Genomic DNA, 72,089 nt, shown 5'->3' with positions numbered 1-72,089 from the left:
TAGTAAAGCCTATATTTACAAGAAAGTGAGTGGGAGCACTACAACATTTCTGATAAGTATATGTGAATGACATATTGTTGATCAAAGATAAGGTAGAATTATTCTGCAAAGCATAAAGGAATGTTTGAAAGGAGTTTTTTTTCAAATAAAGACCTCGGTGAAGCTGCTTACATATTGAGCATCAAGATCTATAGAGATAGATCAAGACGCTTGATAAGTTTTTCAATGAGTACATACCTTGACAAGATTTTGAAGTAGTTCAAAATGGAACAATCAAAGAAGGAGTTCTTGCCTGTGTTACAAGGTGTGAAGTTGAGTAAGACTCAAAACCCGACCACGGCAGAAGATAGAGAGAGAATGAAAGTCATTCCCTATGCCTCAGCCATAGGTTCTATAAAATATGCCATGCTATGTACCAGACCTATTGTATACCCTGCCCTGAGTTTGCCAAGGGAGTACAATAGTGAACTAGGAGTAGATCACTGGACATTGGTCAAAATTATCCTTAGTGGAATAAGGATATGTTTCTCGATTATGGAGGTGACAAAAAGGTTCGTCGTAAAGGGTTATGTCGATGCAAATTTTGACACTGATCCAGATGACTCTAAATCTCAATTTGGATACATATTGAAAGTGGGAGCAATTAGCTAGAGTAGCTCCGTGCACATCATTGTTGACATAGAAATTTGCAAAATACTTACGGATCTGAATGTGGCAGACCCGTTGACTAAACTTCTCTCACAAGCAAAACATGATCACACCTTAGTACTCTTTGGGTGTTAATCACATAGCGATGTGAACTAGATTATTGACTCTAGTAAACCCTTTGGGTGTTGGTCACATGGCGATGTGAACTATGGGTGTTAATCACATGGTGATGTGAACTATTGGTATTAAATCACATGGCGATGTGAACTAGATTATTGACTCTAGTGCAAGTGGGAGATTGAAGGAAATATGCCCTAGAGGCAATAATAAAGTTATTATTTATTTCCTTATTTCATGATAAGTGTTTATTATTTATGCTAGAATTGTATTAACCGGAAACATAATACATGTGTGAATACATAAACAAACAGAGTGTCACTAGTATGCCTCTACTTGACTAGCTCGTTGAATCAAAGATGGTTAAGTTTCCTAGCCATAGACATGAGTTGTCATTTGATTAACAGGGTCACATCATTAGAGAATGATGTGATTGACTTGACCCATTCCGTTAGCATAGCACTTGATCGTTTAGTTTGTTGCTATTGCTTTCTTCATGACTTATACATGTTCCTATGACTATGAGATTATGCAACTCCCGTTTACCAGAGGAACACTTTGTGTGCTACCAAACATCACAACGTAACTGGGTGATTATAAAGGTGCTCTACAGGTGTCTGCGAAGGTACTTATTGGGTTGGCTGTGACACCCCAGGACCGGAGCTTCAGATGCCTTCCAGGGTTTCCGGGTTTCGTCGTGTGATTTGTTTGGTCCGTTGCATTTCATCTTTGCATCATGTGCATTGCATCATGTCATCATGCCATCATGTCATTTCTTTTCTTAACTCAACTAAATAAATGGCATGGATCTTTGATTCATTTAAACCAAGGGAATTCACGTGGTGATTTCTCTTTATAACATATCCTCCCAATATTAGGGGGCTATAATAAACATTCCATTCTTTTGGAATTAACCGTTGACACACTTGCAAATAAGTCCCAATGCCTTGGTTATCTCAATTCTTGGTCTCCGACTTGTCCTCATTTTCTTTTATCATTTTATCGAGGCTCTTCCTAGATGTTCAACATTTTTGGAAACTTCGGATCCATACTCCTTTCAAACGAGTTGAATTAAATTCAAATACATTTGAATTTATTCTTTCAATCTTGGTCTTTCCTAATTTTCTCGGTCCTAACATATTTTTGTGAGTCCGGGAAAACTATCCGCGCGTCCAACTTCGTCCCCTATCCTCTCTTTCTTTTCTTCCTTATCTCTGTTTTTCCTCTTTTGAGTGGGAGAGAGGGTGCCCAATAGGCCATTTAGGCCGAGCTGCACCTCAGGCCAGCCGCAGCCCACTTGGGCCTCCCTAGGCCCACCCCAGCGCTGGCCTCTAAGGCCCAGCCGCCCCACCAGCTCCATAACCCTAGCTACCCCGATCCCCTCCACTCGATCCCCATCTCTCGCTCTCTCCCTCTCCCATCGATCTCTCCCACACCGCCGCCAGAGAGCCACGCTCAACCCCCACCTCTCGCCCGCTGTCCTACTTCCTCTCGATCCCTCTCCTTTCCCCGCGCCTCCTCCATCCGCAGCCACCCTGCAGCAGAGGACCACGGCGCCCATCTCTTGCGCCTCCCCGTGCCGACGAACTCCGCCTTCCCTGCGCCTGTGCTTCGCTGACCGAAGGCGTCGTCCTCGAACTTCGCCAGCACCGCTCCTTTCGCCTGCATGCTCCCTCCTGCTCCTTCGACCTCGCCTTGCCCTGCGACCGCGCCGCCCGGCGAGCCCATGCTCCGGCACCGCGCTGCTGCACCCTTATTGCTCGCGGCACCCATCTCCTGCGCCTCCGCGGCCTCGCTTTCCTGTGTCTCCACTTCTTCCTCCGCTCGAGCCTCCCTTGAGCTCCTCTGCCTCCGCGCCCACCTGTCGTCGACGTTCCCGACGGCGTCGCCAGGAGCTTCCCCGAGCTACAGCAGGAACCACACCGACACTTGTTCTCCCCGGATCCACCTCAGCCTCACCGGACAGATGCACCACCAGCCTCCTGTCTTCTTTCTTTTGGACCAGCAGGTACATCGCCAAGTACCACAAGTTCCTGATGGATGCGCCAAGTCCCTAGCGAGACCCGTTTTCGTCAGGTTCGACTACACGGCTAAGACCTCAGAGTTGGACCGCAAGCGCCAAGTACCCCACCGGCAAGACCACACGGATGCCCGAACGATTCGCAAAGACCGACGAGAACGACTTCGTGGACCGACGAGTACCACGGCGACCGTTGTACGCCAAGTACCTCTCCGAAAAACGAACATGTACCATTACGTCCGGAGGTATCGGATCCGTCAAGTCCAACCACGAGTGGGTACAACTATCGGCGACCCCGAACGACTACGAAACGTGAACCTCTACCATCGACCCTAGAGCATGCGAGATCGACTACTTCCACTACCGTCGTCGCGAGAACGCATACTTCCCTCTACGAACGAGAACCGTCCCCTTTGCACGCTACAAAGTTATAACCACCGAGATCGGCGTCCGAGAATGAATGCTTGTGTTGTATGAGATGCACCCTTTGTCTGCACCGTGTCCGTTTTGCCACTCGTTTCCATGCCCCTAACTCGTGGGAACCCGGTTACCAGGATCACCCCACCATCTTTTGCACGCTTCCGTCACATTTTCTTTTGCACTGACGTCTCAATGAGTTGTCGGAACCGGAACGTTGCCGTGGCACCGTTTCGTTATCGTCGCCATAGCACCCCTTTCATTTCCACAACTATGACAAATGCTTTAGAATGCTCTTGTCAACTTGTAATAAAAATTGCATAAACTTGTTCATGTCATCCGCATCATGATAACAACTTTAAGAATGTTTAAATTGTTGTTTGCATTAAATTGCTAAATGCATATGGGGATTTTACCAGAATTGTTATTGTTGTTTCCGGCCTCATTTAAAATGCCTAACTATGTTTTCTACTCATGTTTCACCTCTTGACGTTCTTAACAACATTTAATATTGTTGGGTACATAAACGAGATCGAACTAAATAATGGATTGTGGTGTTTTGTCAATATGCATCCCGTTGCATATTGAGCTCCACTTAATTTGTAGGATTGTTTGTGCATTTTTGCCATGCCATGCTTCATTAAACCGGACATGTAGCATACTTGTTTGTGCATCGTGCCATGCTTATGTGGTGCTTGTTTACTATGTGGTTTGCTTCTTTCCGGTGTTGCTTCTTCTCGGTAACCCGGTAACGTCGCGTTTGTGAGGAACCGTTCGACTACGTTCGTTTGTCTTCTTCATGGACTCGTTCTTCTTCCTTGCGGGATCTCAGGCAAGATGACCATACCCTCGAAATCACTTCTATCTTGACTTGTTAGATGCTCGCTCTTTTGCTATGCCTATGCTGTGATACCTACCACTTGCTTATCATGCCTCCCATATTGTTAAGCCAAGCCTCTAACCACCTTGTCCTAGCAAACCATTGTTTGTCTATGTTACCGCTTGCCCAGCCCCTCTTATAGCGTTGTTAGTTGCAGGTGAAGATTGAAGTTTGTTCCTTGTTGGAACATGGAGATGTTGTTCCTTGTTGGAACATGTTTACTTGTTGGGATATCACAATATCTCTTATCTAATTAATGCATCTATATACTTGGTAAAGGGTGAAAGGCTCGACCTTATGCCTGGTGTTTTGTTCCACTCTTGCCGCCCTAGTTTTCCGTCATATCGGTGTTATGTTCCTGGATTTTGCGTTCTTACATGGTTGTGTTATAATGGGAACCCCTTGACAGTTCGCCTTGAATAAAACTCCTCCAGCAAGGCCCAACATTGGTTTTACCATTCGCCACCTAGCCTTTTCTTTCCCTTGAGTCGGCCGACTCAAGGGTCATCTTTATTTTAAACCCCCGGGCCAGTGCTTCTCTAAGTGTTGGTCCAACCCAGAGCACCATGCGGGGCCGTCCCTTGGCAACTTGGGTTACGTTGGCTCCCGTACGCTTAGCTTATCCGGTGTGCCCTGAGAACGAGATATGTGCAGCTCCTATCGGGATTTGTCGGCACAGCGGGTGGTCTTGCTGGACTTGTTTTACCATTGTCGAGGATGTCTTGTAACCGGGGCTCCGAGTCTGATCGGGTCTTCCCGCTAGAAGGAATATCCTTCGTTGACCGTGAGAGCTTGTGATGGGCTAAGTTGGGACACCCCTGCAGGGATTTGAACTTTCGAAAGTCGTGCCCGCGGTTATGGCAGATGGGAATTCGTTAACGTCCGGTTGTAGAAAACCTGAAGTTGACCTTAATTAAAATGCATCAACCGCGTGTGTAACCGTGATGGTCTCTTTCCGGCGGAGTCCGGGAAATGAACACGGTGTTGGAGTTATGCTTGACGTAGGTTGTTCTAGGATCACTTCTTGATCATAGTTGTTCGACCGTGCTTTGCCTTCTCTTCTCGCTCTCATTTGCGCATGTTAGCCACCATATATGCTAGTCGCTTGCTGCAGCTCCACCTCAGACCTTTACCTTACCCATAAGCTTAAATAGTCTTGATTGCGAGGGTGTGAGATTGCTGAGTCCCCGTGACTCACAAAGACTTCCAAAACCAGCTTGCAGGTGCCGATGAGTCCGTGCAGATGACGCAACCAAGCTCAGGAGGAGCTCGATGAAGATCTTGTCCTTTGTGTTGTTCCGTTTTTAGTTGATCAGTAGTGGAGACCAGTCGGGACGATCGGGGATCTGTGTAGCATTTGGGGTAGTCTTCTTTTATTTTGGTTCCGTAGTCGGACCTTGTGTGTATCTGGATGATGTAATGCTTTATTCATGTATTGTGTGAAGTGGCGAGTGTAAGCAAACTATGTATCTTTTCCCCTATTGTATTACATGGGTTGTTTGCGAAGATTACCTCACTTGCGACATTGCTTTCAATGCGGTTATGCCTCTAAGTCGTGCTTCGACACGTGGGAGATATAGTCGCATCGAGGGCGTTACATTGGCGTATTTCGAGATTAGGATTTGTCACTCTGATTGTCGGAGATGTATCTCTGGGCCCTCTCGGTAATGCACATCACTTAAGCCTTGCAAGCATTGCAACTAATGAGTTAGTTGCGGGATTATGTATTACGGAACGAGTAAAGAGACTTACCGGTAACGAGATTGAACTAGGTATTGAGATACCGACGATCGAATCTCGGGCAAGTAACAAACCGATGACAAAGGAAACAACGTATGTTGTTATGCGGTTTGACCGATAAAGATCTTCGTAGGATATGTAGGAACAAATATGAGCATCCAGGTTCCGCTATTGGTTATTGACCGGAGACATGTCTCGGTCATGTCTACATAGTTCTCGAACCCGTAGGGTTCACACGCTTAAATTTTCGGTGACGATTTGTATTATGAGTTATGTGATTTGATGTACCGAAGGTAGTTCGGAGTCCCAGATGAGATCGGGGACATAACGAGGAGTCTCGAAATGGTCGAGACGTAAAGATCGATATATTGGACGACTATATTCGGACATCAAAAAGGTTCCGAGTGATTCGGGTATTTTTCGGAGTACCGGGGAGTTACGGGAATACACGGAAGTAGTATTGGGCCTTAATGGGCCTTAGTGGGAAGGAGAGGCAGCAGCCAAGACGTGGCGCGCGCCCCTCCCAAGCCCAGTCCGAATTGGACAAGGGGTTTGGGGCGCCCCCCCTCTCCCTTCCTTCTCCACTCCCCTCCTTTCCCCTTCTCCTAGTTGGACTAGGAAAGGAGGAAACTTACTCCTACTAGGAGTAGGAATCCTACTCCCTTGGCGCGCCCCTCCTAGGGACAGCCTCCTCCTCCCTTGCTCCTTTATATACGGAGGCAGGGGGCACCCCAAGACACACAAGTTGATCTGTTGTTCTCACGCAGCCGTGTGCGGTGCCCCCCTCCACCATATTCCACCTCGGTCATATCGTAGCGGTGCTTAGGCGATGCCCTGCGTCGGTAGCAACATCATCACCGTCATCACACCGTCGTGCTGACGGAACTCTCCCGTGAAGCTCTGCTGGATCGGAGTTCGCGGGACGTCATCGAGCTGAACGTGTGCTGAACTCGGAGGTGCCGTGCGTTCGGTACTTGGATCGGTCGGATCGTGAAGACGTACGACTACATCAACCGCATTGTGCTAACGCTTCCGCTTTCGGTCTACGAGGGTACGTGGACACACTCCCCCCCTCGTTGCTATGCATCACCATGACCTTGCGTGTGCGTAGGAAATTTTTGAAATTACTACGTTCCCCAACAATATTGTGCCCTCCTCCATGCGTAATGCGTGCACGACTCTAGGGCAACCCTTTGTGATGGCTGCCTGTCCATCCTTCACTGTCTTCATTAGGACTTCTCGATGCTCATTGTAGTCTGGATGAAATACTTTAACCTTCATTGCATGTCCACTAATCATGTACTTTGCGAGGTAATATTGAGTGAACTGCTTTGGGAACCACTAGGAACGAAAAAGATTCAGACATTGTTGTCTAACAACTCATTATGGGCAGTAAAAAGAGAAGGCTGCAGAGTTTGTAGTTACCATCCTAGAACTCACTATTTTATTGGATAGAGCATAAACAAAATAATTTGCTTGCCACCTGATACGTCTCCGCCGTATCTACTTTTCCAAACACTTTTGCCCTTGTTTTGGACTCTAACTTGTATGATTTGAATGGAACTAACCCGGACTGACGCTGTTTTCAGCAAAATTGCCATGATGTTGTTTTATGTGCAGAAAACAAAAGTTCTCGGAATGACCTGCAACTCCACGGAATACCTTACAATAAATAATAAAAAATCCTCGCCAAAGATGAAGACCTGGGGGCCACACCTTTCTCACGAGGGTGGGGGCCCCCCCCCTAAGGCGCGCCCCCTACCTCGTGGGCCCCTTGGAAACCCCCCGACTCCAACTCCAACTCTATATAACTGCTTTCGGGGAGAAAAAAATAGGAGAGAAGAAATCATCACGTTTTACGATACGGAGCCGCTGCCAAGCCCTAAAACCTCTCGGGAGGGCTGATCTAGAGTCCGTTCGGGGCTTCAGAGAGGGGGATTCGTCACCGTCGTCATCATCAACCATCCTCCATCACCAATTTCATGATGCTCACCGCCGTGCGTGAGTAATACCATCGTAGGCTTGCTGGAAGGTGATGGGTTGGATAAGATTCACCATGTAATCGAGTTAGTTTTGTTAGGGTTTGATCCCTAGTATCCACTATGTTCTAAGATTGATGTTACTATGACTTTGCTATGCTTAATGCTTGTCACTAGGGCCCGAGTGCCATGATTTAAGATCTGAACCTATTATGTTTTCATCAATATATGAGAGTTCTAGATCCTATCTTGCAAGTCTATAGTCGCCTATTATGTGTTATGATCCGTTAACCCCGAAGTGACAATAATCGGGATACTTACCAGTGATGACCGTAGTTTGAGGAGTTCATGTATTCACTATGTGCTAATGCTTTGTTCCGATTCTCTATTAAAAGGAGGCCTTAATATCCCTTAGTTTCCATTAGGACCCCGCTGCCACGGGAGGGTAGGACAAAAGATGTCATGCAAGTTCTTTTCCATAAGCACGTATGACTATATTCGGAATACATGCCTACATTACATTGATGAATTGGAGCTAGTTCCGTGTCACCCTATGTTATGACTGTTACATGATGAACCGCATCCGGCATAGTTATCCATCATTGATCCAATGCCTACGAGCTTTCCATATACTGGTTTACGCTTATTTACTTTCCCATTGCTATTGTTAAAATCACTACAAAATACCAAAAACACTACTTTTCTTTCGTTACTCTTTTGTTACCGTTACCATCACTATCATATTACTTTGCTACTAAACACTTTGGTGCAGATACTAAGTTTCCAGGTGTGGTTGAATTGACAACTCAGCTGCTAATACTTGAGAATATTCTTTGGCTCCCCTTGTGTTGAATCAATAAATTTGGGTTGAATACTCTACCCTCGAAAGCTGTTGCAATCCCCTATACTTGTGGGTTATCAAGACTAATTTTTGGCGCCGTTGCCGGGGAGCATAGCTCTATTCTTTGAGTCACTTGGGATATATATCTGCTTATCATTATGAAGAACTTGAGAGATCCAAAAACCAAGATCTATCCCTCAACTACGAGGGGAGGTAAGGAACTTCCATCTAGCTCTGCACTTGATTCACCTTCTGTTATGAGTAAGTTTGCGACACCTACACCTGCTTCTGCTATTCGTTCTGATATGTCACATGTTATTAATGATGCTACTTCTGCCATGCATGATACTTATGATGAAACTACCTCTATGCTTGATACTACTATGCCACTTAGTGATTTTCTCAAGGAACGACTTGCTAGGGCTAGAGAGATTAAAAATATTGAATCTGATTATGAAGATGAAAGTGATGATGAAGAATCACTTGTTATTCCTGAGGGTTATTTATTTGATCAAGATGCTTCTTTAGCTATTTTATCTTGCAAAGATAGATATGAACTCAAAAGGTTATTAGCTAAATGGAATAAGCAATCTCCAAATGCTAGGATGAGACCTGACCCTGCTTTTGCTACTTCACCTATATGTGTTGCTGATAATGATTATGAATTCTCTGTTGATCCTGATATAATTACTTTGGTTGAATCTGATCCTTTTCATGGTTATGAATCTGAAACTGTTGTAGCACATCTTACTAAATTAAATGATATAGCCACCCTGTTCACTAATGATGAGAGATCTCGCTACTTTTATATCCTTAAAATATTTCCGTTCTCATTAAAGGGTGATGCTAAGATATGGTTTAATTCTCTTGATCCTGGTTGTGTGCGTAGTCCCCAGGATATGATTTACTACTTCTCTGCTAAATATTTCCCTGCGCATAAGAAACAAGCTACTTTAAAGGAAATATACAACTTTGTGCAAATTAAAGAAGAGAGTCTCCCACAAGCTTGGGGGAGGATTCTCAAGTTAATTAATGCTTTGCTTGATCATCCTCTTAAGAAAAATGAAATACTTGATATCTTTTATAATGGACTAACCGATGCTTCCAGAGATTACCTGGATAGTTGTGCTGGTTCTCTTTTCAGGGAAAGAACACCGGATGAAGCTGAAATCTTATTGAATAATATGTTGACAAATGAAAATAATTGGGCACCTCTTGAGCCAGCTCCTGAGCCAGCTCCTGCTCCAATTGATGATCCTATTCCTAAACCAACTCCTAAGAAGAGAGGTGTTCTATTTCTCAGTCCTGAAGATATGCAAGAGGCAAAGAAATCTATGAAAGAAAAAGGTATTAAATCTGAAGATGTTAAGAATTTACCTCCTATTAAAGAAATACATGGTCTCAATTTACCGCCTGATGAAGAAATATATGATCTTAATCCTTTATTTATTGAAGAACCTCCAGACCTCGATAACCCGACACAGGTAGTAAAGGTAAATTCTCTCTATAGATATGATAAAGCTAAAATCCCTCCTACTAAAATTGCTAGTCAATGCTTGGATGAGTTTGATAATTTTATATTTAAGCAAGAAGACTTCAATGCTTATTTTGGTAGACAATTAAAACAAGATACTGATATGATTAAATACTTGGGTGATTATATGGCTAATATTAGAGGTGAACCTAAAGTTGTTAGCAAATATGCTTCTATGGTTACCACTCAAGTAGAACAAGTACTTAAAGCTCAAAAAGAATTGCTCAATGAGATGAATAGTAAGAAAAACGATTATGCTGTTAAAGTGGCTACTAGAACTGGTAGAATGACTCAGGAACCTTTGTATCCTGAAGGCCACCCTAAGAGAATTGAGCAAGATTCTCAGAGAAATAAAATTGGTGCACCTAGTTCTTCTAACAAGAATAAAAAGAAAAATGATAGAACTGTGCAAACTTCTAGTGAACCTATTGCTGAACCACCTGATAATCCAAATGATATCTCTATGTCTGATGCTGAAACACAATCCGGTAATGAATATGAACCTAATGAAAATGTTAATGATGATGTTCATATTAATGCTCAACCTAGTAATGATAATGATGTAGAAATTGAACCTGCTGTTGATCTTGATAACCCACAATCAAAGAATCAACGTTATGATAAGAAATACTTTGTTGCTAGGAAACATGGTAAAGAAATAGAACATTGGGTTCAGAAACCCATGCCTTTTCCTCCCAAACCATCCAAGAAAAAGGATGATGATGATTTTGAGCGCTTTGCTAAAATGATTAGACCTATATTTTTGCGTATGCGATTGACTGATATACTCAAAACAAATCCTTATGCTAAGTACATGAAAGATATTATTACAAATAAAATAAAGATACCGGAAGCTGAAATTTCCACCATGCTTGCAAACTTCCACAATGGGGTAGTGTTAGGGATCCCCCTAAATCTAAATTTAGAAACTTTCTTGCTAGTATAACTGTAGGGGAATCCAGAGATATAACGCAAGCTACCATAGGGAGCATTCACTTTCCTGCTATACATTATTTCTCTCTCTTCATAGGTAGGTGCATAAATGCTAAGGATGAAGCATATCACATGTGTGTCCCTGACCTTAGCATTCTCAGGAGTGCTGTGTCAGGAGACCAATCTTATCATATGGGAGCCATTGTAGCCCGTAGGTTGCATCATAATAGACATAATGGAGATTTCTTTGGAGGAATTTATGCAACCCGCTTAGACAAATTTCTTGAGATAGACCTTCGTGAGGAGACATGGTGTTGCCTCCTGCTTATTTAGATTTTGATTCTATGGTTTCCAACCATTTTGTCGAGAGGAATGAATCACCTCTCTAGTACCGACTAATCTTTGAAAGACGCCGTGCTATCCATATTATTCTCCCTACTCCTGCTTTCTTTGATTATCAGGCAAGAGGAGGACATACTATTACCAGAGAGGAGGCAGATGAGTACGAGAGGAGAGCGGAGGCCGCTTGTCGCCACGCTGCAGCTCAGGAGGCGATAGCTGCTGCATCTCAGTACGACCCCAACTACTATTATGGATATCAGCCAGGCCAGCCATGGCCATAGACCAACTTAGGCCAAAAGCCTAAGCTTGGGGGAGTACGTATTTCTCACCGACATTACATTTATGTTCACACACACTCATTGCCAGATGTCAGTGCTCATACTTTTTCATTGTATCATCCATGCTAGTTTATTTTCTTTTATGCTTTCCTTTTGTGTGTTTGATGAACCTTAAGAAAAAAACCAAAAAAATTACTTGTAGCTTTTAATTAATTTACTTTCCATGCTGTAGTAGTAATTAAAAAGAAAACCCAAAAATATTTCCTGTTCTTCTTTTGCTTGTTGGGAGCTTTCTCGTGTAAATAGTTTTATTTCTTTTCTTTTTTTTGGGGGTCAGTAGGAGAAGACCTTGATTAAATTGTTGAAGTGGCTCTTATATGCATTATTGTTTATCTAACAAAAGAGCCCATATTGCCTTGTCTTCTCCTGTTTATTGAATGCTCGCAGATTCCAGCTTACTCCAATGAACGTGCACTCTTATTATTATTCACATCGTTCGGTCGTGCAAGTGAAAGGCAATTATGATGTTATATGATGGACTGACTAAGATGAGAAAAGCTGGTATGAACTCGACCTCTTTTGTTTTTGTAAATATGATGAGTTCATCGTTCTTGATTCAGCTTGTTATGAATAAACATGTTTGCAATGACAATTAGAGATCATAGTTGCTTATGCCATGATTGATTAGCTATGAGTTATAATGGTTTACCTTGCGTGCCAACATGCTATTAAAATGATTATGATGTGGTATGATAGGGTGGTATCCTCCTCTGAATGATTTAAGTGACTTGACTTGGCACATGTTCACGCATGTAGTTGAAACAAATCAACATAACCTTCACGATATTTATGTTCATGGTGGATTATATCCTACTCATGCTTGCAACCAATGTTTATTAATTTTAATGCATGTACATGGCTGTTGTCGCTCTCTAGTTGGTCGATTCCCAGTCTTTTGCTAGCCTTCACCTGTACTAAGCAGGAATACTGCTTGTGCATCCAAACCCCTTAAACCCCAAAGTTATTCCACATGAGTCCACTATACCTTCCTATATGCGGTATCTACCTGCCGTTCCAAGTAAATTTGTATGTGCCAAACTCTAAACCTTCAAATAATCATCCTGTTTTGTATGCACGAATAGCTCATGTATTAACTAGGGTTGTCTGTATCTTCCATGTTAGGCGGGTTATTCTCAAGAGGAGTGGACTTCACTCCTCATTCACGAGATAAACGGCTGGTCACCGGGATGCCTAGTCCCATGCTTTATGCAAACTAAATCAAAATAATTGCAAACAAAACTCCCCCTGGGACCTGATGTATGTTGGAGGCACTCGTTGTTTTGAGCAAGCCATGGATTGATGTTTGTTGGTGGAGGGGGAGTATATACTTTACCATTCTGTTTGGGAACCGCCTATAATGTGTGTATCATGGAAGATATCGCCATCTCTCGGTTGTTATGTTGACAATGAAAGTATACCGCTAAAAATGTTATTCACCTCTATTTCAAAACCGAGCTCTAGCACCTCTACAAATCCCTGCTTCCCTCTGCGAAGGGCCTACCTATTTACTTTTATGTTGAGTCATCACCCTCTTATTAAAAAGCACTAGCTGGAGAGCGTAGCTGTCATTTGCATTCATTGTTGTTAATTTATATTTGGTGTGACTATGATTGGATCTCTTTTACCACGAATTACAATGTCTAGTCAGTCCTTGATCTTTAAAGGTGCTATGCATTTATGTTTTGCGGTCTTAGAAAGGGCTAGCGAGATACCATCTTGTCATATCATATTATGATTGTTTTGAGAAAGTGTTGTCATCCGAGATTTATTATTATGGCTTGCTAGTTGATTATGTTATTGATATGAGTAATCATGAGACCTGAGAATTATTGCAAATGTGGTTAGTTATAATCTTTGCTGAAAACTTGAATGATAGCTTGACATATTTACAACAACAAGAGCAAACAGAGTTTGTAAAAGTTTTTCTTTATTTCTTTCAGTTTGTCAACTGAATTGCTTGAGGACAAGCAAGGGTTTAAGCTTGGGGGCGTTGATACGTCTATGTCGTATCTTCTTTTCCAAACACTTTTGCCCTTGTTTTGGACTCTAACTTGTATGATTTGAATGGAACTAACCCGGTCTTACAATGTTTTCAGCAGAATTGCCATGATGTTGTTTTATGTGCAGAAAACAAAAGTTCTCAGAATGACCTAAAACTCCACGGAATACCTTACAATAAATAATAAAAAATCCTCGCCAAAGATGAAGACCAGGGGGGCCACACCCTTCTCACGAGGGTGGGGGGCGCTCCCCCCCCCAGGGCGCGCCCCCTACCTCGTGGGCCCCCTGGAAACCCCCCGACTCCAACTCCAACTCTATATAACTGCTTTCAGGGAGAGAAAAATAGGAGAGAAGAAATCATCGCGTTTTACGATATGGAGCCGCTGCCAAGCCCTAAAACCTCTCAGGAGGGCTGATATGGAGTCCGTTCGGGGCTCTGGAGAGGGGGATTCGTCACCGTCGTCATCATCAACAATCCTCCATCACCAATTTCATGATGCTCACCGCCGTGCGTGAGTAATTCCATCGTAGGCTTGTTGGACGGTGATGGGTTGGATGAGATTCACCATGTAATCGAGTTAGTTTTGTTGGGGTTTGATCCTCAGTATCCACTATGTTGTGAGATTGATGTTGCTATGACTTTGCTATGCTTAATGCTTGTCACTAGGGCCCGAGTGCCATGATTTTAGATCTGAACCTATTATGTTTTCATCAATATACGAGAGTTCTAGATCCTATCTTGCAAGTCTATAGTCACCTATTATGTGTTATGATCTGTTAACCCCGAAGTGACAATAATCGGGATACTTACCGGTGATGACCGTAGTTTGAGGAGTTCATGCATTCACTATGTGCTAATGCTTTGTTCTGGTTCTCTATTAAATGGAGGACTTAATATCCCTTAGTTTCCATTAGGACCCCGCTGCCACGGGAGGGTAGGACAAAAGATGTCATGCAAGTTCTTTTCCATAAGCACGTATGACTATATTCGGAATACATGCCTACATTACATTGACGAATTGGAGCTAGTTCTGTGTCACCCTATGTTATGACTGTTACATGATGAACCGCATCCGGCATAATTATCCATCATTGATCCAATGCCTACGAGCTTTCCATATAATGGTTTACGCTTATTTACTTTCCCGTTGCTATTGTTACAATCACTACAAAATACCAAAAACATTACTTGCTTTCGTTACTCTTTTGTTACCGTTACCATCACTATCATATTACTTTGCTACTAAACACTTTGCTGCAAATACTAAGTTTCCAGGTGTGGTTGAATTGACAACTCAGCTGCTAATACTTGAGAATATTCTTTGGCTCCCCTTGTGTCGAATCAATAAATTTGGGTTGAATACTCTACCCTCGAAAGTTGTTGCAATCCCCTATACTTGTGGGTTATCACCACCATTCGTATATTTTTGCTAATAATCCTTATCAGTTTCCTCACTTGATGCTTGTTCATAAATATCTCATTGCCCCATACGCAAAAAGGGTCGATGTGTGGATCCTTGCCAAGGGCATATGTACCTGCTACCTCTTGAGCATGCGTTGGTTTTCCCTTGAAGAGGAAAGGGTGATGCAGCAAAGTAGCATAAGTATTTCCCTCAGTTTTTGAGAACCAAGGTATCAATCTAATAGGAGACTACACACAAATCGCCTAGTACCTGCACAAACAAATAAGAACCTTGCAACCAACGCGATAAATGGGTTGTCAATCCCTTCACGGCCACTTGCAAAAGTGAGATTTGATAAAGATAATAAGGTAAATATTTTTGGTATTTTTGTTGTATATATTGGAAAGTAAAGATTGCAAAATAAATAGTAAAATGGAATTGTAGATCGGAAACTTATATGATGTAAAGTAGACCCAGGGGGCATAGGTTTCACTAGTGGCTTCTCTCAAGATAGCATATATTATGGTGGGTGAACAAATTATTGCCGAGCAATTGATAGAAAAGCGCATAGTTATGAGAATATCTAGGCATGATCATAAACATAGGCATCACGTCCGTGTCAAGTGGACCGAAACGATTCTGCATCTACTACTATTACTCCACACATCGACCGCTATGCAGCATGCATCTAGAGTATTAAGTTCACAAGAACAAAGTAACGCATTAGGCAATATGACATGATGTAGAGGGATAAACTCAAGCAATATGACATAAACCCCATCTTGTTATCCTTGATGGCAATAATACAATATGTGCCTTGCTTCCCCTGCTGTCACCGGGAAAGGACACTGTCGGTGTCAAAACCAGCGGATCTCGGGTAGGGGGTCCGGAACTGTGCGTCTAAGGCGGATGGTAACATGAGGCAGGGGACACGATGTTTTACCCAGGTTCGAACTTGCCATGTATTTTTGTGATATTTGTGGTGACTAGCAGAAGCTTGCAAAGTAGCGTAATTGGTAATGCTGATTTCAGGGACTTAGAATTTCACTAAGTCCTTGTCCTGATTGTGTCGTTATGCCATATGTTAATGTTGTTTCCTAGTGATCCGTGCCTCTTTTGAGGATGATCAGTAAGGATGTTTTATTAACATTATGGTGCTCTATCCATCCATGTCTTTGTTTGCATTTATGGAGCAACCTAGCTTGAGTCAATCAAGCTCTACTTTTGCTATAAAATGTTCCTGGCAGATTGTTGACATGTTTAGCGATTTTGCCGAGGATGTTGCTATTGGTCCGTGCATGCTATGATGTTGTTCTTGCCATGTCTAGCTTCTATGCCATGTCTTCTTCATGGGTGTATGCTTAGTTTGTCATGTCATGATTTGTAGTGAGTGCATCGAGCTCGTAAACATGCCTACTCGTTAACTGTTTTGCATGCTCCTGTTTTTCACAAAGTCTGAATCTGTTTATGTTTTTGCTATGTTCACATGCTTGCAATTGTATTTTATGATCCCTTTTGGCTCAAGGTCACTAAGGGACGTTTGTTAAGTTCTTTGAGTAACTTCATGTCATGCCTTGCTTTGCCATGTTAAGTTCCTGTAGCATATAGTTTTCATGCTCCAAAGTATGCTTCCTGATGATAAATTCTTGACTTGTGTTAATTTCACTAAGTCTGAAACCTGTTATCGTTTGCACTTTTGCCACGCTTGTTTGAACCTGTTAATGGATGAATTAGCCATAGCTCAGTGTTCATCTTTTGTCAAGCTTCATGAGTGTATCATTGCCATGTATTTTGTTGCCATGTTTGAGTGTTCTAGCATATTTATCTTGATGCATTTAGTTGGTCACTTGCTGATTATCGCAGACCAGTGCCATATTTGTTTTGCTTGCCATTTCCAAACCGTGCATCCGATTCCGGTGATCTTTATATTGATTTCAACCGAAATCACCTGACCTTTATAGTGGCACTCTTGGATTTCCAAGTTGTGGCTAGGTTCAATCATTCCTTTCCAAATCATGCATATGCATCACATACTGCATCCCGCATATCATACCATGTTCGTGTGTTGGTTGTTTACTATGTTGTGTGCTTCTTTCCGGTGTTGCTTCTTCGGGTTGGTTCCGATTACGTCGCGTTTGTGAGGACCCGTTCAACTAAGTCTGTTTGTCTTCTTCATGGACTCGTTCTTCTTCCTTGCGGGATTTCAGGCAAGATGACCATACCCTCGAAATCACTTCTATCTTTGCTTGCTAGTTGCTCGCTCTTTTGCTATGCCTATGCTGCGATACCTACCACTTGCTTATCATGCCTCCCATATTGTTGTGCCGAGCCTCTAACCCACCTTGTCCTAGCAAACCATTGTTTGGCTATGTTACCGCTTTGCTCAGCCCCTCTTATAGCGTTGTTAGTTGCAGGTGAAGATTGAAGTTTGTTCCTGGTTGGAACATGGAGATGTTGTTCCTTGTTGGAACATGTTTACTTGTTGGGATATCACAATATCTCTTATTTAATTAATGCATCTATATACTTGGTAAATGGTGGAAGGCTCGGCCTTATTCCTGGTGTTTTGTTCCACTCTTGCCGCCCTAGTTTCCGTCATATCGTGTTATGTTCCCGGACTATGCATTCCTTACGCGGTTGGGTTATAATGGGAACCCCTTGATAGTTCGCCTTGAATAAAACTCCTCCAGCAAGGCCCAACATTGGTTTTACCATTCGCCACCTAGCCTTTTCATTCCCTTGGGTTCTTCAGACTCAAGGGTCATCTTTATTTAAACCCCCGGGCCAGTGCTCCTCTGAGTGTTGGTCCAATCTGCCAGCTGCCGGTGGCCACCAGGGGCAACTCTGGGCTGGCCTACTGGAACCTTGGACAATCCGGTGTGCCCTGAGAAAGAGATATGTGCAGCTCCTATCGGGATTTGTCGGCACATTCGGGTGGCTTTGCTGGTCTTGTTTTACCATTGTTGAAATGTCTTGTAACCGGGATTCCGAGTCTGATTGGGTCTTCCCGCTAGAAGGAATATCCTTCGTTGACCGTGAGAGCTTGTGATGGGCTAAGTTGGGACACCCCTGCAGGGATTTGAACTTTCGAAAGCCGTGCCCGCGGTTATGGGCAGATGGGAATTTGTTAATATCCGGTTGTAGAAAACCTGAAGTTGACCTTAATTAAAATACATCAACTGCGTGTGTAACCGTGATGGTCTCTTCTCGGCGGGGTCCGGGAAGTGAACACGGTGTTGGAGTTATGCTTGACATAGGATGTTCAAGGTTCACTTCTTGATCATAGTTGTTCGACCGTGCTTTTGCCTTCTCTTCTCGCTCTCATTTGCGTATGTTAGCCACCATATATGCTAGTCGCTTGCTGCAGCTCCACATCATACCTTTTACCTTTCCTATAAGCTTAAATAGTCTTGATCGCGAGGGTGTGAGATTGTTGAGTCCCCGTGACTCACAGATACTTCCAAAACTAGTTTGCAGGTGCCGATGTTACCGAGCAGGTGACACAAGCAAGCTCAAGGAGGAGCTCGATGAAGATCTTGTCCTTTGTGTTGTTTCGTGCTAGTTGATCAGTAGTGGAGCCCAGTCGGGACGATCGGGGATCTGTGTAGCATTTGGGGTAGTGTTCTTTTATTTTGGTTCCGTAGTCGGACCTTGATTGTATCTGGATGATGTAATGCTTTACTCATGTAATTGTGTGAAGTGGCGATTGTAAGCCAACTATGTATCTCTTTCCCTTATGTATTACATGGGTTGTGTGAAGATTACCTCACTTGCGACATTGCTTTCAATGCGGTTATGCCTCTAAGTTGTGCTTCGACATGTGGGAGATATAGCCGCATCGAGGGCGTTACAGTTCAGGAGATCGCACAGGCAACCGCTCCGACCCTCAATTCGGAGCCAGTTGCGCCGTCCATGGACGGGTGGATGGACCCCGCGACGGAGGGCTTACCCTCAGCGGCGATCGAGCCAAACATCGACCTTACCTTGCACGAGAGCCGTGTTGTTAAACTGCCGGATCCTTCTCCGGCCACGGACTCTGAGCCGCCTGCGCCCGTTCCTATCGAATCCGATTGGGCGCCGATCATGGAGTTTACCTCCGCGGATATTTTTTAGCCTCGCCCTTTGGCGACATACTGAACTCATTAAGGTCTCTCTCCTTGTCAGGAGGATCCTGGCCGAACTATGTCTGGCAGGACTGGGATGCGGACGACAAAGAAATTCGCGGCCCACCCACCACCCACTTAGTAGCCACTGTCGATGACTTAACCGACATGCTCAACTTCGACTCTGAAGACATCGACGGTATGGACGATGATGCAGGAGATGAAGAGGAACCACTGCCCACAGGGCACTGGACAACCACCTCATCATACGATATATACATGGTGGATACACCCAAAGAAAGCAATGGCGATGAGATAGCGGAGGATGACCCCTCCAAGAAGTAACCCAAGCGCCGATGTCAGCGGCGCCGCTCTAAGTGCTGCCAAAGAAAAAGTGGTGATACCGGCACAGGAGATAATAACACTCCGGATAGTGCCAAAGACAACAACAATCCCCTCCAGCAAGATTTAGAGCAGGAGGATGGAGGAGCCAGCCCTCCTGAGAGAGCGGCAGATGGAGAGGCGGAGGATGATAATTACATGCCCCCTCCGATGACGAGGCAAGCCTCGGCGATGACGAATTCGCCGTGCCAGAGGATCCCGTCGAACAAGAGCGCGTCAAACGCCGGCTTATAGCCACGACAAATAGCCTTAAGAAAAAGCAGCAGCCGCTTCAAGCTGATCAAGATCTGCTAGCTGACAGATGGACTGAAGTCCTCGCGGCCGAGGAATATAAACTCGAGTGCCCCTCCAAGAGTTTCCCAAAATGCAGGTTGCTACCCCGACTGGAGGAAGAAGCGTATGTCGCGGCTGATCAGCCACCTCGTGGCCGCGATAGAGAGGCATTCCAGCCAAAAACTCAGCCTGCACCCCGACGCCATTCAAATAAAAAGGCATGGGGAGATACGCCAGACCTGCGAGACATATTGGAGGACAAAGCAAAGCATGCAAGATCGATCTATGGATCACGAGGGCGCGCCACTATGCGAGACGATAAACGTCACGCTGGATACATTAAAAGTAAATCTGGTAGGGCCGAACACAGCGGGCAAGACCCATTCGAGCTGCGTCGCGATATAACCCAATACAGAGGCGCCGCACACCCCTTATGCTTCACAGATGAAGTAATGGATCATCAAATCCCAAAAGGTTTCAAACCTGTAAATATTGAATCATACGACGGCACAACAGATCCCGCAGTATGGATCGAGGATTTCCTCCTCCACATCCACATGGCCCGCGGTGATGACTTACACGCCATCAAATACCTCTCACTAAAGCTCAAGGGACCAACGCGGCATTGGCTTAACAGCTTGCCAACAGAGTCCATTAGCTGTTGGGAACATCTGGAAGCCGCATTCCTCGACAACTTTCAGGGCACTTATGTGCGGCCACCAGATGCCGATGACTTGAGCCACATAATTCAACAGCCAGAAGAATCGACTAGGCAATTCTGGACTCGGTTCCTAACAAAGAAAAAACAAATCGTCGATTGTCTGGATGCAGAGGCCCTAGCGGCTTTCAAACACAACATCTGCGACGAATGGCTAGCCCGGCACCTTGGTCAGGAAAAGCTGAAATCTATGGCAGCCCTCATGACACTCATGACCCGCTTTTGTGCGGGAGAAGACAGCTGACTGGCTGGCAGTAATAACATATCAAAGAACCATGATACTTCAGATACCAAGGACGGCAATAGTAGGTCACATCGCAACAAACATAAGCACCACATTAACAGCGATAATACCGAGGATACGGTAGTCAATGCCAGATTCAAAGGCTCTAAACCCGGTCAACAGAAAAAGCCATTCAAACAAAGTACGCCAGGCCCATCCAGCTTGGACCGTATACTCGATCGCTCGTGTCAAATACACGGCACCCCGGACAAGCCAGCCAATCACACCAATAGGGATTGTTGGGTGTTCAAGCAGGCCGACAAGTTAATTGCCAAAAACAAGGACAAGGGGCCACATAGCGATGACGAGGAGGAGCCCCGGCGGCCACACACCGGAGGACAGAAGAGGTTTCCCCCACAAGTGCGGACGGTGAACAAGATATACGCAACCCACATCCCCAAGAGGGAGTGGAAGCGTGCGCTCAGGGACGTATATGCGTTGGAGCCAGTCGCCCGAAAGTTCAATCCATGGTCCTCCTATCCGATCACTTTCGATCACAGGGACCATCCCACTAGTATCCGTCATGGCGGATTCGCCGCACTGGTTCTGGACCCAATCATTGACGGATTTCACCTCACTCGAGTCCTTATGGATGGCGGCAGCAGCCTGAACCTGCTTTATCAGGACACAGTGTGCAAAATGGGTATAGACCCCTCAAGGATCAAACCCACAAAAACAACCTTTAAGGGCGTCATTCCAGGCGTAGAGGCCCATTGCACAGGCTCAATTACACTGTAAGTGGTCCTTGGATCCCCGGATAACTTCTGAAGCGAAGAGTTAATCTTTGATATAGTCCCGTTCCGCAGTGGTTATCATGCACTGCTCGGGCGAACCGCATTTGCGAGATTCAATGCGGTACCACATTATGCATACCTCAAGCTCAAGATGCCAGGACCATGCGGGGTTATTACAGTCAATGGAAACACAGAGCGCTCTCTCCGAACGGAGGAGCACACCGCGGCCCTCGCAGCAGAAGCGAAAGCAGCCTCTCAAGGCAATCCACCAGTTCGGCGTTTCAAGACCCGGACACCTTCAAGCGCGCTTGGAGCAATTGACAACTAGACTGCCTGGCGCGATCTGAGCTCGCGTAGCAATGCGGCCCCCACCCCAGTCCCAGCCAAATGACGAAACTCGTGCCACGCGTACATAATTATGCATTAAAAATACCATGGTGGGGAGGGGGGCACAACTGAGGCATGCCCCAAGACGCGGTTTAAACCGCACTAGGGGCTTCCCATTTGGTTATTTTTCTCTTTTTCAGGACCTTAATCTCTAGAAACCCTGCCCGGCAGCACTATTGCCGAACACATGATGCAGCAACCAAGGAGGCAGAAAGCTACCTCACACCACGGAATTCCCAGGTGGATTACAATAACGAGCGAAATATCTGATTTAATACTATTCCTCATCTTGCCCTTGGAACAGACATAGTCCTACTCTTTGCTTATTGCACCATCTGTATCATTCTGCTTTAAACGCACCTTTTTGAATAAACAATGCATAACATTACGACTATTATTGCATTCTTGTTATACATATATGTGTTCATTAATGATGCCTTGCAACCATACACTTTGGTACGGCCAATACACCAGGGGCTTACGTACCCCACAATATGGTGTGAAAAGTCCGAACACTTTCACAAGTGCGGCACCCCGAACTTATAGCATTATATGCATTAGCTCCGAATCATGTCTTTGGTCAAATGTTGGGTTTGCCCGACTCCTATGTTTTGGTACCTTACGTTCCGCTCTATCGGCTAAGGTAGCGCTAGGAGAACTACTGCGATTGTGCCCCGGTTCTGCTGGGCTAAGCACCTTAGTAGAGAAAGCTAAAACTGACTGTCATGATAAGGCGAGAGACTGGTTGCTATTCGGCGAGGTTTTCAAGTCCTTAAAGACTTATGCCGCTTAGAGCGAGGGGCCGGCCCTGTCCGGCTTAAAGGCATGTATCACGTCCCGAATTCGGCCTTCCGAATACCAGGGGCTTCGCCGAAATTTAAAATTCTAGAATTCTATGGCTAAGTGAGAGTGATAAAGCATTATTAGTCCGGTTGCCTTGTTCGTTGTGCTGAGCACCTCCCTCGAAGGACCCAAACATGGGAACAAGAGTGCTCAGGTTTATCCCGAACACCCCAACACTCGTGGCATGGGGGCAGAAGCCGAGGACTAGCCATCTCTCAGATTGGATAAATAGCCAAACAGAAGGTAATATTTTAAATTCACACAAGCGTTGCATAGCGCATATGAAACAAGTTTTCATCATACAGGATCACACGAGCAAGTTTACTCAAATATTACATCCTTTGAACATTCGTCCGCCACAAGACGGGCGCCCTTCAGGACACCTTCATAATAAATTTCGGGGGTGCAATGCTCCTTGCCCTGCGGCGGCCCTTCCTTGATCAGCTTCACGGCGTCTAGCTTGGCCCACTGCACCTTCACACGGGTGAAAGCCCGACGTGCACCTTCGATGCAGACGGACCGCTTGACGACCTCCAGCCGTGGGCGGGCATCCACAAGTCACCTCACCAGGCCGAAGTAACTATTCGGAAGGGCTTCGCCAGGCCACAGCCGGACTATAAGGCCCTTCATGGCCTGTTCGGCCGCCTTGTGCAGCTCGACCAGCTGCTTTAGCTGGTCGCTCAGAGGCATCGGGTGTTCGGTCCCAGTATACTAAGACCAGAACAACTTCTCCATTGGGCATCCCTCCTCGTCCTGGTAAAACTGTGCGGCATCCGACACGCTGCGGGGCAATTCTGCGAATGCTCCTGGAGAGCTCCGAATTCAGGTAAGTAATCGGTAATTTACTTTTACATGCTTGCTCTGCATATAGAATGCCTTACCCGCCGCTATCTTCTTCATTGCGTCGATCTCCTGGAGGGACTGTTGGGCTTCGGCCTTGGCACTTTTTGCGCTCTCGAGGGCCGCGGCAAGCTCAGACTCTCGCGTCTTCGAGTCAAGCTCCAACGCCTCGTGCTTCGTCACGAGAGCCTGGAGCTCTTGCCGCACCTCGCCCACCCGAGACTCTTGCTTTTCTCGCTCGGTGCGCCCCTTGGCCGCTTTATCTTTGGCCTCGGACAACGCTTGCTTTAGGGTCGCCACTTTGGTCGTGGCCCTTGGCAAATTCACGATGATCCTGTCATTTTGCAATCGCACTCTTTTTATACGTATCCACAGACTAGGTACTACTTACCTTTGTTCTCCTCGAGCTGCCTCTTGGCAAGGCCAAGATCGTCCTGGGACCCTTTAAGGTCCTGCTTCAGTACGGCAACCTCCGCAGTCAGTGCGGCAGACGCCAGCAGCGAAGCCTGCATATGCATATTGACATACTCATATTAGACTCCTGCGATATTGTTTGATCCTCTGTTCGGCTTTTCTTTGTGAACACCGAACGGAGCATCAGGGGCTACTGTCTATGCGGTAATATTTTCTAATATTTTAAACACTTACCTCAAAGCCTGTTAGAAGGCTGGCATAGGCTTCAGTCAATCCGCTCTTGGCGGACTGAACCTTCTGGATCACCGCACCCATGATAGTACGAGGCTCCTCGTCGATGGAAGCGCTGCGAAGCGCTTCCAGCAGATTGTCCGGCGCCTCTGGATGGACAGAGGTCACCGGTACAGGCGTCTCGTCCCTCTCAGAAGGAGGCTGCCTGCCCGAGTCCGGAACCACTGGAGGTTCCGGCGTGGTGTTCGGCTGAGGGCCAAACTCGGAGCTCTCAGGGGCCTTGTCCCCTCGGCTCTCGGAGTCCGGGAGGCCGCCTTGAGGCACCTCCGGGACTATCTCCCCTCGACCCGGTGCCTCGTGAGGCAGCACCACGGCGTCGTCCGCAGGATGAGGGGAGGTGGCGGTCGGAACTGGATCGCTATCCATATCCGACGAGCCCAGGGAGCCGTCCGATGATACATCAATACGGGCTCGGAGCGGCCTGCATAATCATATTTCGGCGTTAGGTGAAGTAGTGCGACAAAGGAATACTATGAGTTACTCTGGTATCCGAATACTTACGACTTCCCCAGGGGCTTTGTAACGCCCTTGATGCGGCTATATCTCCCACGTGTCGAAGCACGACTTAGAGGTATAACCGCATTGAAAGCAATGTCGCAAGTGAGGTAATCTTCACACAACCCATGTAATACATAAGGGAAAGAGATACATAGTTGGCTTACAATTGCCACTTCACACAATTACATGAGTAAAGCATTACATCATCCAGATACAATCAAGGTCCGACTACGGAACCAAAATAAAAGAACACTACCCCAAATGCTACACAGATCCCCGATCGTCCCGACCGGGCTCCACTACAGATCAACTAGCACGAAACAACACAAAGTACAAGATCTTCATCAAGCTCCTCCTTGAGCTTGGTTGCGTCACCTGCTTGGTAACATTGGCACCTGCAAACTGGTTTTGGAAGTATCTGTGAGTCACGGGGACTCAGTAATCTCACACCCTCGCGATCAAGACTATTTAAGCTTATAGGAAAGGTAAAAGGTATGATGTGGAGCTGCAGCAAGCGACTAGCATATATGGTAGCTAAGATACGCAAATGAGAGCGAGAAGAGAAGGCAAAAGCACGGTCGAACAACTATGATCAAGAAGTGATCCTAGAACAACCTACGTCAAGCATTACTCCAACACCGTGTTCACTTCCCGGACCCCGCCGAGAAGAGACCATCACGGTAACACATGTGGTTGATGTATTTTAATTAAGGTCAACTTCAGGTTTTCTACAACCGGACATTAACAAATTCCCATCTGCCCATAACCACGGGTACGGCTTTCGAATGTTCAAAACCCTGCAGGGGTGTCCCAACTTAGCCCATCACAAGCTCTCACGGTCAATGAAGGATATTCCTTCTCCCAAGACATTCCGATCAGACTCGACATCCAGGTTACAAGACATCCTCCACAATGGTAAAACAAGTCCAGCAACACCGCCCGAATGTGCCGACAAATCCCGATATGAGCTGCACATATCTCGTTCTCAGGGCACACTCAGATGAGCAATCCGTACAACTAAAACCAGCCCTCGAGTTTCCCCGAGGTGGCGCTGCAAGGGACTCTAGTTTGGACCAACACTCAAAGGAGCACTGGCCCGGGGGGGGGGGGTTTAAATAATGATGACCCTTGAGTCTACAGAACCCAAGGGAAAGAAAAGGCTAGGTGGCGAATGGTAAAACCAATGTTGGGCATTGCTGGAGGATTTTTATTCAAGGCGAACTATCAAGGGGTTCCCATTATAACGCAACCACGTAAGGAACGCAAGATCCGGGAACATAACACCGATATGACGGAACTAGGGCGGCAAGAGTGGAACAAAACACCAGGCATAAGGCCGAGCCTTCCACCCTTTACCAAGTATATAGACGCATTAGTTAAATAAGAGATATTGTGATATCCCAACAAATAAACATGTTCCAACAAGGAACAACATCTCCATGTTCCAACAAGGAACAAATTTCATCTTCACCTGCAACTAACAACGCTATAAGAAGGCTGAGCAAAGCGGTAACATAGCCAAACAACGGTTTGCTAGGACAAGGTGGGTTAGAGGCTTGGTTCAACAATATGGGAGGCATGATAAGCAAGTGGTAGGTATCGCAGCATAGGCATAGCAAAAGAGCGAGCAACTAGCAAGCAAAGATAGAAGTGATTTCGAGGGTATGTTCATCTTGCCTGAAATCCCGCAAGGAAGAAGAACAAGTCCATGAAGAAGACAAACGGACATAGTTGAACGGGTCCTCACAAACGCAATGTTATCGGAACCAACCCGAAGAAGCAACACCGGAAAGAAGGACACAACATCGTAAACAACCAACACATGAACATGGTATGATATGCGGGATGCGGTATGCAATGCATATGCATGATTTGCAAAGGATTGATTGAACCTGGCCTCAACTTGGAAATCCAGGAGTGCCACTAGAAAGGTGAGGTGATTTTGGTTGAAATCGATATAAAGATCACCGGAACCGGATGCACGGTTTGGAAATGGCGAGCAAAACAAATATGGCACCAGTCTGCGATTAACAGCAAGTAGCCATCTAAATGCATCAAGACAGATATGCTACAACACTCAAACATGACAACAAAATGCATGGCAGGGATCCACTCATGATGCTTTACAAAAGGCGAACACTGAGCTATGGCTAATTCATCCATTAACAGGTTTAAACAAGCATGGCAAAAGAGCAAATGATAACAGGTTTCAGACTTAGTGAAATTAACACCAGTCTGGAATTTATCATCAGGAAGCACACTTTAGAGCATGAAAACTACATGCTACAGGAATATACCATGGCAAGGCAAGGCATGGCATGAAGCTACTCCAAGCACTTACCAAACGTCCCTTAGTGACCTTGAGCCAAAAGGGATCAGAAAATACAATTGCAAGCATGTGAACATGGCAAAAACATAAACAGATTTCAGACTTAGTGAAAAACTGGAGCATGGCAAAACAGTTAACAAGTAGGCATGTTTACAAGCTCGATGCACTCACTACAGAGCATGGCATGACAAACTAAGCATACACCCATCAAGAAGACATGGCATAGAAGCTAGACATGGCAGGAACAACAACATAGCATGCACGGATCAATAGCAACATCCTCGGCAAAATCGCTAGTCAAGTTAACAATCTGCCAGGATTCACTTTATAGCAGAAGTAGAGCTCGATTGACTCAAGCTAGGGTGCTCCATAAATGCAAACAAATACATGTATGGATAGAGCACCACAATATAAACAAAACATCCTTACCGATCATCCTCAAAAGAGGCACCGATCACTAGGAAACAACATGAACATAAGGCATAACGACAAAATCAGGACAAGGACTTAGTGAAATTCTAAGTCCTTGAAATCAGCATTACCGATTACGCTACTTTGCAAGCTAGTGCTAGTCACCACAAATATCACAAAAATACATGGCATACACCCCTGTAAAGATGGCATGGCATATAACAAAACACATCTAGAGCTCAGGATCATAGCATGCACACATTAATCATGGCAAAAATGACAAAATGCCATATGCTAAAACAGATCTGACAAATTCATCACATAGCCATCTTCCAACAACATTTCGGGCATCAAAATGAGCTCAAATGAAAATTATGCAATGAGATGAAATGATGTACTCGTTGAGACAAACATTTTGATATGCTACACGCACGAATCGGTGCTACGGATGCGGAGTTATGGCATGATGAATATGCTAAAAAAATACTGAAAACTGGGGGACTTAGTGAAGTTTGGACCTCTCCGGGAAAAGTCAACGGGCAGAGGAGGCAGGCCGAGGTGGGGTTGCGGGGCCTCGGGCGGAGATGGGCCGACTTGGCGCTGTGCTGGCCGGGAAGGAGCTGGGCCGGATTCGGGCTCGTGGCCCACTTGGGGTCCAGGAGCGGCGCACGGGAGGAGCAGCTCCTATGCTTGCTCCCGAGCACGGTCATGGCGGCGCAGGTGGCTCTGGCAGGGCCGGCGAAGGCCAGGGACGACAGGGATGCACGGGAGGCGCCGGAAACGGGCAGATCCGGGTGGATCCGGCCCCGGGATCTCGTTTCCGGCGTCGACGAAGCTCGGAGAGGCGCGACTCCATGGCGGCGGCTGGATCTGGGGTCCAGCGGCGGCGCGGGCCGTTCAATGGCCGGGGCGGCACACCGGCGAGGCGGCGGGGTCGATGCTGGCGAGGGTGCTGCGGCGGTCAACGGCGAACGCAGAGCGGAGAAGGCCAGCGGGGCACGCGCGCGGGCGGCTCTGGCCCGTTGCGGCCCGAGGTGGGCTCCCGCGGGCCTGGCGGGCCACAGCGGCGCTGGCGCGCTAGAGGCCATGTGTGGCGCCCTGGGGTTGGAGGAGGGCGCGGTCAACGGCGGCGGGGCCAATGAAGGCATGACAAGTGGCGGTGGAGGGCTTGCCGGCGCCGGAATTCGAGGAGAGGAGGTGGGAGGCGGCTGGGAGATGATTGGGGGCATGGAATTTTAGGGGGAGTGGTAGGTAGCTGCCCAAAATGGAAGGGGAGTTGGTTTAAATAGGAAAAGGGGCTAGGATTAGGGTTAGGAGGGAGTTTCTTGACCCTCCGATCGCGATCGGGCGGTTCCGGATGTGAGGAGAGGTAGGTTGGACCTACGTGGGATGTGGGAAGAGAAGAGAGGGCAATCCGGCACGGGTTTCCGGAGACTGAAAACGTCCGATGAATAAACCGACAACGGTGCCGCTACGAATGGCGGTTGGGCAGTCAAACGGGCTCCGAATGCGACGAAACTTGACAGGCGCTCTGCCGGTAGTAAACCAAGGCCGCATGACAAGTCTCGGTCCAATCCGAAAACGTTTAACACCCGCACACGAAAAGAGGTAGAAAGGGGCACCGGGTGACATAGGAGCGCCGGGTTGCAAAACGGACAATGGGGAAAATGCTCGGATGCATGAGACGAACATGTATGCAAATGAAATGTGCATGATGACATGATATGATATGCATGACACGCAAGCAATGGCAAGGCAACAACAGCGAATAACTAGAAGACACCTGGCACATCGGTCTCGGGGCGTTACAGGCTTGGCCCTGGGCAGCCAGTCGTCTTCGCGGTCGGTGGCGGTGGTAGAGCTGTCCGGAAGGAGAGTCCTCCCCTTCTTGGACCCTTCGGCCTCCCCAGTTGGGGCGGCCTTCCTTTTCTTGTCTCCTTCGTCTGGAGGGGGAGCATCTTCTTCTGCCTCCTCGTCTTCGGGGGAGGATTGGGCCACAGAGTCCTCGGACGGTGAGTCCGATGACGCCTGGCGTTGGGAACTCTTTCGGGTTCCCTTGGCCTTCTTAGTCTTCTCCGGCACCGTATAAGGAGCCGGAGTCAGCATCTTCGTCAGAAGAGCATCTGCTAGGCCTTCGGGCAAAGGAGCCGGACAGTCGATCATTCCGGCCATCTCCTGCCAGTCTTGTCAAAGGTACGGGAGTTTAGATCCCGCATGGAGTCAATCTATGAAAAATAAGTATCCTGTAAGAGGTAAGCAGCTTACCGCACTGGCTTGGCGCTTCGCGCTGAATCCGCGATCCTTAGTAATGGGAGGGGGACCTCGGCGCTCTTGAACAGCACCCTCCAGGCATCTTCGTGAGTTGTGTCGAAGAGCCTGTTCAGAGTTCGATGCTGCGCCGGGTCGAACTCCCACAAGTTGAAGGCCCATTGCTGGCACGGGAGGATCCGGTGGTGTAGCATGACCTGGACTACATTGAAAAGTTTGAGCTTCTTGTTCACCATGTTTTGAATACATGTTTGGAGTCCGGTCAGCTCTCCCGAACTACCCCAGGACAGGCCCTTCTCTTGCCAGGAGGTAAGCCGTGTGGGGAAGCCAGATCGGAACTCGGGGGCCGCTGCCCATGTAGGGTCACGCGGCTCGGTGATGTAGAACCACCCCGATTGCCACCCCTTTATGGTCTCCACGAAGGAGCCCTCGAGCCATGTGACGTTGGGCATCTTGCCCACCATGGCGCCTCCGCACTCCGTCTGGCGGCCGCTCACTACCTTCGGCTTGACATTGAAAGTCTTCAGCCATAAGCCGAAGTGGGGCTTGATGCGGAGGAAAGCCTCGCACACGACGATAAACGCCGAGATGTTGAGGATGAAGTTCGGGGCCAGATCGTGGAAATCCAGGCCGTAGTAGAACATGAGCCCCCAGACAAATGGGTGGAGAGGAAATCCCAGTCCGTGGAGGAAATGGGTGAGGAACACTACCCTCTCATGGGGCCTTGGGGTGGGCATGAGCTGCCCCTCCTCTGGGAGTCGGTGCGCGATGTCGTCAGGCAAGTATCCGGCTCTCCTCAGCTTCTTGACGTGTCCCTCCGTGACGGAGGAGACCAGCCACCTGCCTCCCGCTCCGGACATGATTGGGGGCACAGAATTTTAGGGGGAGGGGTAGGTAGCTGCCCAAAATGGAAGGGGAGTTGGTTTAAATAGGAAAAGGGGCTAGGATTAGGGTTAGGAGGGGGTTTCTTGACCCTCCGATCGCGATCGGGCGGTTCCGGATGTGAGGATAGGTAGGTTGGACCTAGGTGGGCTGTGGGAAGAGAAGAGAGGGCAGTCCGGCACGGGTTTCCAGAGACTGAAAACATCCGACGAATAAACCGACAACGGTGCCGCTACGGATGGCGGTTGGGCAGTCAAACGGGCTCCGAATGCGACGAAACTTGACAGGCGCTCTGCCGGTAGTAAACCAAGGCCGCATGACAAGTCTCGGTCCAATCCGAAAATGTCTAACACCCGCACACGAAAAGTGGTAGAAAGGGGCACCGGGTGACATAGGAGCGCCGGTTTGCAAAACGTTCAACGGGGAAAATGCTCGGATGCATGAGACGAATATGTATGCAAATGAAATGCGCATGATGACATGATATGAGATGCATGACACGCAAGCAATGACAAGGCAACAACAGCGAATAACTGGAAGACACCTGGCACATCGGTCTCGGGGCGTTACAACACTCCACCACTACGAGAGGATCTTGTCCCGAGATCTAGAATGGCACCAGAGGGGAAAATGGAAGAGAAAGAGAAGAGGTAAAATTAAGTTGCTTCTTTGACAAACGAGTGAGACCAAAGAACCTTGAAAAGGTTAAGCCATTCGAGAAAAGAATACAACGGAGATGACGAAGCTGAAAACACTCCGTTAGAAAAGAGGAACAAGGGAGAACAACTTCGGGCAGCACTCCGATTGAAAAGAAAAGGAATTGAATACGAACTTGGTAAGATGAGGAGATACTTGACGAAATGACAACATACTGCCTCGGAACAAAAGAATAGACGATAAATAATTGAAATAGGAGAATGGAGAAGAAAATGCCAACTTCTGCCACAAAAGAGCTTGAAAAGGCATCCTTAGGGGAAGGGTCGAACGGAATTGTTGGAAAACCAACAACCAAAAGAATAAGCTTGATATGGTCTTATGGAATGCATCTCAAATTATGAGGTGACCACCTACCACTCACGGGAAAAAGAATTGGATTGATATGAACAAGGAGACGAGAAACTTATTTCACCGGGAGGGTAGATGAAGAACTTGGATCATATATGAGCACCATAAATAGCAACGATCCTTAGGGAAGGTTTTAGGTGAAATATCACCCAAGATAACTCAAATGACGAGATTGATGGATTTAAAATAACTCAATCTTAACAACATGTGAATCATGGAACATGAACTCAAATTATCAAGAATGACATAATACCACCTCCAAAAATATGGTAGAAAGAATTGCACTCTGGACTGCACGAAGAAGAATACTTGAGCTCCTTAGAAAAGAATGTTGATGAACACTTCGAGAAGGAAATTAAATCCTTGATGAACCATCATGTAGAACCTTCATGAAGAACTCTGGTAACAAAAGGATAACGAAAAAGAAAGAGAAGTTGAAAACACAAGGTGAAACCTTGTAATGATTTAGATGAATCTCCGTGGTGATATAATTGAGAGAGCTTGGAACTCCGGGAAAGAAAAAATGAAACAATTGAAAACCGAGAGCTTGATGAGCCTCCAGAATAAGGAGTTGAATTTACTCGATGAAAAAAGAATAAGAATTATATTATGCTTATCCTTCACCAATTCAAATTGATGACAAGCAATGGAATTGGCATACTACTTATTCTCGTTGAAAAGGATTAGGAGAGATATCGATAACTTGATAAGGTCTTCAACGAAACACCGGTAGGATTGAAAATGAAGGAAGTAAAGATAAAGAAACACCGGGAAAAATTAGCAAATGAACAAAGATACATGAGAGGGTTTAGATCCATGAGAACAAAGAGATCATGAACTGATTAGAGGATATTCGAACGATGCACCGGTAAGATTTGGAGAATGTGAGCTGCCAGCTGAAATGAATAATAATGAGATGACGGCCTCCGGAGAATCGAACTGAAAAGACTCTCGAATTTGCACCGGATGGGTGAAAAGAATAGTCACAAAGAAAACAATTATGAGAGGAAGACATCAAGCTAGAACCACGAATCTTGAAAAGAATGGAGCAAGATTTAAGAGAAACTCTTCTTCGGTCTTCAAAATCTGAGAATGACGATGAGAAACACCACCAAATTGTTGAGATACTTCGGGATGAAAATTAGAAAGGTTGAACCAACGATGAAAAGAAAAGAAAGATCTTGGAGAAAAGCATTTGACTGATGATAATTCATTCTTACGTCAAACTTTAAAAGATTTGAGAATAGCTCTGGTAAAATAAGAGGAGTCAGGTAAGATCCTAGAAAAAGACCTGTGGGTTAGGGCCCACTCAAAGAAACATCGTTGAAAAGGTCGCTTGGAAGATAGATTGCACCGGTTGAATTAAAAGACTTGAATGAGAGAACATCCTCGAAAGATCTTGAACGAATGCAGAGTGGAAACATGAATCTTCAAGATATCTTTAGCTCTCCGGAACAATAGAATAGCGAGAAATGAATGAATATGAGGAGCACCGGCAAGAGAAGGTATTTGAAACAAGGAAAAAGGGATATGATTAACACCAGAAGCTTGAATTGGTCCACCGGAGAAGAAAAGAGAATGAAGAATGATGAACTTGAGGTTCCGTCAGGATCTTCATGAGAATCACCGGATAAGAACATTGAAAGAGAGGAGTAAAGAGGATTCACATCCATAAGATGGATACTTGATAAAGAAATCCGAGTCCTTGAAGAAAAAAGGGTGGGTGGGCGGGAAAACAAAGGAAACTTGGGATGGATGAAAACAAACACCGTTGGAAGAACTGAGATTGGATCTTGCAAATAGGAAAAATGATAGGATCATCTTGAAGAGAATCACACCGGTTGAAAAGGATTGACATGACAATCTCGATTATCATGAAGGATTAGTATTCACATAGGAATATGAGAACATCACTTAGGAAAAGGCATGGAATCAACACTTGACATTGAAGAAACTCGAATTTCACAACTCAAAACAAAACAAAGGATTGGCTTGCGGAATAAGCCAAAACAAACATATGATAGAGATTTCGTCCGAAGTTTTCGTGGTGGGGCCTACACGGGCTCGATCGTACAGTACCATCATGTACAAGGCAGTGCACATGACATGCGAAGCGTCCCCGAGTCGGCATAGCCAAGGACTCTTTAAGACACACTGAGACCACTGTAAAACCAACCGTGGATAGGCAGACCACTAGATGTCGAGCCCCAATTTCATATCATACATCTGTCGGAAAGATATCCTAAGAGCAACTTGAATTCCCACTTATAAACTCCCGAAACTTTCCGATTATGCAATCAGGTGTTGGGGATACAGGGGAAGCATAATATCTTACCCAAATCTAGCAAATCCTACATCCAGCTGTATCCATCCTTCAACACATAACCAAGAAACCTTCGGAAATCATCTACCTCAACCTTCAAAAAGCATCCGTTATACGAGTTATGGCAATACTCCCGAACTCCCGCCCCAGTACTGGGTGGCGTCGAGGTTATCTCACCAACAACTGCATGAAAGAGATTTTTGATGTCGGCGAAACTAAACTCAGGTATTCCAGAACTGCAACGATAAAATTGTGACGACAACACCTCGGAGCTCAACTCCCCGGGACACTGCCACAACCCCTAAATGATAGGAGGCACGAAGAACAATGTTCTCATCACAAAACCATCGGAACGATTCCAAGATACCTGCGTGATCCTAAATTTTTTTTAGTGAAATTTGAGAAGAGAAGAGTCAAAACTCTACATCGGGATGCCTCACCAGAGCGATGAAGGGACTGGGGAGTAAAAAGAAGTCCTAACTCTCCGATATATATAATTCCTAAATGACTCAAAACATTTCTAGACTCAATAACGCCAGCAATTCAATCAAGCAGGGGGCTCCTAAGGTCGGGGAAGGCTCTGATTACCAACTTGTAACGCCCTCGATGCGACTATATCTCCCACGTGTCGAAGCACGACTTAGAGGCATAACCGCATTGAAAGCAATGTCGCAAGTGAGGTAATCTTCAAACAACCCATGTAATACATAAGGGAAAAGATACATAGTTGGCTTACACTCGCCACTTCACACAATACATGAATAAAGCATTACATCATCCAGATACAATCAGGGTCCGACTACGGAACCAAAATGAAAGAAGACTACCCCAAATGCTACACAGATCCCCGATCGACCCCAACCGGGCTCCACTACTAATCAACTAGAACTAAACAACATAAAGGACAAGATCTTCATCGAGCTCCTCCTTGAGCTTGGTTGCGTCATCTGCACGGTATCATCGGCACCTGCAAACTGGTTTTGGATGTATCTGTGAGTCACGGGGACTCACCAATCTCAGACCCTCGCGATCAAGACTATTTAAGCTTATAGGAAGGGTAAAAAGAATGAGGCGGAGCTGCAGCAAGCGACTAGCATATATGGTGGCTAACATACGCAAATGAGAGCGAGAAGAGAAGGCAAAAGCACAATCGAACAACTATGATCAAGAAGTGATTCTAGAACAACCTACGTCAAGCATTACTCCAACACCGTGTTCACTTCCCGGACCCCGCCGAGAAGAGACCATCACGGTAACACACGCGGTTGATGTATTTTAATTAAGATCAACTTCAGGTTTTCTACAACCGGACATTAACAAATTCCCATCTGCCCATAACCACGGGCACGGCTTTCGAAAGTTCAAAACCCTGCAGGGGTGTCCCAACTTAGCCCACCACAAGCTCTCATGGTCAATGAAGGATATTCCTTCTCCCAAGACATTCCGATCAGACTCGGCATCCAGGTTACAAGACATCCTCGATAATGGTAAAACAAGTCCAGCAACACCGCCCGAATGTGCCGACAAATCCCGATAGGAGCTGCACATATCTCGTTCTCAGGGCACACTCAGATGAGCAATCCGTACAACTAAAACCAGCCCTCGAGTTTCCCCGAGGTGGCGCTGCAAGGGGCTCTAGTTTGGACCAACACTCGGAGGAGCACTAGCCCGGGGGGGGGGGTTTAAATAATGATGACCCTTGAGTCTGTAGAACCCAAGGGAAAGAAAAGGCTACGTGGCGAATGGTAAAACCAATGTTGGGCATTGCTGGAGGAGTTTTATTCAAGGCGAACTATCAAGGGGTTCCCATTATAACCCAACCGCGTAAGGAACGCAAAATCTGGGAACATAACACCGATATGACGGAAACTAGGGCGGCAAAAGTGGAACAAAACACCAGGCATAAGGCCGAGCCTTCCACCCTTTACCAAGTATATAGACGCATTAGTTAAAGAAGAGATATTGTGATATCCCAACAAGTAAACATGTTCCAACAAGGAACAACATCTCCATGTTCCAACAAGAAACAAACTTCACCTTCACCTGCAACTAACAACGCTATAGGAGGGGCCGAGCAAAGTGGTAACATAGCCAAACAACGGTTTGCTAGGACAAGGTGGGTTAGAGGCTTGGTTCAACAATATGGGAGACATGATAAGCAAGTGGTAGGTATCGCAGCATAGGCATAGCAAAAGAGCGAGCAACTAGCAAGCAAAGATAGAAGTGATTTCGAGGGTATGTTCATCTTGCCTGAAATCCCGCAAGGAAGAAGAACGAGTCCATGAAGAAGACAAACAAACATAGTCGAATGGGTCCTCACAAATGAGACGTTATCGGAACCAACCCGAAGAAGCAACACCGGAAAGAAGGACACAACATAGTAAACAACCAACACATGAACATGGTATGATATGCGGGATGCGGTATGCAATCCATATGCATGATTTGCAAAGGAATGATTGAACCTGGCCTCAACATGGAAATCCAAGAGAGCCACTGGAAAGGTGAGGTGATTTCGGTTGAAATCGATATAAAGATCACCGGAACCGGATGCATGGTTTGGAAATGGCGAGCAAAACAAATATGGTACCGGTCTGCGATTAACAGCAAGTAGCCATCTAAATGCATCAAGATAAATATTCTACAGCACTCAAACATGACAACAAAATGCATGGCAGGGATCCACTCATGATGCTTGACAAAATATGAAAACTGAGCTACAGCTAATTCATCCACTAACAGGTTCAAACAAGCATGGCAAAAAAGCAAATGATAACAGGTTTCAGACTTTGTGAAATTAACACCAGTCTGGAATTTGTCATCAGGAAGGACACTTGAGAGCATGAAAACTACATGCTACAGGAACATATCATGGCAAATCAAGGGATGGCATGAAGCTACTCCAAGCACTTACCAAAAGTCCCTTAGTGACCTTGAGCCAAAAGGGATTAGAAAATACAATTGCAAGCATGTGAACATGGCAAAAACATAAACAGATTCAGACTTAGTGAAAAACTGGAGCATGGAAAAACAGTTAACAAGTAGGCATGTTTACAAGCTCGATGCACTCACTACAGAGCATGCCATGACAAACTAAGCATACACCCATCAAGAAGACATGGCATAGAAGCTAGACATGGCAAGAACAATAACATAGCATGCACGGATCAATAGCAACATCCTCGGCAAAATCGCTAATCAAGTTAACAATCTGCCAGGATTCACTTTATAGCAGAAGTAGAGCTCGATTGACTCAAGCTCTGGTGCTCCATAAATGCAAACAAAGACATGGATGGATAGAGCACCACAATATAAACAAAACATCCTTATTGATCATCCTCAAAAGAGGCACCGATCACTAGGAAACAACATGAACATAAGGCATAACGACAAAATCAGGACAAGGACTTAGTGAAATTCTAAGTCCCTGAAATCAGCATTACGGATTACACTACTTTGCAAGCTAGTGCTAGTCACCACAAATATCACAAAAATACATGGCATACACCCCTGTAAAGATGGCATGGCATATAACAAAACACATGTAGAGCTCAGGATCATAGCATGCAGACATTAATCATGGCAAAAATGACAAAATGCCATATGCTAAAACAGATCTGACAAATTCATCACATAGCCCTCTTCCAACAGCATTTCGGGCATCAAAATGAGCTCAAATGAATATGATGCAATGAGATGGAATGATGTACTCGTCGAGACAAACATTTTATATGCTACATGCACGAATCGGAGCTACGGATGCGGAGTTATGGCATGATGAATATGCTAAAAAAATACTGAAAACTTGGGGACTTAGTGAAGTTTGGACCTCTCCGGGAAAAGTCAACGGGCGGAGGAGGCAGGCCGAGGTGGGGTTGCGGGGCCTCGGGCGGAGATGGGCCGACCTGGCGCTGTGCTGGCAGGGAAGGAGCTGGGCCGGATTCGGGCTCGTGGCGCACTTGGGGTCCAGGAGCGGCGCACGGGAGGAGCAGCTCCTATGCTCGCTCCCAAGCACGATCATGGCGACGGCAGTGGCTCTGGCATGGCCGGCGAAGGCCAGGCACGACGGGGATGCGCGGGAGGCGCCGGAAACGGGCAGATCCGGGTGGATCCGGCCCCGAGGATCTCGTTCTCGGCGTCGACGGAGCTCGGAGAAGCGCAGCTCCATGGCGGCGGCTGGATCTGGGGTCCGGCGGCGGCGCGGGCCGTTCGGTGGCCGGGGAGGCGCACCGGCGAGGCGGCGGGGTCGGCGCTGGCGATGGTGCTGCGGCGACGAATGGTGGACGCAGAGCAGAGAAGGCTAGCGGGGCACGCGCGCGGGCGGCTCTGGCCCGTTGCGGCCCGAGGCGGGCCTCCCACGAGCCTGGCGGGCCGCGGTGGTGCTGGCGCGCTGGAGGCGACGCGTGGCGCCCTGGGGTTGGAGGAGGGCGCGGTCAACGGCGGCGTGGCCAATGGATGCGCGACAAGTGGCGGTGGAGGGCTTGCAGGCGCCGGAATTCGAGGAGAGGAGGTGGGAGGCGGCTGGGAGATGATTGGGGGCATGGAATTTTAGGGGGAGTGGTAGGTAGCTGCCCAAAATGGAAGGGGAGTTGGTTTAAATAGGAAAAAGGGCTAGGATTAGGGTTAGGAGGGAGTTTCTTGACCCTCCGATCGCGATCGGGCGGTTCCGGATGTGAGGAGAGGTAGGTTGGACCTAGGTGGGCTGTGGGAAGAGAAGAGAGGGCAGTTCAGCACGGGTTTCCGGAGACTGAAAACGTCCGATGAATAAACCGACAACGGTGCCGCTACGGATGGCGGTTGGGCAGTCAAACGGGGTCCGAATGCGACGAAACTTGACAAGTGCTCTGCCGGTAGTAAACCAAGGCCGCATGAAAAGTCTCGATCCAATCCGAAAACGTTTAACACCCACACACGAAAAGTGGTAGAAAGGGGCACCGGGTGACATAGGAGCACCGGGTTGCAAAACGGACAATGGGGAAAATGCTCGGATGCATGAGACGAACATGTATGCAAATGAAATGTGCATGATGACATGATATGAGATGCATGACACGCAAGCAATGGCAAGGCAACAACAGTGAATAACTAGAAGACACCTGGCACATCGGTCTCGGGGCGTTATAGGCTTGGCCCTGGGCAGCCACTCGTCTTCGCCGTCGGTGGCGGTGGTAGAGCTGTCCGGAAGGAGAGTCCTCCCCTTCTTGGACCCTTCGGCCTCCCCAGTTGGGGCGGCCTTCCTTTTCTTGTCTCCCCCGTATGTAGGGGGAGCATCTTCTTCTGCCTCCTCGTCTTCGGGAGAGGATTGGGCCACAGAGTCCTCGGACGGTGAGTCCGATGACGCCTCGCGTCGGGAACTCTTTCGGGTTCCCTTGGCCTTCTTTGTCTTCTCCGGCACCGTATAAGGAGCCGAAGTCAGCATCTTCGTCAGAAGAGCGTTTGCTAGGCCTTCGGGCAAAGGAGCCAGACAGTCGATCATTCCGGCCATCTCCTGCCAGTCCTGTCAAAGGTACGGGAGTTTAGATCCCGCATGGAGTCAATCTATGAAAAATAAGTATCCTGTAAGAGGTAAGCAGCTTACCGCACTGGCTTGGCGCTTCGCGCTGAATCCGCGATCCTCAGTAATGGGAGGGGGGGACCTCGGCGCTCTTGAACAGCACCCTCCAGGCATCTTCATGAGTTGTGTCGAAGAGCCTGTTCAGAGTTCGGTGCTGCGCCGGGTCGAACTCCCACAAGTTGAAGGCCCATTGCTGGCACGGGAGGATCCGGCGGTGGAGCATGACCTGGACTACATTGACAAGTTTGAGCTTCTTGTTCACCATGTTTTGAATACATGTTTGGAGTGCGGTCAGCTCTCCCGAACTACCCCAGGACAGGCCCTTCTCTTGCCAGGAGGTAAGCCGTGTGGGGAAGCCAGATCGGAACTCGGGGGCCACTGCCCATGTAGGGTCACGCAGCTCGGTGATGTAGAACCACCCCGATTGCCACCCCTTTATGGTCTCCACGAAGGAGACCTCGAGCCATGTGACGTTGGGCATCTTGCCCACCATGGAGCCTCCGCACTCCGTCTGGCGGCCGCTCACTACCTTCGGCTTGACATTGAAAGTCTTCAGCCATAAGCCGAAGTGGGGCTTGATGCGGAGGAAAGCCTCGCACACGACGATAAACGCCGAGATGTTGAGGATGAAGTTCGGGGCCAGATCGTGGAAATCCAGGCCGTAGTAGAACATGAGCCCCCAGACAAATGGGTGGAGAGGAAATCCCAGTCCGTGGAGGAAATGGGTGAGGAACACTAGCCTCTCATGGGGCCTTGGGGTGGGGATGAGCTGCCCCTCCTCTGGGAGCCGGTGCGCAATGTCATCAGGCAAGTATTCGGCTCTCCTCAGCTTCTTGACGTGTCCCTCCGTGACGGAGGAGACCAGCCACCTGCCTCCCACTCCGGACATGGCTGGAGAAGGTCGAGGTGGGAAATGCGAACTTGGGCGCTGGATCTCGAGTGTGCGAAGGTGGATGAGCAAAGGAGGAAGAAGGCATGGATGAAAAGGTAAATCCTTATCCCTTTATATGGGCGGACGAAACTATGCGTCCCCACTAGCCTGGTAAAACTCGCTTCTCCCCCAAGCGCTGTAATCGATGGCACGGTTGGGTTACCCACACCCGTATTGATGAGAATCCCGTGATAAGGGGACATGATCTCTGCTTTGACAAGACGTGTCAAAAAACTGCCTCGCGTTATGTGCGGGGCTAGTTAAAGGAAACGGTTCGAATAATCACTGGGCCATGACATAATGTCGTGTTGCCAAAACAAGTCAGCAAATTGGATTTGTGGAAATATTATTCTCTCTACGGTGGTATGTGGAACTTATTTTGTAGGGTCGGACACTGTCCTTATATTCAAATTCTTCCGTGGTATATTCGGAGGAGGAACCCGCCTTGCAATGCCGAAGGCAATACTGCACGCCGGACTCATCGTCATTGAAAGCCTGGTTCAGTGGCTACTGTGGGAGTCCTAGATTAGGGGGTCTCCGGACAGCCGGACTATCTCCATTGGCCGGACTGTTAGACTATGAAGATACAGGATTGAAGATTTCGTCTCGTGTCCGGATTGGACTCTACTTGGCGTGGAAGGCAAGCTAGGCAATATGGATATGCGTATCTCCTCCTTTGTAACTGACCTTGGGTAACCCTAACCTCTCCGGTGTCTATATAAACCGGAGGGTTTTAGTCCGTAGGACAACATACAATCATACCATAGGCTAGCTTCTAGGGTTTAGCCTCTCCAATCTCGTGGTAGATCTACTCTTGTACTACCCATATCATCAATATTAATCAAGCAGGACATAGGATTTTTACCTCCATCAAGAGGGCCCGAACCTGGGTAAAACATTGTGTCCCCTGCCTCTTGTTACCATCCGCCTTAGATGCACAGTTCGGGACCCCCTACCCGAGATCCGCCGGTTTTGACACCGACAGGGGCCGAAGGGTCCAAGAAGGGAAGGACTCTCCTTCCGAACGGTTCCACCACCGCTGCCGAAGGCGAAGACGAGTGGATGCTCAGGGCCAAGCCCCTGGCGAAGTCTTAAGTATTCAGATACCAGAGTAACACATAGCATTCCTTTGTCGCACTGCTTCTCCTAACGCCGAATCGTGATTATGCAGACCGTCCCGAGCCCGTATCGATGTATCCTCGTCGGACGGCTCCCTGGACTCGTCGGATATGGATAGCGATCCACTTCCGACCGCCACCTCCCCTTGCCCTACGGACAACGCCGAGGTGTTGTCTTAAGAGGCATCGGGTCAAGGGGAGACAGTCCCGGAGGCGCCTCAAGGCGACCTTCCGGACTCCGGGAGCAGAGGGAACAAGGCCCCCGAGGGCTCCAAGTTCGGCCCTCAGCCGAACACTATGTTGGAACCTCCAGTGGTTCCGGACTCGGGCAGGCGGCCTCCTTCCAAGAGGGGCAAGACGCCTGTGCCGGTGACCTCTGTCCATCTAGAGGCACCGAACAATCTGCTGGGAGCACTTCGCAGCGCTTCCATCGACGAGGAGCACCGCACTATTATGAGTGCGGTGGTCCAGAAGGTTCAGTCCGCCAAGAGCGGACTGACTGAAGCCTGTGCCAGCCTTCTAACAGGCTTTGAGGTCAGTTTTTGAAATATGGGGAAAAATATTACCGCATAGACAGTAGCCCCTGATGCTCTGTTTGGTGTTCACAAAGAAAAGCTGAACAGAGGATCAAACAATATCGCAGGAGTCTAATATAAGTATGTCAATATGCGTATGCAGGCTTCGCTGCTGGCATCTGCCGCACTGACTGCAGAGGTCGCTGCACTGAAGCAGGACCTTGAGGGGTCCAAGAAAGAGCTCGGCCTTGCCAAGAGGCAGCTCGAGGAGAACAAGGGTAAGTAATACCATGTCTATAGATATGTATATATAAAAGAAGACATGATTGCAAAATGACAGGATCATCGTAAATTTGCCAGGGGCCACAACCGAGGTGGTGACCCTGAAGCAAGCGCTATCCAAGGCCGAAAACAAAGCGGCCAAGGAGCGCACCGAGCGGGAAAGGCATGAGGCACGGGTGGACGAGGTGCAGCAAGAGCTCCATGCTCTCGTGACGAAGCACAAGGCGTTGGAGCTTGACTTGAAGACGCGAGAGTCTGAGCTTGCCGCGGCCCTCGAGAGCGCAAAGAGTGCCAAGGCCGAAGCCCAAAAGGCCCTCCAGGAGATTGATGCGATGAAGAAGATAGCGGCGGGTAAGGCATTCTATATGCAAAGCAAGCATGTGAAAGTAAGTTACCTATTACCTACCTGAATTTGGAGCTCTCCAGGAGCATTCGCAGATTTGCCCCGCAGCGTGTCGGATGCCGCAACATTTTACCAGGCCAAGGAGGGAAGCTCAACGGAGAAGTTGTTCTGGGCCCAATATACTGGGACCGAACACCCGGTGCCTATGAGCGACCAGCTAAAGTAGCTGGTCGAGCTACACAAGGCGGTCGAACATGCCATGAAAGGCTTTATAGTCTGGCTGTGGCCTAGCGACGCCCTTCCGAACAGCTACTTCGGCCTAGTTAGGCGGCTTGTGGATGCCTGCCCATGGCTGGAAGTCGTCAAGCGGTCCATCTGCATCGAAGGTGCACGCCGGGCTTTCGCCTGTGTGAAGGTGCAATGGGCCAAGCTAGACGACGCGAAGCTGATCAAGGAAGGGCCGCCGGAGGGCAAGGAGCATTGCCACCCCAAGATGTACTATGAGGGTGTCCTGAAGGGTGCCCGTCTTGTAGCGGACGAGTGTATGAAAGATGTAATATTTGGGTAAACTCGCTCGTGTAATCCTGTATCTATGAAAACTTGTTCATATGCGCTATGCAACGCTTGTTTGAATTTAAAATATTACCTTCTGTTCGGCTGTTTATCAAATCTGAGAGATGGCTAGTCGTCGGCTTCTGCCCCCATGCCACGAGTGCTGGGGTGTTCGGGATAAACCTGAGCACTCTTGTTCCCATTTTTGGGTCCTTCGAGGGAGGTGCTCAGCACAACGAACAAGGCAATCAGACTATAATGCGTTATCACTCTCACTTAGCCATAGAATTCTATAATTTTAAATTTCGGCGAAGCCCCTAGTATTCGGAAGGCCGAATCTGGGGCGCGATACATGCCTTAAGCCGGACAGGGCCGACTCCTCGCTCTAAGCGGCATAAGTCTTTAAGGACTCGAAAACCTCTCGAACAGCGACCAGTCTCACGCCTTATCATGACAGTCAGTTTTAGCTTTCTCTACTGAGGTGCTTAGCCCAGCAGAACCGGGGCACAATCGCAGTAGTTCTCCTAGTGCTACCTTAGCCGATATAGCGGAGCGTAAGGTACCAAAACATGGGAGCCAGGCAAACCCAACTATTGACCAAAGACATGATTCGGAGCTGATGCATATAATGCTATAAGTTCGGGGTGCCGCACTTGTGAAAGTGTTCGGACATCTCACACCATATTGTGGGGTACTTAAGCCCCTGGTGTTTTGGCCGTACCAAAGTGTACGGTTGCAAGAGGTCATTAATGAACACACACACACACACATATATATATATAAAGAAGAATGCAATAAAAGCCTTAATGCAATGCATTGTTTATAAAAAAATGTGCGTTAGAGCTGAATGATACAGGTAGTGTGATAAGCAAAAAGTAGGACTATGTCCCCTCCAAGGGCAAGCTGAGGAATAATATTAAAGCAAGTACTTCATTCGTTATCGTAATCCACCTAGGAGTTCCGTGGTGTGATGTAGCTTTCTGCCTCCTTGGTTGTTGCATCATTTGTTCGGCAATCATGCTGCCCGACAGGGTTTCCAGAGATTAATGTCCTGAAAGAGAGAAAAATAACAAAGCGGGAAGCCCCTGGTGCGGTTTAAGCTGCATCTTGGGGCGTGCCGTAGTCGTCCCCCCTCCCGACCTGTGCCCATGGTATTTTTAATGCGTAATTATGTACGCGTGGCACGAGTTTCACCATTTGGCTTTGGCCGGGGTGGGGGCCGCATTGCTATGCGAGCTCGGAACATGCCAGGCGGTCCTGTTGCCGATTACTCTGGGCGCGCTTGAAGGTGTTCGGGTCCTTAAACGCCAAACTAGTGGATTGCCTTAATAGGCTGCTTTGCGCTTCCGCTGCGAGGGCCGCAGTGCGCTCCTCTGTTAGGAGAGAGCGCTCTGTGTTTCCATTAACTGTAATGACCCCCTGAGGTCTTGGCATCTTGAGCTTGAGGTATGCATAATGCGGTACTGCATTGAATCTCCCAAATGCGGTTCGCCTGAGCAATGCATGATAACCACTACGGAACGGGACTATATCGAAGATTAACTCTTCGCTTCGGAAGTTATCCGAGGATCCGAAGACCACTTCCAGTGTGACTGAGCCTGTGCAATGGGCCTCTACACCTGGTATGATGCCTTTAAAGGTCATTTTTGTGGGTTTGATTCTTGAGGGGTCTATACCCATTTTGCCCACCGTGTCCTGGTAAAGCATGTTCAGGCTGCTGCCGCCATCCATAAGGACTCGAGTGAGGTGAAATCCGTCAATAATTGGGTCTAAGACCAGTGCGGCGGATCCGCCATGACAGATACTAGTGGGGTGGTCCCTGCGATCGAAGGTGATCGGACAGGAGGACCATGGGTTGAACTTTGGGGCGACTGGCTCCAACACATATACGTCCCTGAGTGCACGCTTCCGCTCCCTCTTGGGGATGTGGGTTGCGTATATCATGTTCACCGTCTGCACTTGTGGGGGGAACCTCTTCTATCCTCCGGTATTTGACTGCCGGGGCTCCTCCTCGTCATTGCTATGTGGCCCCTTATCTTTGTTTTCGGCAATTAACTTGCCGGCCTGCTTGAACACCCAACAATCCCTATTAGTGTGGTTGGCTGGCTTGTCGGGGGTGCCATGTATTTGACACGAGCGATCAAGTATACGGTCCGAACTGGACGGGCCTGGAGTGCTTCTTTTGAATGGCTTTTTCCGCTGACCGGGTTTAGAGCCTTTGAATCCAGCATTGACTGCCGTATCCTCGGTATTGTCGTTGTTAATGCGGCGCTTATGTTTGTTGCGACGTGACCTGCCATTGCCGTCCTTGGTATCCGAAGTACCACGGTTCTTTGATATGTTATTACTGCGAGCCAGCCAGCTGTCTTCTCCCGCACAAAGCGGGTCATGAGTGTCGTGAGGGCTGCCATAGATTTTGGCTTTTCCTGACCAAGGTGCCGGGTTAGCCACTCGTCCTAGATGTTGTGTTTAAAAGCTGCTAGGGCCTCTGCATCCGGACAGTCGACGATTTGATTTTTCTTTGTTAGGAACCGTGTCCAAAATTGCATGGCCGATTCCTCTGGCTGCTGAATTATGTGGCTCAAGTCATCGGCATCTGGTGGTCGCACATAAGTGCCCTGAAAGTTGTCGAGGAATGCGGCTTCCAGATCTTCCCAACAGCCAATGGACTCTGCTGGCAAGCTATTGAGCCAATGCTGAGCTGGTCCTTTGAGTTTGAGTGGGAGGTATTTAATGGCGTGTAGATCATCACCGCGTGCCATGTGGATATGCAGGAGGAAATCCTTGATCCATACCGCAGGATCTGTTGTGCCGTCGTATGATTCTATATTTACGGGTTTGAAACCCTTTGGGATTTGATGATCCATTACTTCGTCTGTGAAGTATAAGGGGCGTGCGGTGCCTCTGTACTGCGCTATATCGCGACACAGCTCCAATGAGTCTTGCCCGCTGTGTGCGGCCCAGCCGGATTTACTTTTACTGTATCCGGCGTGACGTTTATCGTCTTGCATAGTGGCGCGCCCTCGTGATCCATAGATTGATCTTGCATGTTTTGCTTTGTCCTCCAATATGTCTCGTAGGTCTCGTGTATTTCCCCATGCCTTTTTATTTGAATGGCGTCGGGGTGCAGGCTGAGCTTTTGGCTGGAGTGCCTCTCTATCGCGGCCACGAGGTGGCCGATCAGCCGCGTCATACGCTTCTTCCTCCAGTCGGGGTAGCAACCTGCATTTTGGGTAACTCTTGGAGGGGCGTTCGAGTTTATATTCCTCGACCGCGAGGACTTCGGTCCATCTGTCAGCTAGCAGATCTTGATCAGCTTGAAGCTGCTGCTGCTTTTTCTTAAGGCTACTTGCCATGGCTATAAGCCAGCGCTTGAAGCGCTCTTGTTCGATGGGATCCTCTGGCATGACGAATTCGTCATCGTCGATGCTTGCCTCGTCTTCGGAGGGGGGCATGTAATTATCATCCTTCGCCTCTCCATCTGCCGCTCTCTTTGGAGGGCTGGCCTTTCCATCGTCCTGTCCTGGATCGTGCTGGAGGGGATTGTTGCCATCTTCGGCACTATCCGGAGTGTTATTATCTCCTGTGCCGGCATCACCACTTTTGCTTTTGCGGGACTTAGAGCGGCACCGCTGATGTCGGCGCTTGGGTTGCTTCTTGGAGGGGTCATCCTCCGCTGTCTCATCACCATTGCCTTCTTTGGGTGTGTCCACCATGTATATAGATCATATGATGAGGTGGCTATCCAGTGCCCTTTGGGTAGTGGTTCCTCTTCGTCTCCCGCATCGTCGTCCATACCATCGATGTCTTCGGAATCGAAGTCGAGCATGTCGGTTAAGTCATCGACAGTGGCTACTAACTGGGTGGTGGGTGGGCAGCGAATTTCTTTGTCATCCGCATCCCAATCCTGCCGGACATAGTTTGGCCAGGATCCTCCTGACAAGGAGAGAGACCTTAATGAGTTCAGTATGTCGCCAAAGGGTGAGTGCTGAAAAATATCTGTGGAGGTAAACTCCATGATCGGCGCCCAATCGAATTCGCTAGGAACGGGCGCAGGCGGTTCAGAGTCCATGGCCGGAGAAGGATCCGGTAGTTTGACAACACGGCTCTCGTGCAGGGTAAGGTTGAGGATAAGGCCTCCGTGGCGGGGTCCATCCACCCATCCATGGACGACACAACTGGCTCCGAATTGAGGGTCAGAGCGGCTGCCGGTGCGATCTCCCGAACACTGTCCGATGGTAGAGCTAAATGGTACTCATCGTGACCGTGTGACGCACAAGGCAGGGGCTCGAATCCGTCGAAGATCAAGTCTCCGCGGATATCGGTCGTGTAGTTTAAGCTTCCAAACCTGACCTGGTGGCTAGGGGTGTAACTTTCGATCTGCTCTAGATGGCCAAGCGAGTTGGCCCGCAGTGCGAAGCCGCCGAACACAAAGATCTGTCCGGGGAGAAAAGTCTCACCCTGGACTGCATCGTTATCGATGATCATAGGAGCCATCAAGCCTAACAACGACGACACAGATGAACTCTCAATGAAAGCACCAATGTCGGTGTCAAAACCGGCGGATCTCGGGTAGGGGGGCCCGAACTGTGCGTCTAAGGCGGATGGTAACAGGAGGCAGGGGACACGATGTTTTACCCAGGTTCGGGCCCTCTTGATGGAGGTAAAACCCTACGTCCTGCTTGATTTATTCTTGATGATATGAGTATTACAAGAGTTGATCTACCACGAGATCGGAGAGGCTAAACCCTAAAAGCTAGCCTATGGTATGATTGTATGTTGTCCTATGGACTAAAACCCTCCGGTTTATATAGACACCGGAAAGGGCTAGGGTTACACAAGGTCGGTTACAAAGGAGGAGATATACATATCTGTATTGCCTAGCTTGCCTTCCACGCCAAGTAGAGTCCCATCCGGACATGAGACGAAGTCTTCAATCTTGTATCTTCATAGTCTAACAGTCCGGACAAAGAATATAGTCCGGCTGTCCGGAGACGCCCTAATCTAGGACTCCCTCAGACACCACAAGAAAGATCAATCTAGTAGGCCAAACCAAACTAATAATTCAAAGAGACTTGCAAAGATATCAAATCATGCATATAAGAATTCAGAGAAGAATCAAATATTGTTCATAGATAAACTTGATCATAAACCCACAATTGATCTGATCTCGACAAACACATGCAAAAAGTATTACATCAAATAGATCTCCAAGAACATCGAGGAGAACTTTGTATTGAAGATCAAAGAGAGAGAAGAAGCCTTCTAGCTAATAACTATGGACCCAAAGATCTGTGGTAAACTACTCACACATTATCAGATAGGCTATGGTGTTGATGTAGAAGCCCTCCATGATCGAATCCCCCTCGGTAGATCGCCGAAAAAGGTCCCCAGATGGGATCTCACAGGTACAGAAGGTTGAGGCGGTGGAAAAGTGGTTTTGTGGCTCCCCTGGATGTTTTCAGGTATAAGAGTATATATAGGCGAAAGAAGTAGGTCACTGGAGCTACGAGGGGCCCAGGAGGGTGGGGGTGCACCTGCCCCCCTAGGCGCGCCGCCCTACCTCGTGGCCGCCTCGTTGCTTCCTTGACCTCCACTCCAAGTTTCCTCGATTGAGTTTCTTCGAGAAAAGATCCTTGCGAAGGTTTCATTCCGTTTGGATTCCATTTGATATTCCTTTTCTGCGAAACACTGAAATAGGCAAAAAAACAGCAATTCGCACTAGGCCTTCAGTTAATAGGTTAGTCCCAAAAATAATATAAAAGTGCATCATAAAGCGCATTAAACATCCAAAACAGATAATATAATAGCATGGAACAATCAAAAATTATAGATACGTTGGAGACGTATCAAGCATCCCCAAGCTTAATTCCTGCTTGTCCTTGAGTAGGTAAATGACAAAAACAGAATTTTTTATGTGGAATGCTACCTAACATAATTTTCAATGTAATTTTATTTATTGCGGCATGAATATTCAGATCCAAAAGATTCAAGACAAAAGTTTAATATTCACATAAAAATAATAGTACTTCAAGCATGCTAACCAATCAATTATGTCTTATCAAAATAACATAGCCAAAGAAAGCTTATCCCTACAAAATCATATAGTTTGTCCATGCTTCATTTTCGTCATACAAAATGCTCCCATCATGCACAACCCCGATGACAAGCCAAGCAATTGTTTCGTACTTAGCCTTTTCAAACTCTTTCAACTTTCACGCAATATATGAGCGCGAGCCATGGACATAGCAGTATGGGTGTAATAGAATATGATGATGGAGGTTGTGTGAGAAGACAAAAAGGGAGAAAGTCTCACAGTAACGTAACTAATCAACGGACTATGGAGATGCCCATCAATTGATGTCAATGCAAGAAGTAGGGATTGCCATGCAACGGATGCACTAGAGCTATAAATATATGAAAGCTCAAGAAAAGAAACTAAGTGGGTGTGCATCCAACTTGCTTGCTCACGAAGACCTAGGGCATTTTGAGGAAGCCCATCGTTGGAATATACAAGCCAAGTTCTATAATTAAAAATTCCCACTAGTATATGAAAGTGACAAAATAGGACACTCTCTATCATGAAGATCATGGTGCTACTTTGAAGCACAAGTGTGGAAAAAGGATAGTAACATTGCCCCTTCTTGATACGTCTCCAACGTATCTATAATTTTTGATTGTTCCATGCTATTATATTATCAATCTTGAATGTTTTATATGCTATTTTATATGATTTTTGGGACTAACCTATTAACCTAGAGCCCAGTGCCAGTTTCAGTTTTTTCCTTGTTTTTGAGTTTTACACAAAAGGAATACCAAACGGAGTCCAATGGACGTTCCAATTTTTGATGATTTTTTATGGACCAAAAGAAGCCCCCTGAGTAAAAGAGTTGGGCTAGAAGAGTCCCAGGCCATCCATGAGTGGGGGGAGCGCCCTACCCCCTCGGCATGCTGCCCTATCTCGTGGACGACTCGGGGACCCTCCCTGACTTGTTCCCGACGCCAAAAATTCCTATAAATACAGAAACCTCCAGAAAATAACCTAGATCGGGAGTTCCGCCACCGCACGCCTCCATAGCCACCGAAAAACAATCTAGACCCGTTCCGGCACCCTGCCGGAGGGGGGAATCCCTCTCTGGTGGCCATCTTCATCATCCTGGCTCTCCCCATGACGAGGAGGGAGTAGTTCACCCTCGGGGCTGAGGGTATGTACCAGTAGCTATGTGTTTGATCTCTCTCTATATCTCTCTCTCTCTCGTGTTCTTGATTCGGCACAATCTTGATGTATCGCGAGATTTGCTATTATAGTTGGATCTTATGATGTTTCTCCCCCTCTATCTCCTTGTGATGAATTGAGTTTTCCCTTTGAAGTTATCTTATCAGATTGAGTCTTTAAGGATTTGAGAACACTTGATGTATGTCGTGCATGCGCTTATTTGTGGTGACAATGGGATATTCACGTGATCCACTTGATGTATGTTTTGGTGATCAACTTGCGAGTTCTGTGACCTTGTGAACTTATGCATAGGGGTTGGCACACGTTTTCGTCTTGACTCTCCGGTAGAAACTTTGGGGCACTCTTTGAAGTTCTTTGTGTTGGTTTAATAGATGAATCTGAGATTGTGTGATGCATATCGTATAATCATACCCACGGATACTTGAGGTGACATTGGAGTATCTAGGTGACATTAGAGTTTTGGTTGATTTGTGTCTTAAGGTGTTATTCTTGTATGAACTCTAGGATAGATTGAACGGAAAGAATAGCTTCGTGTTATTTTACTACGGACTCTTGAATAGACCGATCAGAAAGAATAACTTTGAGGTGCTTTCGTACCCTACAATAATCTCTTCGTTTGTTCTCCGCTATTAGTGACTTTGGAGTGACTCTTTGTTGCATGTCGAGGGATAGTTATATGATCCAATTATGTTATTATTGTTGAGAGAACTTGCACTAGTGAAAATATGAACCCGAGGCCTTGTTTCGAAGCATTGCAATACCGTTTGTGCTCACTTTTATCACTTGCTACTTTGCTGTTTTTATATTTTTCAGATTACAAAAACCTATATCTACCATCCATATTGCACTTGTATCATCATTTCTTCGCTGAACTAGTGCACCTATACAATTTACCATTGTATTGGGTGTGTTGGCGACACAAGATACTCTTTGCTATTTGGTTGCATGGTTGTTTGAGAGAGGCCATCTTCATCCTACGCCTCCCACAGATTCATAAACCTTAGGTCATCCACTTGAGGGAAATTTGCTACTGTCCTACAAACCTCTGCACTTGGAGGCCCAACAATGTCTACACGAAGAAGGTTGTGTAGTAGACATCAAGCTCTTTTCTGACGCCGTTGCCGGGGAGGTGAGTGCTTGAAGGTATATCTTTAGATCTTGCAATCAAATCTTTTAGTTTCTTATTTTATCACTAGTTTAGTCTATAAAAGAAAACTACAAAAAATGGAATTGAGGGTGCCTCATATGCTTCATCTTCTTCATATCTTTCGTGAAAATGATGGAAAGGAAAATTGTGCCCAAGTACTAGAAGAAGAATGCATTAAAATGTTAGGCACTAAATCTTTGAATGATGAGCATGATTGCAATGTTGTTAGTATGAACTCCTTGAATATCCATTGTACTAATGATGATTGCACTAGTCATGATGAAAATATCTCATATAAGCATGTCAATTTTTGTGGAGTGCATAGAGTTTGCAAGTACACACGAAATAGGGAAGATAAGTTTTACAAGAGGCATAAGTATTTAGAAACTAAATGGTTGCAAGAAAGGCTAGATGTTTGTGCTGAAAATTTAAATTTTCTTAGCCATCCTTGTGAACTTTGCACTGAACATGGTCATTTAATTATCCAATGCAAATTGTTTCATGATTGAATCGTGTCCAAAAATTATGATGACTTGATTTCCCTTGTGCATCATAATGAATTTAGTTTGCTTGTGGGTTATGAAGAAATGAAATGTGAAAGGATCGAGAAGAGGTGTCTAGAGGGGGGGGGGGGTGATTAGACACTAGTGCCAAAAGTTGCAGTTTTTAATATTCTTAAGTTTAAGTGGAGTTTAAGCACAAGTTTAACAAACACAATACATATCAAGCAAGCATGCAATGAGTATATGAGAAGCGGAAAGTAAAGCATGCAACTTGCAAGAATGTAAAGAGAAGGTTATGGAGAATTCAAACGCAATTGGAGACACGGATGTTTTTGTCGTGGTTCCGATAGGTGGTGCTATTGTACATCCACGTTGATGGAGACTTCAACCCACGGAGGGTAACGGTTGCACGAGTCCACGGAGGGCTCCACCCATGAAGGGTCCACGAAGAAGCAACCTTGTCTATTCCATCACGGCCGTCGCCCACGAAGGACTTGCCTCACTAGCGGTAGATCTTCACGAAGTAGGCGATCTCCTTGCCCTTACAAACTCCTTGGTTCAACTCCAGAATCTTGTTGGAGGCTCCCAAGTGACACCTAGCCAATCTAGGAGACACCACTCTCCAAGAAGTAACAAATGGTGTGTTGATGATGAACTCCTTGCTCTTGTGCTTCAAATGATAGTCTCCCCAACAATCAACTCTCTCTCACAGGATTTGGATTTGGTGGAAAGAAGATTTGAGTGGAAAGCAACTTGGGAAAGGCTAGAGATCAAGATTCATATGGTTGGAATGGAATATCTTGACCTCAACACAAGTGTAGGTGGTTCTCTCTCAGAAAATGTGTATTGGAAGTGTAGGTATGTTCTGATGGCTCTCTCCATGAATGAAGAGCGGGTGGAGGGGTATATATAGCCTCCACACAAAATCTAACCGTTACACACAATTTGCCAAACTCGGTGGGACCAAATGGTTAAACTCGGTCGGACCGATTCAGCAAACCTAGTGACCGTTAGGATTTTCGGTGGGACTGAGATGCAACTCGGTAGGACCGATATGGTTAGGGTTAGGGCATAACGTAATCTTGGTGTGACCGATTACATAAACTCGGCGGGATCGATTTTGGTAATAAGCTAACCGAAGAGTTGGTCAGGCAAACTCGGTGAGACCGATTACACAAACTCGGTGGGACCGATTTTGGTAATAAGCTAACCAGATGGTTTGCATTGTAATCTCGATAGTACCGATTGCTCAAACTCGGTGAGACTGATTTTGGTAATGGACATACACAGAGAGATTACAATCCCATCTCGGTGAGACCGAGATCCCTATCGGTGAAACCGATTTGCTAGGGTTTGTGGAAGTGGCTATGACATCTGAAACTCGGTGGCGCCGGATAGATAGAATCGATGGGGCCAAGTTTGACTTTTGGTTTAGGTCATATGTGGATGTGGGAAGGTAGTTGAGGGTTTTGGAGCATATCACTAAGCACTTTGAGTAAGCAAGCCATTAAGCAACACCTCATCCCCTCTTGATAGTATTGGCTTTTCCTATAGACTCAATGTGATCTTGGATCACTAAAATAGAAAATGTAGAGTCTTGATCTTGAATCTTGAGCCAAGCCTTTGTCCTTAGCATCTTGAAGGGGTTCCACATCCTCTAGTCCATGCCACTCCATTGTTGAACTTATCTGAAACATACTAGGTAAAAGTGTTAGTCCAACAAGAGATATGTTGACATTAATTACCAAAACCACCCAGGGAGCACTTGTGCTTTCAAAATGTATAACTAAGGATCTTCCAGAATTTGTCCCTGATAAAGTTCTTGATTTTGATCTAGAGGAAATTTATATGTATTGTGCGGTGAATTGCATTGAAAATCCTTATATTTCCAATTACATAAAGACAAGAAAACAAATAGAAGATGAAGAGAATACTAATGAAAGGCAAGAGATTTCCCAATATCCTCCTATTCTTTCTTATGATGAATCAGGTAACGAGGAGGAGCCTTCTATTCAACCAATCTCATTAATAAGGAGCTCCAAAAAGAGGATTAAACCCATACTTAATGTGAAGAAGAAAAAGAAAAGACAGAGAAGCAAAGGTAAAAAGGTATCCCTCCCAAATGATGTTGCTCCTATTACTCATTGTGATGATGATAATTGCTATACTATTGGTGATGTCCATACTATTAATGGTGAGAGTGATTATGCTTATGGTATGAAAAGGCCCAAGCTTGGGGGTGCTATGTTTGATGAGAATGACATTTTTGAGAATTTATTTGATGCAATTAATGTTTGTCCCAAGCTTGGGGATGCTATGTTTCATGAATATGATATATTTAACCTCCCAAGTTTTGATATGCAAATTTATTATGATGATAACATGCCTCCTATTTATGATGGTTATGTTGATGAAAGTGCGTTTGGAAGAGTGTCAACTTTAGGAAGTAATGATCCCACTATTTTGGAGGGTGTTGAATCTTATTTTGACAATTATGAAAGTGTATTTGGAGAGGTCATGACTTTATTTAGTAATGATTCCACTATCTTGGAAGAGGTTTCAATTGATTATGATGAGAACAAAGTTGCTACTTATGATGATTATTGTGATGACACCTATGCTACAAAAAGTAGTGATGATTATATTTACAAAACTTGTCATGATTATGATTACCCTTTTCCTGAAAGTTACTCTTTTAATGTGGAAACAATTTATAGTATTCGAGTTTCTTATGATACTCCCACTATTCCGAATGAGAAGAATTTTGCTTATTTGGAGAGTAATAAAAATTCTATGCTTGTAGATCATGAAAAGAATGCTTTATGTGATGGTTATATTGTTGAATTTATTCATGATGATACTAAAAATTATTATGAGGGAGGAATATATGCTTGTAGGAGCGGCAATAGTATCAAGTTTCCTCTCTATGTTGAAAATCTTGAAGCTATGCTTGTTTTACCTTCCTATGCAAGTTGATTCTTGTTCCCATAAGTTGTTTTCTCACAAAATCCCTATGCATAGGAAGTGGGTTAGACTTAAATGTGCTAGTCATATTCTTCATTATGCTCTCTTTATGTTTCAATTCTTATATTTTATGTGAGCATCATTGAAATCATCATGCCTAGCTAAAGGCATTAAAGAAAATCGCTTGTTGGGAGACAACCCAATATATACCCCTATTGTTTTTGATTGTTCACATGATTATGCTATTGTAGTAATCATGTTTTATAGATTTTGTTTCAATAAAGTGCCAAGTGAAGCCTTTAAGATCTTCTTGGGTGATTGTTATTTGATCTTGCTGAAAAAACAGAAAGTATGCGCTCACGAAAATAATTTTAGTTTTTTACCAGAGAGCGATAAAATATCAATTCCAACTGCAGTGGAACAATATACAAATTATTTAGGTCTTCCTAATTTTTCAGAATTTTTGGAGTTACAGAAGTATTCGAAACCTCCAGATTGCTACAGATTGTTCTGTTTTTGACAAATTCTGTTTTCATTGTGTTGTTTGCTTATTTTGATGAATCTATGAGTAGTATCGGAAGGTATGAACCATGGAGAAGTTGGAATACAGTAGATATTACACCAATATGAATTTAAAATGAGTTCACAATAGTACCTAAGTGGTGATTTATTTTCTTATACTACCAGAGCTTACGAGTTTTCTGTTAAGTTTTGTGTTGTGAAGTTTTCAAGTTTTGGGTAAAGATTCGATGGAATATGGAACAAGGATTGGAAAGAGCCTAAGCTTGGGGATGCCCAAGGCACCCCAAGGTAATACTCAAGGACAACCAAGAGCCTAAGCTTGGGGATGCCCCGGATGGCATCCCTCTTTCGTCTTTGTTCATCGGTAACTTTACTTAGAGCTATATTTTTATTCACCACATGATATGTGTTTTGCTTGGAGCGTCATTTTATTTTCTTTTGTTTTGCTTGCTGTTTGAATAAAATACCAAGATCTGAAATTCTTAAATGTTAGAGAGTCGTCACATAGCTGCATAATTATTCGACTACTCATTGATCTTCACTTATATCTTGTGGAGTAGTTTGTCGTTTGCTCTAGTACTTCACTTATATCTTTTTAGAGCATGGCGGTAGTTTTATTTTAAAGAAATTGTTGAACTCTAATGATTCACTTATATTATTTTGATAGTCCTAAACATCATGGTAATTTGCTTTGGTTATGAAACTAGTCCTAATATGATGGGCATCCAAGTTGGGTATAATAAAAACTTTCATATAGAGTGCATTGAATACTATGAGAAGTTTGATACTTGATAATTGTTTTGAGATATAAAGATGGTGATATTAGAGTCATGCTAGTTGAGTAATTGTGAAATTGAGAAATACTTATGTTGAGGTTTGCTAGTCCCATAGCATGCACGTATGGTAACCGTTGTGTGACAAATTTGAAGCATGAGATGTTCTTTGATTGCCTTCCTTATGAGTGGCGGTCGGGGACGAGCGATGGTCTTTTCCTACCAATCTATCCCCCTAGGAGCATGCATGTAGTGCTTGGTTTTGATGACTTGTAGAGTTTTTCAATAAGTATGTGAGTTCTTTATGACTAATGTTGAGTCCATGGATTATACACACTCCCACCCTTCCATCATTGCTAGCCTCTTCGATACCGTGCATTGCCCTTTCTCACCTCGAGGGTTTGTGCAAACTTCGCTGGTGCATCCAAACCTCGTGATATGATATGCTCTATCACACATAAGCCTCCTTATGTCTTCCTCAAAACAGCCACCATACCTACCTATTATGGCATTTCCATAGCCATTCTGAGATATACTGCCCTGCAACTTTCCACCGTTCCGTTTATTATGACACGCTTCATCATTGTCATATTGCCTTGCATGATCATGTAGTTGACATCGTATTTGTGGCAAAGCCACCTCTCATAATTTTTTTATACATGTCACTTGTATCATTGCACATCCCGGTACACCGCCAGAGGCATTCATATAGAGTCATATTTTGTTCTAGTATCAAGTTGTAATTTTTGAGTTGTAAATAAATAGAAGTGTGATGATCATCATTATTAGAGCATTATCCCATGTGAGGAAATAAAACAAAAAAACAAAATGAGAGAAAAAGAGAGAAGGGGCAATGCTACTATCCTTTTACCACACTTGTGCTTCAAAGTAGCACCATGGTCTTCATGATAGAGAGTCTCTTATTCTGTCACTTTCATATACTAGTGGGAATTTTCATTATAGAACTTGGCTTGTATATTCCAACAATGGGCTTCCTCAAATGCCCTAGGTCTTTGTGAGCAAGCAAGTTGGATGCACACCCACTTAGTTTCTTTTGTTGAGCTTTCAGACATTTATAGCTCTAGTGCATCCGTTGCATGGCAATCCCTACTCACTCACATTGACATCAATTGATGGGCATCTCCATAGCCTGTTGATTAGCCGTGTCGATGTGAGACTTTCTCCTTTTTTGTATTCTCCACACAACCTCCATCATCATATTCTGTTCCACCTATAGTGCTATGTCCATGGCTCGTGCTCATGTGTTGCGTGAAAGTTGAAAAAGTTTGAGAATACTAAAGTATGAAACAATTGCTTAGCTTGTCATCGGGGTTGTGCATGATGGGAGCATTTTGTGTGACGAAAATGAAGCATGGCCAAACTATATGATTTTGCAGGGATGAGCTTTCTTTGCTATGCTATTTTGAGAGGACATAATTGCTTGGTTAGTATGTTTGAAGTATTATTGTTTTTATGTCAATATTAAACTTTTGTCTTGAATCTTATGGATCTGAATATTCTTGCCACAATAGAGAAGATTACATTGATGAATATGTTAGGTAGCATTCCACATCAAAAATTCTGTTTTTATCATTTACCTACTCGATGACGAGCAGGAATTAAGCCTGGGGATGCTTGATACGTCTCCAACGTATCTATAATTTTTGATTGTTCCATGCTATTATATTATCAATCTTGGATGTTTTATATGCATTTATATGTTATTTTATATGATTTTTGGGACTAACCTATTAACCTAGAGCCCAGTGCCAGTTTCTGTATTTTCCTTGTTTTTGAGTTTTACAGAAAACTAATACCAGACGGAGTCCAATGGATGTGCCAATTTTTGACGATTTTTATGGACCAAAATAAGCCCCCAGAGTAAAAGAGTTGGGCCAGAAGGGTCCTAGGCTGTCCACGAGGTTGGGGGCGCGCCCTACCCCCCGGGCGCGCCGCCCTATCTCGTGGACGACTCGGGGACCCCCTGACTTGTTCCCGACGCCAAAAATTCCTATAAATACAGAAACCTCCAGAAAATAACCTAGATCGGGAGTTCCGCCTCCGCAAGCCTCCGTAGCCACCGAAAACCAATCTAGACCCGTTTCGGCACCCTGCCGGAGGGGGGAATCCCTCTCCGGTAGCCATCTTCATCATCCCGGCACTCTCCATGACGAGGAGTGAGTAGTTCACGCTCGAGGCTAAGGGTATGTACCAGTAGCTATGTGTTTTATCTCTCTCCCTCTCTCATGTTCTTGATTCAGCACGATCTTGATGTATCACGAGCTTTGCTATTATAGTCGGATCTTATGATGTTTCTCCCCCTCTATCTCCTTGTGATGAATTGAGTTTTCCCTTTGAAGTTATCTTATCGGATTGAGTCTTTAAGGATTTGAGAACACTTGATGTATGTCTTGCATGTGCTTACCTGTGGTCACAATGGGATATTCACGTGATCCACTTGATGTATGTTTTGGTGATAAACTTGCGAGTTCTATGACCTTGTGAACTTATGCATAGGGGTTGGCACATGTTTTCATCTTGACTCTCTGGTAGAAACTTTGGGGCACTCTTTGAAGTTCTTTGTGTTGGTTGAATAGATGAATCTGAGATTGTGTGATGCATATCGTAAAATCATACCCACAGATACTTGAGGTGACATTGGAGTATCTAGGTGACATTAGGGTTTTGGTTGATTTGTGTCTTAAGGTGTTATTCTAGTACGAACTCTAGGATAGATTTAACGGAAATAATAGCTTCATGTTATTTTACTACGAACTCTTGAATAGATCGATCAGAAAGAATAACTTTGAGGTGGTTTCTGAAGGAAATATGCCCTAGAGGCAATAATAAAGTTATTATTGATTTCCTTATGTCATGATAAATGTTTATTATTCATGCTAGAATTGTATTAACCGGAAACATGATACATGTGTGAATACATAGACAAACAGAGTGTTACTAGTATGCCTCTACTTGACTAGCTCATTGATCAAAGATGGTTATGTTTCCTAGCCATAGACATGAGTTGTCATTTGATTAACGGGATCACATCATTTAGAGAATGATGTGATTGACTTGACCCGTTACATTAGCTTAGCACTTGATCATTTAGTATGTTGCTATTGCTTTCTTCATGACTTATACATGTTCCTATGACTATGAGATTATGCAACTCCCGTTTTCCGGAGGAACACTTTGTGTGCTACCAAACGTCACAATGTAACTGGGTGATTATAAAGGTGCTCTACAGGTGTCTCCAAAGGTACTTGTTGAGTTGGCGTATTTTGAGATTAGGATTTGTCACTCCGATTGTCGGAGAGGTATCTCTGGGCCCACTCGGTAATGCACATCACTATAAGCCTTGCAAGCATTGTAACTAATGAGTTAGTTGCAGGATGATGTATTACGGAACGAGTAAAGAGACTTGCCGGTAACGAGATTGAACTAGGTATTGAGATACCGACGATCGAATCTCAGGCAAGTAATATACCGATGACAAAGGGAACAACGTATGTTGTTATGCAGTTTGACCGATAAAGATCTTCGTAGAATATGTGGGAAGCAATATGAACATCCAGGTTCCGCTATTGGTTATTGACCGGAGACGTGTCTCGGTCATCTCTACATAGTTCTCGAACCCGTAGGGTCTGCACGCTTAAAGTTCGATGACGATCGATATTATGGGTTTTTGTGTTTTGATGTACCAAAGGTAGTTCGGAGTCTCGGATATGATCACGGACATGACGAGGAGTCTCGAAATGGTCAAGACGTAAAGATCGATATATTGGACGACTATGTTCGGACACCGAAAAGGTTCCGGAAGGTTTCAGATATATATCGGAGTACCGGGGGGTTACCGGAAACCCCGAGGGGACTTAATGGGCCTACATGGGCCTTAGTGGAAATAGAGGGCAGCAAGGGGAGTGTGGGGAGCGCCCCCCCCCCAAGGCCCAGACCGAATTGGTTTAGGGGAAGGGGGGCCGACCCCCTCTTTCCTTCTCTCCCTTTCCTTCCCCCTCTCCTACTCCTAAGAGGAAAAGGAGGAGTCCTACTCCTAGTGGGAGTAGGACTCCCCCTCTTGGCGCGCCTCTCCCTGGCCGGCCGCCTCCTCCCCTTGCTCCTTTATATAGGCAGGGGGCACCCTAGAACACACAAGTTGATCATTGATCTCTTAGCCGTGTGCGGTGCCGCCCTCCGACATAATCCACCTCGATCATATCGTAGCGGTGCTTAGGCGAAGCCCTGCGTCGGTAGCATCATCATCACCGTCACCACGCCGTCATGCTGACGAAACTCTCCTGTGAAGCTTTGTTGGATCGGAGCTCGCGGGACGTCATCGAGTTGAACGTGTGCAGAACTCGGAGGTGCTCTGCGTTCGGTACTTTGATCGGTCGAATCGTGAAGACGTATGATGTCTACTACACAACCTTCTTCTTGTAGACGTTATTGGGCCTCCAAGTGAATAGGTTTGTAGGATAGTAGCAAATTTCCCTCAAGTGGATGACCTAAGGTTTATTAATCCGTAGGAGGCGTAGGGTGAAGATGGTCTCTCTCAAGCAACCACGCAACCAAATAACCAAGAGTCTCTTGTGTCCACAACACACCCAATACAATGGTAAATTGTATAGGTGCACTAGTTCGGCGAAGAGATGGTGATACAAGTGGTATATGGATGGTAGATATAGGTTTTCGTAATGTGAAAATATAAAAACAGCAAGGTAACTAATGATAAAAGTGAGCACAAACGGTATTGCAATGCGTTGAAACAAGGCCTAGGGTTCATACTTTCACTAGTGCAAGTTCTCTCGACAATAATAACATAATTGGATCATATAACTATCCCTCAACATGCAACAAAGAGTCACTCCAAAGTTACTAATAGCGGAGAACAAACGAATAGATTAAGGTAGGGTACGAAACCACCTCAAAGTTATCCTTTCTGATCGATCTATTCAAGAGTCCATAGTAAAATAACATGAAGCTATTCTTTCCGTTCAATCTATCCTAGACTTCGTACTAGAATAACACCTTAAGACACAAATCAATTAAAACCCTAATGTCACCTAGATACTCCAATGTCACCTCAAGTATCTGCGGGTATGATTATACGATATGCATCACACAATCTCAGATTCATCTATTCAAACCAACACAAAGTACTTCAAAGAATGCCCTAAAGATTCTACCGGAGAGTCAAGACGAAAACGTGTGCTAACCCCTATGCATAGGTTCATGGGCGGAACCCGCAAGTTGATCACCAAAACATACATCAAGTGGATCAATAGAATACCCCATTATCACCACGGGTATCCCACGCAAGACATACATCAAGTGTTCTCAAATCCCTAAAGACTCAATCCGATAAGATAACTTCAAAGGGAAAACTCAATCCATTACAAGAGAGTAGAGGGGGAGACAAATCATAAGATCCAACTATAATAGCAAAGCTCGCGATACATCAAGATCGTATCACCTCAAGAACATGAGAGAGAGAGAGAGATCAAACACATAGCTACTGGTACATACCCTCAGCCCCAAGGGTGGACTACTCCCTCCTCGTCATGGAGAGCGCCGGGATGATGATGGGCACCGGAGAGGGATTCCCCCTCTGGCAGGGTGCCGGAACGGGTCTAGATTGGCTTTCGGTGGCTATGGAGGCTTCTGGCGGCGGAACTCCCGATCTATTGTGTTCCTCGAAGTTTTTAGGGTATATGGATATATATAGGTGGAAGAAGTATGTCAGGGAAGCCACGAGGGGCCCATGAGGGTGGAGGGCGCGTCCAGGGGGTGGGCGCCCCCCTGCCTTGTGCCTTCCTCGTTGCTTCCCTTACGTACACCCCAAGTCTTCTGGATTGCGTTCGTTCCAAAAATCACGCTCCCGAAGGTTTCATTCCGTTTGGACTCCGTTTGATATTCCTTTTCTGCAAAACACTGAAACAAGGGAAAAAACAGGAACTGGCACTGTGCTCTGGGTTAATAGGTTAGTCCAAAAAATAATATAAAAGTGTTTAATAAAGCCCATAAACATCCAAAACAAATAATATAATAGCATGGAACAATAAAAAATTATAGATACGTTGGAGACGTATCAGCATCCCCAAACTTAATTCCTGCTTGTGCTCGAGTAGGTAAATGATAAAAACAAAAATTTTGATGTGGAATGCTACCTAACATATTTATCCATGTAATTCTCTTTATTGTGGCAAGAATATTAAGATCCATAAGATTCAAGACAAAATTTTAATATTGACATAAAAATAATAAGACTTCAAGCATACTTACCAAGCAATCATGTCTTCTCAAAATAACATGGCCAAAGAAAGCTATCCCTACAAAATCATATAGTCTGGCTATGCTCCATCTTCACCACACAAAGTATTTAAATCATGCACAACCCCGATGACAAGCCAAGCTATTGTTTCATACTTTTGGTGTTCTCAAACTTTTTCAATCTTCACGCAATATATGAGCATGAGCCATGGATATAGCACTATAGGTGGTATAGAATGGTGGTTGTGGAGAAGACAAAAAAGGAGAAGATAGTCTCACATCAACCAGGCATATCAATGTGCTATGGAGATGCCCATTAATAGATATCAATGTGAGTGAGTAGGGATTGCCATGCAATGGATGCACTAGAGCTATAAATGTATGAAAGCTCAACAAAAGAAACTAAGTGGGTGTGCATCCAACTTGCTTGCTCACGAAGACCTAGGGCACTTGAGGAGGCCCATTGTTGGAATATACAAGCCAAGTTCTATAATGACCACTAGTATATTAAAGTGACAAAACAAGAGACTCTCTATCATGAAGATCGTGGTGCTACTTTGAAGCACAAGTGTGGAAAAAAGGATAGTAGCATTGTCCCTTTTATTTTTTTTATTTGGCCCTTTTTTGCCTTTCTTTTTTATTTGGCCTTTCTCTTTTTCTGGCCTTTTTTTGGGACAATGCTATATTAATGATGATCATCACACTTCTATTTATTTAGAACTCAATGATTACAACTCGATACTAGAACAAAGTATGACTCTATATGAATGCCTCCGGTGGTGTACCGGGATGTGCAATGACTCATGAGTGACATGTATGAAAGAATTATGAACGGTGGCTTTGCCACAACTAAAATGTCAACTACATGATCATGCAAAGCAATATGACAATGATGGAGCGTGTCATAGTAAACGGAACGATGGAAAGTTGCATGGCAATATATCTCGGAATGACTATGGAAATGCCATGATAGGTAGGTATGGTGGCTGTTTTGAGGAAGGTATATGGTGGGTTTATGATACCAGCGAAAGGTTCGCGGTATTAGAGAGGCTAGCAATGGTGGAAGGGTGAGAGTGCGTATAATCCATGGACTCAACATTAGTCATAAAGAACTCACATACTTATTGCAAAAATCTATTAGTTATGAAACAAAGTACTATTCTCATGCTCCTAGGGGGATAGATTGGTAGGAAAAGACCATCGCTCGTCCCCACCACCACTCATAAGGAGGACAATCAATAAACAGATCATGCTCCGACTTCGTCACACAACGGTTCACCATATGTGCATGCTACGGGAATCACAAACTTCAACACAAGTATTTCTCAAGTTCACAACTACTCGACTAGCATGACTCTAATATCACCATCTCCATATCTCAAAACAATTATCAAGTATCAAACTTCTCATAGTATTCAATGCACTTTATATGATAGTTTTTATTACATCCCTCTTGGATGCCCATCATATTAGGACTAAATTCATAAGCAAAGCACATTACCATGCTGCTCTAAAAGATTCTCAAAATAATATAAATGAAGCATGAGAGATTAATTATTTCTATAAAATAAAACCACCACCGTGCTCTAAAAAGATATAAGTGAAGCACTAGACCAAAAGACAAACTACTCCAAAAGTAATAAGTGAAGATCAATGAGTAGTTGAATAATTATGCAACTATGTGAAGACTTTCTAACATTTAAGAATTTCATATCTTGGTATTTTATTCAAACAGCAAGCAAAACTAAATAAAATAAAATGACGCTCCAAGCAAAACACATATCATGTGGTAAATAAAAATATAGCTCCAAGTAAAGTTACCGATGAACGAAGACGAAAGAGGGGATGCCTTACGGTGCATCCCCAAGCTTAGGCTCTTGGTTTTACTTGAATATTACCTTGGGGTGCCTTGTGCATCCCCAAGCTTAGGCTCTTGACACTCCTTATTCCATAGTCCATCAAATCTTTACCCAAAACTTGAAAACTTCACAACACAAAACTTAACAGAAAACTCGTAAGCTCCGTTAGTGAAAGAAAACAAAACAGCACTTCAAGGTACTGTAATGAACTCATTATTTATTTATATTGGTGTTAGACCTACTGTATTCCAACTTCTCTATGGTTTATAAATTCTTATACTAGCCATAGATTCATTAAAATAAGCAAACAACACACGAAAAACAGAATCTGTAAAAAACAGAACAGTCGTTAGTAATCTGTAACTAACGTAAACTTCTGGAACTCCAAAAATTATAAAATAAATTTCTTGACGCGAGGAACTTATCTATTAATCATCTGGAAAAATAATTAACTAAATATCTCTTTCCAAATAAAAATGGCAGCAATTCTCGTGAGCGCTAAAGTTTTTGTTTTTTACAGCAAGATCAACAAGACTTTCCCCAAGTCTTCCCAACTGTTCTACTTGGCACAAACAGTAATTAAAACATAAAAAACTCAATCATAACAGAGGCTAGATAAATTATTTATTACTAAACAGGAACAAAAATAAAGTTGGTTTTCCTCCCAACAAGCGCTATCGTTTAACGACCCTAGCTAGGCATGATGATTTCCATGATGCTCACATAAAGAATAAGAATTGAAACATAAAGAGAGCATCATGAAGAATATGACTAGCACATTTAAGTCTAACCCACTCCCTATGCATAGGGATTTTGTGAGCAAACAACATATGGAAACAAGAATCAACTTGCATAGGAAGGTAAAACAAGCATAACTTCATAACTTTAAGCACATAGAGAGGAAACTTGATATTATTGCAATTCCTACAAGCATATATTTATCCCTCATAATAATTTTCAGTAGCATCATGAATGAATTCAACAATATAACCAGCACCTAAAGCATTCTTTTCATGATCTACAAGCAGAGAAATTTATTACTCTCCACACAAGCAAAATTCTTCTCATGAATAATAGTGGGGGCAAACTCAACAAAATAATTATCATGTGAGGCATAATCCAATTGAAAACTAAAATCATGATGACAAGTTTCATGGATATCATTACTCTTTATAGCATACAAGTCATCACAATAATCATCATAGATAGCAACTTTGTTCTCATAATCAATTGGAAGCTCTTCCGGAATAGTGGATTCATCACAAAATAAAGTCATGACCTCCCCAAATCCACTTTCATCAATATAATCATCATAAATAGGAGGCATGCTTTCATCATAATAAATTTTCTCATCAAAACTTGGGGGACAAAAAATATCATCTTCATCAACATTAGCATCATGTATATTCAAGGAATTCATACTAACAATATTGCAATCATGCTCATCATTCAAATATTTAGTGCCAAACATTTTAATGCATTCTTCTTCTAACACTTTGGAACAATTTTCCTTTCCATCATACTCACGAAAGATATTAAAAAGATGAAGCGTATGAGGCAAACTCAATTCCATATTTTTTTTGTAGTTTTCTTTTATAAACTAAACTAGTGCTAAAACAAGAAACGAAAATATTCGATTGCAAGATCTAAAGATATACATTCAAGCGCTAACCTCCCCGGCAACGGCGCCAGAAAAGAGCTTGATGTCTACTACACAACCTTCTTCTTATAGACGTTGTTGGGCCTCCAAGTGCAGAGGTTTGTAGGACAGTAGCAAATTTCCCTCAAGTGGATGACCTAAGGTTTATCAATCCGTAGGAGGCGTAGGATGAAGATGGTCTCTCTCAAGCAACCCTGCAACCAAATACCAAAGAGTCTCTTGTGTCCCCAACACACCCAATACAATGGTAAATTGTATAGGTGCACTAGTTCGGCGAAGAGATGATGATACCCTTGCCCTAAACAAATTCGGTTTGGGCCTTGGGGGGCGCGCCCCACACTTCCCTTGCTGCCATCTATTTCCACTAAGGCCCATGTAGGCCCATTAAGTCCCCCGGGGGGTTCCAGTAACCCCCCGGTACTCCGGTATATATCCGAAACCTTCCGGAACCTTTCCTGTGTCCGAACATAGTCGTCCAATATATCGATCTTTACGTCTCGACCATTTTGAGACTCCTCGTCATGTCTGTGATCATATCCGGGACTCTGAACTACCTTCGGTACATCAAAACAAAAAAACTCATAATACCGATCGTCACCGAACTTTAAGCATGCGGACCCTACGGGTTCAAAAACTATGTAGACATGACCGAGACACGTCTCCGGTCAATAACCAATAGTAGAACTTGGATGTTCATATTGGCTCCCACATATTACCATCCATATTGCACTTGTATCATCATCTCTTCTCCGAACTAGTGCACCTATACAATTTACCATTGTATTGGGTGTGTTGGGGACACAAGAGACTCTTTGCTATTTGGTTGCAGGGTTGTTTGAGAGAGACTATCTTCATCCTATGCCTCCCATGGATTGATAAACCTTAGGTCATCCACTTGAGGGAGATTTGCTACTATCCTACAAACCTCTGCACTTGGAGGCCCAACAACGTATACAAGAAGAAGGTTGTGTAGTAGACATCACTTATCTCTTTTTCTCTCATTTTTTTCCTTTTTTATGGCCTCTATTTTTTTGTTCGTCCGGAGTCTCATCCCGACTTGTGGGGGAATCATAGTCTCCATCATCCTTTCCTCACATGGTAACCTGCTCTAATAATGAAAGTCATCACACTTTTATTTACTTACAACTCAAGAATTACAACTCGATACTTAGAACAAATTATGACTCTATGTGAATGCCTCCGGCGGTGTACCGGGATATGCGATGAATCAAGAGTGACATGTATGAAAGAATTATGAAGGTGGCTTTGCCACAAATATGATGTCAACTACATGATCATGCAAAGCAATATGACAATGATGCAGCATGTCATAATAAATGAAATGGTGGAAAGTTGCATGACAATATATCTCGGAATGGCTATGGAAATGCCATAATAGGTAGGTATGGTGGCTGTTTTGAGGAAGATATAAGGAGGTTTATGTGTGATAGAGCATATCATATCACGAGGTTTGGATGCACCGGCGAAGTTTGCACCAACTCTTGAGGTGAGAAAAGGCAATGCATGGTACCAAAGTGGCTAGCAATGCATGGTACCAAAGGGTGAGAGTGCGTATAATCCATGGACTCAACATTAGTCATAAAGAACTCACATACTTATTGCCAAACTCTACAAGTCATCAAAACCAAGCACTACACGCATGCTCCTAGGAGGATAGACTGGTAGGAAAAGACCATCGCTCGTCCCCGACCGCCACTCATAAGGAAAGCAATCAAAGAACACCTCATGCTTGAAATTTGTCACACAACGGTTACCATACGTGCATGCTACGGGACTAGCAAACCTCAACATAAGTATTTCTCAATTTCACAATTACTCAACTAGCATGACTCTAATATCACCATCTTTATATCTCAAAACAATTATCAAGTATCAAACTTCTCACAGTATTCAATGCACTCTATATGAAAGTTTTTATTGTACCCAACTTGGATGCCCATCATATTAGGACTAGTTTCATAACCAAAGCAAATTACCATGCTGTTTAGGATTCTCAAAATAATATAAGTGAAGCTTGAGAGTTCAACAATTTCTTCAAAATAAAACTACCGCCATGCTCTAAAAAGATATAAGTGAAGTACTAGAGCAAACGACAAACTACTCCACAAGATATAAGTGAAGATCAATGAGTAGTCGAATAATTATGCAGCTATGTGAAGACTCTCTAACATTTAAGAATTTCAGATCTTGGTATTTTATTCAAACAACAAGCAAAACAAAAGAAAATAAAATCACATACTTATTGCAAAAATCTACAAGTCATCAAAACCAAGCACTATGCGCATGCTCCTAGGGGGATAGATTGGTAGGAAAAGAACATCGCTCGTCCCCGACCGCCACTCATAAGGAAAACAATCAAAGAACACCTCATGCTTTAAATTTGTCACACAATGTTTACCATACGTGCATGCTACGGGACTTGCCAACTTCAATACAAGTATTTCTCAATCCCATAATTACTCAACTAGCACAACTCTAATATTACCACCTTTATATCACAAAACAACTATCAAGAATCAAACTTCTCATCGTATTTAATGCACTATATATGGAAGTTTTTATTATACCCATCTTGGATGCCTATCATATTAGGACCAATTTTATAGCCAAAGCAAATTACCATGCTATTCTAAAAGACTCTCAAAATAATATAAGTGAAGCATGAGAGATCAATAATTTCTATAAAATAAAACCAACACCATGCTCTAAAAAGATATAAGTGAAGTACTAGAGCAAAATTATCTATCTCAAAAGATATAAGTGAAGCACATAGAGTATTCTAATAAATTCCGATTCATGTGTGTCTCTCCAAAAGGTGTGTACAACAAGGATGATTGTGGTAAACTAAAAAGCAAAGACTCAAATCATACAAGACGCTCCAAGCAAAACACATATCATGCGGTGAATAAAAATATAGCCTCAAGTAAAGTTACCGATGAAGACAAAAGAGGGGATGCCTTCCGGGGCATACCCATGCTTTGGCTTTTGGATATCCTTGGATTTTACCTTGGGGTGCCTTGGGCATCCCCAAGCTTAGGCTCTTGCCACTCCTTGTTCCAAAACCCATCAAATCTTTACCAAAAACTTGAAAACTTCACAACACAAAACTCAACAGAAAATCTCATGAGCTCCATTAGTATAAGAAAACAAACCACCACTTTAAGGTACTTGTAGCGACCCGACCTCAGACGGTCAAGTCTCTGTGCTTCAGTGTCATCCCTGGATCGGTAATGCTGACACACACAGTACTCGAAGGATTTATAACAGAGTAGCAATCACATACTTATTACATCGGAAGTCTCAAAAGAGAACTTATTACAATAATATGGCTTAAAGCCACCTAATACGATAACAGCGAAAGGCTTGGAAGATAAATGAGTCCATCAACTCCAACAGCATAGCTGAGCTACACGACAATGACCTAACGAACCTTACTCCTCGTCTGAAAAGTCTGCAACACAATACGTTGCAGCCCGAAAACGGGTCAGCACATGGAATATGCTGGCAAAGTAACACAGTAGAGCAAAAACAGAATAGTGCTATCACTACATGCATATTTGGCTGGTGGAAAGCTCTATGGTTACAGTTTTTGTGAAAAGCCAATTTTTCCCTACAACAAAGGAATAGATTTTAATTTAACTATCATGGTAGTTGAAACATCATTGAGAAGGTTCCTCCAACTCAATCCCAATTAAAGTGATTAACAACCCAACAATATTAATTAAGAGTGGTGAGATACTTAAGATACTTCAAGTACTAGATACTCAAGATTGTCCATAACCAGGGACACGGCTAACCATGATTAGTTTGTAGACTCTGCAAAGGTTTGCGCACTTTTCCCCACAAGACTCGATCTCCTCCGTTGGATTTATCGCACTACAGGGTGTTTGAGAAACGGATGACCGAGACACAGTCTTTCAGGAACATTAACTCTCTACTCCGGGCAGACCATACCAAACCTACAACCCACTACCTGCTGATCCACCTCTTCAAGAGCTTCACGTAACTTACTCAACTATGCTAGAGCCCATAATAGCTTGTGGCTGCACACGGAATTTTCTAGCATGAATCATCTCAGTTCCCTTTGAGCCTGGGTGGCGGTCCATAGGAAGATCACATGGGTACTCCGGGATTTCCAAAAATACAGGCAACACTGGGTACTCCAGGTGCCTCAATCCACCCGGATGTAAATTTAAGTTGCAACCTTAAGTTGAACCATTAACTAACACTGTCACATCTTTCATGGATTTCACTCACCCAAACCACGTCTACGAGCATAGCATAGCAATATAAGCAACGCGGAGAAGTAACTCCCCAGGGTTTGAATGTAACAAGGCAATAGGTTCTACCTCATCAACTACTTCCCAACCCACAAGTTAATGTCATCCTAACCATGCAATGTTTGAGGATTGGAGCTAATGCATAAAAACTGGGTGATAAAGGGATATGATCAAAGTGTTACTTGCCTTGCTGATGATCCGCGTAACCTAGGGACTCCAAATAACACGCTTCACACTTTGGGAATTCTATCGCAAACAAACAATAGCATACATAAGCAACTAACAAAGAAGCACGGGTAAAATCAAATAAGAAGATCTAACCGGAAAGTTCAACTTAAGAACTCCGGTTTGCAAAAAGAATCAAACCAAACGGAGCAACGAAACTCAAACGGCGAAAGAAACAAGATCAGTTTACTAATCTGAACTAAGGTCAAATTTTACAGTACCAAAATCTTGTTCAAGTTAGTTAAGAGGAAAGAGGGTCTCGAGACGAAGATCTAGGCGTTTGAATCGCCTGATTCCGACTAACGAGCGAAAAGATAATCTGAAACAAAAATCGGATCAGAAATCGCGATCGAGAATAATCGCGGAAAAATCTGATAAAAGAAAACTGACGAACAGACTAACGAACGAGCGTTCGTTAGCTGCAACTAACGGGCGAAAACCGTTTGTTAAAAGAACGTACGGACGAAGGTCCGCTAAATAAAATAACCGGGAAAAACCGGCGAACCGATCTAAGAAAACGAACTAGGGGTTTTTTCAAAAAAACCGAATCGGTTTTCTTAAAAAAACCGGGCGGCGGCGAACGGTGCGTTACCTCTCCGGTGAGGCTCCGGCGAGGCGGGGCTCGGGCGGCGGGGCAGCGGGGTGGCGGCGCGAGGCGGCGGCGGCAGCGAGGCGCGGAAGCGGGCGGCGTGGCTCGGGAGGCGGCGGCGCGGCTCGGCTCGGGCTGCGAGGTGGCGGCGTTTGGTGGTGCTGGCGGTGGGGTGGCGCGGTATATAAGGGGGGAGAGGTGGCTTGGAGGAGGGGGCAAGGCGGCGGCGGTGGAGGAGTCCGGCTCGGACTCCGGTCCGAGTTGGGGCGGCGGCGCGCGCGACTCCGCGCGGGAGACGGCGGCGGCGGCGGTTGGGCCGGCCCGGCTGGGTTTGGCCCAGTCGGCGCTTGGGAGTTCCTTTTTTTAAATAATTCCGTCGAACAGATAATAAATCCTAGAAAATAAAATAAAAAACTAAAAATGCGAAAATAAATTTTCACCGTATAAATAAAATATTTAGAACAAGATGAACATTTCTTGGCCCTAA

The sequence above is a fragment of the Triticum aestivum genome, chromosome 2A (genome assembly GCF_018294505.1).
Source record: "Triticum aestivum cultivar Chinese Spring chromosome 2A, IWGSC CS RefSeq v2.1, whole genome shotgun sequence".
NCBI classification, from domain to species: Eukaryota; Viridiplantae; Streptophyta; class Magnoliopsida; order Poales; family Poaceae; genus Triticum; species Triticum aestivum.
This window is presented reverse-complemented; position numbering follows the sequence as displayed.